Genomic DNA, 72,089 nt, shown 5'->3' on the forward strand with positions numbered 1-72,089 from the left:
GATTACTCTGCAAACGCAGGGAGAAGCGACAAGAAAGCACAGTTCACAGCTTTCTTGCCCAGGAGTATCACACAGAAAAGCAACCTATGAGGTATCAGTAACCCTGTCCCCAAAGAACCTCAAAGTGGCCATTGTGACTAAAAACAAACATCTCTCAATACCCTTGCATCCCCTCAAATTCTAGATTGCAAGTATATCTTGGGGGTGCTCTTTCATCCTTGCTGTACAACTCAACTTTTGGCTTCACCCCAAGACTCAGATTGTAGCATGAACATAGTATACTGGGGAAAGAGAACAACTTTTCCACACATAGTATACCTAATGCCATTTGTTCTCTCATATTACAACTTGAGACAAACATATTTTGGGGAAGATAAGATGATGCCAGCTATCTCAATTTAAGTCAAATCTTAACTCTGGAATTCTCAATTGACGTGACTTCTCTAGGATATTTAACATAGAAGTACAAAAGCAATTAATGACAATAAATTATACTACTTTAAAAGCCTGACATATATAGTTATTTAAATCTCACAAAAATTAGTGAAATTGATTCCATCAGCAATGTTAAATAACTGAAGTTCATCGTACTAGTCAGGGTTCTGCAGAGAACCAGAACCCATAGGATGAGTATATATAAAAATATATAAAGAATTGGCTCACATAATTATAGAGGCTGACAAATCCTAAGTTCCACAGGATGAGTTGCCAAACTCAAGACCTAGGACTGTCAATGACTTAGTTCTAGTCTGAAGACCAACAGGCTTGAGACCCATGAACAGTCAGTGTTTCAGTTTGAGTCCCAAGGAAGGAAAAAAGCTGATGTTCCAGTTCAAAGGCTGTCAGATAATAAGGGTTCTCTGATCAGGGAGGGTCAGCCTTTTTGTGTAGTTAGGCCTTCAGCTCATTGGATGAGGTCTACCCACATTAGAGAGCAATCTGCTTTACTCGTCTGCCAATACAAATGTTGGTGTTTCTGTGGGATGTCTTAAAAATTAAGAATGATAGACTGAATAAAGAAAATGTGGTACATGTACACCATGGAATACTATGCAGCCATAAAAGGAATGAGATCATGTCCTTGCAGGGGCATGGATGAAGCTGGAAGCATCATCCTCAGCAAACTAACACAGGAACAGAAAAGTACCTCATCATCTACTCATAAGTAGGAGTTGAACAATGAGAACACATGGACACCGGGAGGGGAAGAACACACACCAGGACCAGTTGGAGGTTGGGGGGTGAGGAGAGGGAGACAACTAGGACAAACAGCTAATACATGCAGGGCTGAAAACCTAGATGATGGGTGGATAGGGTGCAGCAAACCACCATGGCACATGTATACCTATGTAACAATCCTATACGTTTTGCACTTGTATCCTGGAACTTAAAGTAAAATTAAACAAAGTAGGCAAAGACATGAAGAGACAGTTTTAAAGTCAAGAGACAATAGCTGTTGACAAGGCTGTGGAGAAATAGGAACACTTTTACACTGTTAGTGGGAACGTAAATTAGTTCAACCATGGTGGAAGACAGTGTGGCAATTCCTCAAGGATCTAGAACCAGAAATACCTTTTGACCCAGGAATCCCATTACTAGGTATATACCCAAAGGAATATAAATCTATTTGCAGCACTATCTAAAATAGCAAAGACATGATACAACCCAAATGCCCATCAATGATAGACTGGGAGGTGTAGGTAAAATAACCACAGAAATGGACATAAACTATTTCAACTTGTGATTATACAAATTTTTAAGCAAAAACAACTTGAAAAAAGTAGTAGAATGCAAATTTACAATGTGAACAACATTTGTATTTAAGTAATTTTCTTTGTATAGCCTAGATTTTTATATTAAGATTTTTTTATAATAGCAATCATTAACCAAAGGAAAGTGTTTATATTGGTTAGGCCAATACCCAAGGGGTTTTTCGCACCCTTTTTTTGTAACCTCTCTTCAGTATCCCTCTTGGCATCCTTGAGCACCTCTGGCCCAGGGGAGGATTGTCAGAGACCTGGGGCCAGCCAAGACCCCAGAAGTGGGGAGGTGGGAATAAGTCTGTATTCTGGTCCTTGGAGGTAGAATGTGATGGGTGTAGTGGAGACTGTTCCCAAGAGGGTAACTAAATGTCCAAATGGAAGTGTACAGGCTTCTCTGTGCCACCCTTGGGAAGTAATTGGCTGTTTTCTAACCAAAAAAAAAAAAAAAAAAAAAAGCAGAGAAGAAATTGAAGAGATCAGTGGCATTGCCTCCCCTTGACAGTCAAATTTGTTCCAGCATCCACACCAGAGATGACCACTGTTAAACAGAACCCAGAGCTCTACAGACAATACCCCAGTAAGTAAGTACATTCCAGAGAAGGGGCCAAAGTTATTGGAAGCAATCTCAAAGTTTCAGAAACTATATTTGCTTTTTGGTCCATCTAGGTCCTTCCTCACAGATCTAGTCAAAAGTAGAGAAAATAAGTTGAGTATAAACTGCCTGAGATTGAATCAAAGGAGAAGAGGAGCCCCAAGGTGGAAGGCTTGGTTGCCTAGTATTTCTTCAGAACAGGAGAGAAAAGATTGGACTATTCCAGCCTGATCAGTCTTCTTGTCTTCTGCTTCACAGTAAAGCAGCCTTCTCTGCTGACTTTATTCTCACACTATTGGCAGGTCTCTTCAATTGATTATATCCACATTAAAGAGGCTAACCACACCATTGGAAAAAATAAAGTCAAAGGTCATATGAAATAGCACTCTGTCTGAATCCTGTGGAATGGGTCAAAGAACAGGGAGGAAGAGCAGGTAAAAAGAACACAGCAGAGCCTCAGAAGAATAGCTGAGGGATGCTGGGCTTAATACCTAGGTGATGGATTGATCTGTGCAGCAAACCACCATGACACATGTTTACTTATATAACAAATCTGCACATCCTGCACATGTACTCCTGAACTTAAAATAAAAGTTAAAGAAAAAAAAAAAGAAACTGTAATGTTTGTTTTGATGAAATAAGCTAATCCTTGTATAACTTTCCATGGAAAAGTCATTGTTTTCTTCAAATGTGAAGGATTCCTTTTGTTAATAATCAAAGAGATTAAATTATGGAAATATTCATTTGCTGTAAATGAAACTTCTGAGGCAATACTTATACTACACCCACAAGAGAGGAAAAAAAAAAAAAAAAACACAGCACCCATTCAGAGGCCAGGCATCGTAAACCTTGGCTTTCTCTGTATATACACACACACATTTACAAACAGCTCACTTAATACATAAAGGAACTCCAAGGTAGCTATTTCTCCCCTGAATTATACAGACCAGAAAACAAAATAAACACTTTATATTGTCTAATGTCACAGAGCCAGAAACAGTAGAGTTAGTATTTGAACTTAATCTAATCCATGCTTGTCACCATAACAATCTTTCAAAATCCTTGGACTCACCATCAAAATGCCTCTCCCAGGGTTTGTGGGCATGTTACCAGTGTCCAGGTAAGGATGCCTTCAAGTGGGCTGACACAGAAAATATTTCTCTGGAGTGCTCTAGGTGCCACAACCTAGTTCAGATCATCATTTAAGATGCCAATAGGGTATATGTATATGTATATGTATATGTATGCACACAATAACAATATGTTCAACTTTCTCTTGTCCCAGCTTTCTCTGGACACTTTTTGTGATGAGTAGCCACTGTTGACTTACCCTCACATTGAGTAATTGGATTCCTTTCTGCTTTAGGATGATGGTCCACTACAATTTTCGAGAAGATGTTAGGGATTCTCCTTTTATATATAGAATTGCACATTGACTAATGTTCATCTTGGATCCCTGTTCCATTCATACAGTTCCTATACTTTTACAACATCTCCTAAATCTAAGATGTCCTATGTAACAGAAACACAAGGAAATCACTCTAATATATAAAATGTAAATTTTAGTCTATTCCCATATTAAACAGTAAGAATTCAGGGAAGGGCAGGTGCTGTCATGTGCCAAGAGCTTCACACTCATCTCATTAGTTCTATATACTTATCCTTTGCAATATTCTCCCCACTTCACATATAAATAAAAGGGAGGCAATAGGTTAAGCAGTTTGCCCAGGGTAAGATGAAGGTCCGGAAGGGAAATCTGGTTTGTTAGTAGCAAGTCAGTGTCCTGAGCAGCTGTGTGGGACTGCCTTCGAAGACCTCCTTTCCTTTCCCAACTTACCCAATGAATCCAAAAGAAATGACTGTATAAGAATTATAACTTATTTACTTATTGAAGAATTAGTCACTAAAGAATCAGTTAATATGGAAAAACTCATCAACCATTAAGTTCACAAAATTTTCATATTTCTATTTAGCACTCAGTCAATGCCTGACCAAATGTTAACTCATAAAAGCATAAACTGAATGTTGGAGCCTGAATTAAGGAGCCATGAGTCTGCACAGGAAAGTTTCTCATGCTTATTTGCTATGGAAGTGTAACTGCTATTTAAATTTTAGATAAATTGAAATGTGCATGTGCTTGTTTGAGAAAATTTGGGGGAATGTGGTGACTATGGCATGTCTTCCCCCTTATCCACCCACTCTGGTATAGACTAGAGATACCAAAGAAGGGTAATCCGGGTTAAGGGCCTCGAGGGATATAAAATTTCCCTAGGTAAAAACCAAAGAGGTAGTGAAACTTAGCAAAAATGTGTGGTGTCATGGGACTTGCTGACTAATGGTAAGAATGGTCAGGAGGGCAGGCCTGAGACAGAGGACATGTCAGACCCTGATTCTGAACCTTCAGGATGTGAACAATAGGATTCCTTGCTAGACTTCTAGAAGCATCTGAAGGACAGAGGACAAAAAGTAGACAAGGGTTTTTATAAACTGATCTTCCTGTCTCCTCACAAGGAGGCCAAGGAGGATGTGGTCGGGCAGAAGGGTCTTGCTGACTGTCATATCAGTCCATTCTTTTTTAATCCCTATTAGATGGACAAAATATCTAGTAAAAGTTGCCCAAAGATATATTTCTTTTTTATCTCAAATTATAGGTGATATTAAGATTCTGGCCAGGAAAACTTATAGATCCTGTCCTTAGAGTAAACAGATCCTGTCCTTAGAGTAAACATTTCTTAAAAACTCATATCCGTTTTTATTTTGTTTAACCATCAAGTCTGGGCAACTTTAAGTGTGAGTGGATCATGAGGTCAAGAGATCAAGACCATCCTGGCCAACATGGTGAAACCCCATCTCTACTGAAAATATAAAAGTTAGCTGGGTGTGGTGGCACATACCTGTAGTCCAAGCTACATGGGAGGCTGAGGCAGGAGAATAACTTGAACCTGGGAGGCGGAGGTTGCAGTGAGCCAAGATTGCACTACTGCACTCTGGCCTGGTGACAGAGCAAGACTTTCTCAAAAAAAGTGGGTCCTGTGCTAAATATCTTTGATCAACTAGATTTGACAATCTGAACAAACCAATGTTAAACCCATTCAGAGAAAAGGTAATGTGCTTCCTTAGTACATTTACCATAGCACATTTTCTCTTTACATTTTTAGCAGGTTTTGATATTTTATAACCTTATTTTAAAAGCTCTTGATGATTTTTGAAGGCATAATATAAAAAAGCACAAATCTCATCTACCCAAAATCAACAGACAAAAGCTGGGTCCAAATCTTCCTAGACAGTTTTCCATTTAAGGGTGTGTGTTTCTCTCTCACATGCATACACTTTAATACAATTAAACCATAGTTTAATCTGCCTCCTGCTATTCCCTGACATATTATACTATGATGTGAACATTATACCAGGAAGTGCTTATCTTTTAAAATATCAATATAATCTAATTCACTGAATGGATGTAGTAGAATTTAAACAATGCTTTATTTGTGGGCACATTATTCCAACTTGACATTAGTAAAAAATTTGTTGCAAACATCTAATCAGTATGTTTTTTATTAGTGTTGCTATTGATCAGTGATAAGAGAAGCATATGCAGGCACTGGCTAAACACATTACATGGATTTACGTTTAACTATTACACGTAGAACTCTTTTGTATTTTGTTTCCTTCAGAAAAAGTTCCTTTGAGTAAAATTATGAGTTAAAAGGGATGCATAATGTTGGGGATTTTTACAGTGTGGTAGGGTGATTTAGTAAAAATCATGAGCATGCCTATTTCTACACTTAATAGCAGGTATTGTTATGGACAATTTATCTTATAAAACACGAACTGATTTTTTTTCAAGTTGGCATTCAGAATTCTTCTTTATTATAGGCACCACCAGTCACCCTGGAAGGAAATGATAATCTAGTCTAGAGTTCCCAGAAGCAGTATCACTCACAAGAGCAAAAATCTGAAACTAAGAGCTCCTGTCTCCTGGATCCCCAGGTCCCTGAATATGGCCACCTCTGAAGCCAGGCTTAAAACCTTAGGGACATGTGGCTCTCACATCTGTGCCATCCTCGTCTTCTACATCCCCATTGCTGTTTCCTCTCTCACACACCGCTTTGGCCATCGTGTGCCTCCCCATATCCATATCCTTTTGGCCAACCTTTACCTCCTCATCCCACCTATCCTCAACCCAATTGTCTATGCTGTCCGCACCAAGCAGATCCGAGAGACTCTTCTCCATATTAAGGCAAGGACTCAAACCAGGTGACTGTTCTATATCTTTTTATTTTAGGTTCAGGAATACATGTAAAGGTTTGTTGCATAGGTAAACTCATGTCACAGGGATATATTGTACAGATTATTTCATCACGTAGGTATTAAACTCAGTACTCAATGGTTATCTTTTCTTATGGGGCATATAATACTTAGTCATGACAGGACAAAGCTCTAACTGGGGAATCCCATGAAATGTCTGGGTCCTACCTGAACTTTGAGGATAAGAGTCTAAGAGCAATCCTAAAGTCTATTCCGTTTGATCATGGATTTTCTATACAGTATAGACCTAATATCTGAAAGTGAAGAAAATCATGGCATGAGTTTTGTACTACAATTCCCTGTTTAACTATAAAATTAAGCAACATAAGCATACAGGCCACAGAAAATAAGATAATTTTTATCCTTTACTTTTTTGGTATAAAACTTCATTCCTCTTTGTAGAATGTTATAAAGCAGAATTTCTAGAAGGCAGAATTATGTTCTAACATCTTGGGCAGTTTACAAATTCTGTTAGTAAAGTTCTGGAAAATCTCAACTGTTGACAAGCTTTTCCAACCTTTTGGCTTACCCCGGAAAAGGCCTTCAGTTGAGCACAAAAATAATATAAGTATGAGAAATCTTAATAGGACTTGGAATGAGACCTTACCACCCGCAGGAATTAAAATCCTCAAACCGGCCGGGCGCGGTGGCTCAAGCCTGTAATCCCAGCACTTTGGGAGGCCGAGACGGGCGGATCACGAGGTCAGGAGATCGAGACCATCCTGGCTAACACAGTGAAACCCCGTCTCTACTAAAAAATACAAAAAACTAGCCGGGCGAAGTGGCGGGCGCCTGTAGTCCCAGCTACTTGGGAGGCTGAGGCAGGAGAATGGTGTGAACCCGGGAGGCGGAGCTTGCAGTGAGCTGAGATCCGGCCACTGCACTCCAGCCTGGGCAACAGAGCATGACTCCGTCTCAAAAAAAAAAAAAAAAAAGAAAATCCTCAAACCAAGTCTTGCCCTATTTAGACAGATGAGTTTGCAATATTCTTTATCTCCTAATAATAGGGTTAGCTGAGAGCAGGGAAGAGTAGACAGAGAAGGGCATTAGAAGATTCCATTTCAGAGGCCCTGAGATTGGCATATCTGGTAGACAGGAGCCACACCAAAATAACGAAATGGCATAGAGGGAAGAAGGTAATGGGATTGTGAAGGGGGTTGGGGTAGCTGATAAGCCAAAGGTGATGAGAATAGATGGAAGTACTGTGGTGCTTGTAAACTTTGAAATGCTTCCAGATCTCACTGGATAATTCTTGTTGCTACTTCTGAATTATGATTTGACCACTTTCATTATTCACTGATCACAAAGGTTCTGTAATGAGGCCTACTTCAGGCCAGAAACCTGCAGGAATTTTGTGGCAATGCATGACAAGTGGACAAGTAGAATGAAGCAGTCACTCCCAATCCTAGTGATCCAGAATTATGATTATGTACATTTTAGTTCTCAGATGTTTCCAATTTTAAATCATTTAACTACATTTACAAACAATAACATCTAAGAAGGCTAAAGTGACCAATTGTAGGTTAAAAATAAGTTGCTTTAGTGTTTTTAAAGACAAAATTCTAAAGAAGCCAGTAATCAAACCGCAGCTAGCATATAAACTTAATATCACTCCCACGACCCCCACCTCTACCCCTGCCAAAAATGTAGGAAACTGTAAATGCATGAGCTCTTTTCTAAAGTTTAGTCTAAACCCCTGAACCCCTGAACCCCTGACTAGTTCTAAATTTCTATGTCCTCAATCTATGCCTAACTCCAGGACCAAGTTGAGTCACATTTTAATTTTCTCTATTGTCTTGACATAAGAGGTGGTCATTCCTCTATCTTTTTCAAGGTCTCTGCAGTCCAATGTCTGAATCTAATATTGAGAGAAGATAGGCTTCTATGAACATAATTTTAGTGCCAAATGTAATCTACTGATTAGTATATTTTCCTCAACTCCAAATAAAAGTCTGAGCCAGAAACTTATTTTATAGATGATCTCCTAATCATAAGCCCAGGCATTGGAGAAGATGATATTCAAGTCCAGCAATAGCACTAGTGCTGAGGAAAGTGACCAGGAACTTTTGTCACAGGATATCTCCTTGGCATAATGCCTAAAATCTTTTTATACCATGTAAAGCAGAGTGTGCATATAGCATGAGGGCTCTTAAAACCTGGTCTTAATTCAAACTAGTAGGATTCGTATTACACTAAGAACTTTCTGAAAGAATAACCTTAGAAACCCCCATACCAAAGTATTTTTCCCTGGATGGTCTGCTGGGTCTACCATAGACCAAGACCAAACACCAATCATCTCTAGTGTCTTCACATGGTGTTGAATGATAGCAGATAAGGAGAATATCACTTGTGCGTATGCTACTATTCCACCCAGGGACAATCACTCATGACAAGTTCTATTATACTTGGGGTATGAGCTGAAGCACATTACAGCATTTAGTCCCACTGTCAGCAGTAATCATGGGTAGGCCTTTTCATGCTGAAGGTGTTATCTCCAAACAGGATGGAAGGGAATATACACTGGAGAATGCATATTGTGAAGATAAGACAAATAAGTCCAACAATTGAATCTCTTATTCAAAGCCAATGTCACATTTCCCTGTCACACAAATGTTTCTTTCCCATCACTAGCACTTAAAGTGGGAATAAAATACACTACCATCAGCCTCTCTTGAGTCTACAGGTCTTCACGGAAAAAGTAAAGATTGGGAGACAGTTGAGAGAGGAGGCATTGTTGTGATTTTATGTTAACAGGTGGCTAAGAACCTCTGCTCTGAAATCAAAGAGCAGAGATGGACCCGAAACAGTATCTGTCAGACCAGACATGTTGTATAATGTAAGCCTCAGTTTCCTCTTGAAAATGAAACTAATGGCAGCCCCTTACAGATTTTTTTATAAGAATGTGATAACATAAAATGCTTCTATAGTACCTGGCACATAAAGAATAAAAACATGCCTCTTAATACTTACCATACACTAAAAGGCACTGGGGGGTTGGAGGTGATGATAATTGGAGAAGAGTAATTGGGACAAGTTCCAGGAAAGGCCAGAGAATGTTCTCATCATGACTTATGAATGTACTGACCTTGGCTTTAGAAAGCTCCCTCCATTTTGCTTCTCTGCAGATAGTTGTATAAACAAAGTCAGCTTTTCTCTGCTCCCCTTGGCTGCCTGGCACCCACTCATGTACATCTGAGGCTTTTCAACTAGAGTTACACCCACCTAATCAGCTCTATGTTGGTAAAAACAAAACACCCCTAGACAATTCCTTGTAAAACAAGCATAAATCTTATAGCCACAGACCCAGTTATGTAAAAATATAATTGGCTTCAGGTTTTTCTACATCAGCCAGAATGGGTCTTTGAATAAACATAAAATGAATCATAGATGACAGCCACATTCTACCAAATCCAATTAACATTGATCTTAGTCAATTCCAGTTTATAATTCATTCTGATACAATTTTCAAAACACCCCCAGGAGTTTTCCTGTCACCTTCCTGTGTTAGATTTAAAACTGCAGTAGGGGATGAAGTGGGATTTTACCAAATTGTCACAAAGGAAGTCACATGAAAGAGGAATGCCTTCTGCTTATTGTTCCTTGTCTGGCCTTTGACCCAGACGTGTCTTGTTCTGTAACATATGACCAACACAAACTAGTATTATGTCTTCAGTGTTTTAAAATAAACTAATCTCCTTTTTAGGAAATACCATCGACTACTTTTGTTTTCAGCAACTAGAGAAAGTAAGTTCACATGGAACAAATAGCCCAAGTGTCCAGTTATGTTACTAGCAATGATGAGTTGGAATGAGCATCTTTCTGTAAGAATATTACTTCCTGTCTCAGTCCTGATTGGTGAAATAAGTTGGATAAAGATGAATGTGATTAATAGACACATAACCATTCAAGGGATACAAGTATGAGGGAAAGGGAATAAATTTCGCCCCTTGGAATAGCTAAATTAGAAAGATAATTAGATATGTGATAGAGAAAATAGGTGAGATAATGGACTTTTACTTAGAGGAGCCACCAATCTCCATTTAGTTCAGCCAAGACTTCTCAGATGTGTTTAATGCCATAGGGGCTTTGTACTATGTCATCTTGACCAAGCTGGAACCATGTTACCCAGACTTCCCTTCCCTCTGTGGTTCCTGGCTAGGCTGGCCACAAAATATAGTTTTGTGATGCCAGAAGGCAGAAATGAAGCAGCAACCATTCTCTGAAGGTCAGCGTAGAGAATCTGGTACTGCTGCAGCTCATGCTCCTTACCATTGATTGCAGGTTCACCTCATTGGCTTGGGGCATCATCTGCTGTTTAAATCCCTTCCTTCTCTTTCTCCAAGTCCTAGACTAGGTACATTGTGCAGCTCTATGGTAAATGGTACCAGCTCCTTTTGAAAATCACCAGCATTGTCAAGGTTTGAAATAATGAAGGACAGAAATAGACTCTAGGCTGTCCTTGTGTATTCCAGTCCATCCTGGCTCCTGTTTAATTCTTACTTTCTGTCAATTCACATCCATGTTTTCTTCCTGGCTGTTAGCCCTGCTGACCTAAGGTCTCATACCTATAATAAACCTTATATCATTCATAGTATTTCTGCCTCTTTAATCAATCCTAAGAAACTTGATACATTGTACTTCTCTACATACCCACTCCTACCAATCAAAGACAGGAAGGAAAATCTATAGTCAGTACTACTCTATAAACCTTTTTAGTGGAGGCACAAATTCACTTTCTCTCTTTAATGATTCCATATGTTATCTTGCCCAATCATTCTGGCAGTAAGAATGACATCTATCCACAGTGCTAGGATAGCTTGCTTCTAAAGGCTGCTTTCTCCTCTCAGATTCAGTGTTCCATAGAAATGGGATTATTTATAAATCTTTTATGATTATTCTCTTGAAGAGTTGAAGAACCAGAGAAATTGCCTCATTGTTGGGCTACCACTTGAGAATAAACCATTTTTAGATTGCCTCATTACAGACTATACATTCCCCCTAATCTTTCTACACTGGAGCCTGTACTGCACTTACGTCTCCTCACTCCTAATTTGACCTATCTCCGGCTGCTCAGATGTGTTCAAGCATGACAACCTCCACAGTCTCTAAAGCATAATTGCATGGGCAGATGTTGCGGATTGAGGCTGCTGCTTCCCTTTTTCACTCTTATGAACCTAAATACTTTGGTAATCAGCCAAACGAGTCAATCATGCTCTTTATTTAGGTGCCCTTCGCCTTGAACAATGGTGAGGAGGCTAGTTTATGTGATGAACCACATACTGAATAGGCAAAAGCTGGAAGCATTTCCCTTGAAAACTGGCACAAGACAAGGATGCCCTCTTTCACCGTGCCTATTCAACATAGAATTAGAAGTTCTGGCCACAGCAGTCAGGCAAGAGAAAAGAAAAAAAGGGCATACAAATAGGAATAGAGAAAGTCAAACTGTCCCTGTTTGCAGATGACATGATTCTGTATCTAGAAAACCCCATTGTCTCAATCCCAAAGCTTCTTAAGCTGATAAGCAACTTCAAAGTCTCAGGATACAAAAGAAATGTGCAAAAATCACTAGCATTTCTATGAGAAGCAGAAACAAGCTTATGTCAAGCTGCCAACTTCCCATGACAAAGCAAACAATCAAAGAGAATATTTTCAGGAATAAGAGCTAAACTCTCGCATGCATGGTATTCTTTCATGACCAGAGGAGTGGGAGAGAGGAGTAAGATACCATAAATCCTAAAACAAAAGTGATCTTCTCATGTTTTTTTTCTAAGTTGATATTTCTACAGGAAAAACTAGACCAAGAATTCTATCCTGTTTAAAAGGAAGTAGGAGGCTTTTTTTAACTTTTAAGTTCATGGGTACATGTGGAGGATGTGCAGGTTTGTTACATAAGTAAATGTGTGTCATGGGGCTTTGTTGTACAGACTATTTCATCACCCAGGTATTAAGCCTGGTATCCATTATTTTTCCTGATCCTCTCCTTCCTCCTACCCTCTGGTAGGCCCCAGTATGTGGTGTTCTTCTCTGTGTCCATGTGTTCTCATCATTTAGCTCCCACTTATAAGTGGGAACATGCAGTATTTGGTTTTCTGTTCCTGTGTTAATTTGCTGAGGATAATGACCTCCAGCTCTATCCATTTCCTTGCAAAGCACATGACTTTGTTCTTTTTTACAGCTGCAGAGTATTCCATGGTATATATGTACCACATTTTCTTTATCCAATCTATCATTGGTGGGAATTTAGGTTGATTCCGTGTCTTTGCTATTGTGAATAGTGTTTCAGTGAACATATGCATACATGTGGCTTTGTAATAAAACGATTTATATTCCTTTGGGTATACACTCAGTAATGGGGTTGCTGAGTTGAATGATATTTCTGTCTCTAGGTCTTTCAGGAATTGCCACTCTATCTTCCACAATGGTTGAACCAATTTATACTCCCATCAACTGTGTATAAGTGTTCCTTTTTCTCTACAAACTTGCCAGCATCTGTTATTTTTAGACTTTTTAATAATAGCCATCTGACTAACATGGTATCTCATTGTGGTTTTGATTTGCATTTCTCTAATGATCAGAGATGTTGAGCTTGTTTTCCTAAGTTTATTGGCCACATATATCTTCTTTTCAAAAGTGTCTGTTCATATCTTTTGCCCACTTTTTAATTTTTTTTTTCTTGTAAACTTAAGTTCCTTATAGGTGCTGGCTATTAGACCTTTGTCAGATGCATAGTTTGCAAAATTTTTCTCCCACTCTATAGGTTTTCTGTTTACTCTGATAGTTCCTTTTGCTGTGCAGAAGATCTTTAATTTAATTAGGTCCCATTTATCAATTTTTGCTTTTGCTGCAATTGCTTTTGGCATCTTTATCATGAAATCTTTGCCCATGCCTATGTCCTGAATGGTATTGTATTGGTTATATTCCAGGGTTTTTACAGTTTTAGCTTTGACATTTAAGTCTTTAATCCATGTTGAGTTAATTTTTGTATAAGGCATAAAGAAGGAATCCAGTTTCAACTTTCTGCATATAGCTAGCCAGTTCTCCCAGCACTACTTACTAAATTATTTCTTCATTGCTTGTTTTTGTCAGGTTTGTTGGAGATCAGATCGTTATAGGTGTGCAGTCTTATTTCTGAGTTCTCTATCCTGTTTCATTGCTCTATATGTCTGTTTTTGTACCAGTAATACGCTGTTTTGGTTACTATAGCCCTGTAGTATAGTTTGAAGTTGGGTAGGGTAATGCCTGCAGCTTTGTTTTTGCTGAGGATTGCCTTGGCTATTTGGGCTCTTACTTGGTTCCACATGAATTTTAAAATATTAGGTTGATGCAAAAGTAATTATGGTTTTTGCTATTGAAAATAATTGTAAAAACTGCAATTACTTTTTCACCAACCTAATAGCTTTTTCTACTTCTATGAAGAATGCCAATGGTAGTTTAATGGGAATAGCATTGAATATATAAATTGCTTTGGGTAGTATGGCCATTTTCACAATATTGATTCTTCCTATCCATAAGCATGGAATGTTTTTCCATTTGTGTCATCTCTGATTACTTTAAGCAGTGGTTTGGAGTTTTCCTTGTAGAGATCTTTCATTTCCTTTCTTAGTTGTATTCCTAGGCATTTGATCCTTGTTCGTGGCAATTGTGAATGGGAATGAGTTCATGATTTGGCCCCTGGCTTGACTGGTATATAGGAATGCTAGTGATTTTTGCACATTTCTTTTGTATCCTGAGACTTTGAAGTTGCTTATCAGCTTAAGAAGCTTTGGGATTGAGACAATGGGGTTTTCTAGATATAGAATCATATCATCTACAAACAGGGATAGTTTGACTTTCTCTATTCCTATTTGTATGCCCTTTTTTTCTTTTCTCTTGCCTGATTGCTGTGGCCAGAACTTCTAATTCTATGTTGAATAGGCACGGTGAAAGAGGGCATCCTTGTCTTGTGCCAGTTTTCAAGGGAAATGCTCCCAGCTTTTGCCTATCCAGTATGTGGTTCATCACGTAAACAAAACTAAAGACAACCACATGATTATCTCAATAGATGCAGGAAATGTTTTTGATAAAATTCAACATCCCTTCGGGTTTAAAAACTCTAAGTACTGAAGATGCATATCTTAAATTAGAGCCATATATGACAAACCAACAGCCAACATCATACTGAATGGGCAAAAACTGCAAAGCCATTTCTAAAGAGAATGTTTGTTCAAGTAAAGCCCACCCTTACCAACAATCCTATACTCCTGCATTCTTAGACTTTGTTCCAGCTTGACCCCATGTCTTGTGTGGCTTCTTCTTTGGGAAGTCTTATTTCTACTTGAAACACTTCAGCTCAATTACCATTACATCTGATGTCTGGCATATCAAGGAAAGTATAGGAAAGAACAAGGCACATAGAAATGTTTTACTCTGGGAGCAGAACAAAAGTTAAGACCTAAAATAAAGGTTAAAAGTTAAGATGTGGAACCTTTGGGGTATTACAACACAAGGCTCTGGGTGTGAAGTAGTTTCACCATGCAATGGTTACTAACTTGTCAGAGGCTTATGAGACAAAACACCCACACAATTTACATGAAGCAGATTTATTATTTACAGGTAGGCAGCAAAGGGCAATAGGCTAGAATTCATGCCAAGCTGGTCCCCCAAGGCTCAAGAAAGTTGACCAGGATAGGTTGAGTTTCACCTGGGTGTGTGCCACATTTGAACCACACTTGAGGGACCCTAGAAAGACCCCTCTAGGTTTTGTTCCTGAGGCAACATGACACCCTGGGCTAAAACATTGAAAGACATCCTGTTCCTAGGGAGAACTAAAGCAGAGCCGGTCTGTTCCATCCAGTTCTTTCGTATCTCAGGATGTTGTATTCCCTGCACATTCTATAATTCTTTAGAACTAAAAGCAAGGGGAGAACCATGTCAGTCCAAGACCATCCAGAAAACTGTTCTACACTAGGGAGAGGATCTATGGCATTGGAGCTGTCTATACCTGAGGTTATAAGCTAAAACTAGAGGGAAACAGTAACACGCCATTCAGAAAATTTAGGATTTAGTATCAATGACAGCTGTTATTTACTGAACTTCTTTCCTTTGGTCAGATACTAACCTGGGTACTTTCTAATCACAATGGATACAGATGTCATCTTCAGATTCTTATATCTACACACTCCCTTTTCTGTGGGTGATATTGCTGGGAATAGCAGACACTTAGAAACATAGGTCAGCTAGAGTCAGGAGACTAGAAGCAGCAAGACATCAAAATAGACTACAGTTAGACTTCCGACTAAGTCCTCAGAAAACTCTGAATCAGTCACCATAAAATCAGGCCATAACTAAGCATATGAGATGGGAATTCTGGCAGCACTGGGCTGTTAAAAATTGAGTTTAGAGAGAGGAGACAATAAAGATACTTAGTGCTGCTCCTTCACACTTGGTCTCCTGTCCTGTTGCTCTAATCCTGTAATACTTGAGCACAAGAATTCCATCTTTGATATATTTAAGGCCTCATAAATTTAAGGCCTAATAAATATTTGAATGACTGAAGTTTGAATGGATAAGACAATTAAATTGTATATCACTCATGGAGTTTATATCTTGACACAATTAGGATGTTACTGTCTTGAGGCTTCAGGAAAAAACAAAAATCTTAGAGCCATAGATAGCTGTCAGTTCCACCAACAGCCCAAGCCAAATGCTTGGCAACAGACTTGGCAATTATTTATTTATTGGCAATTATTTATTTATTTATTTGTATTATACTTTAAAATTCTAGGGTACATGTGCACAATGTGCAGGTTTGTTACATATGTATACTTGTGCCATGTTGGTGTGCTGCACCCATTAACTCGTCATTTACATTAGGTATATCTCCTAATGTTATCCCTCCCCCCACCCCACGACAGGCCCCAGTGTGTGATGTTCCCCTTCCTGTGTCCAAGTGTTCCCATTGTTCAATTTCCACCTACGAGTGAGAACATGTGGGTGTTTGATTTTTTGTCCTTGCAACAGTTTGCTGAGAATGATGTGGTTTCCAGCTTCATCCATGTCACTACAAAGGACATGAACTCATCCTTTTTTATGGCTGCATAGTATTCCATGGTGTATATGTGCCACATTTGCTTAATCCAGTCTCTCATTGATGGACATTTGGGTTGATTCCAAGTCTTTGCTATTGTGAATACTGCCACAATAAACATACGTGTGCATATGTCTTTATAGCAGCATGATTTATAATCCTTTGGGTATATACCCAATAATGGGATGGCTGGGTCAAATGGTACTTCTAGTTCTAGATCCTTAAGGAACTGCCACACTGTCTTCCACAATGGTTGAACTAGTTTACAGTCCCACCAACAGTGTAAAAGCATTCCTATTTGTCCACATCCTCTCCAGCATCTGTTGTTTCCTGACTTTTTAATGATCACCATTCTAACTGGTGTGAGATGATATCTCATTGTGGTTTTGATTTGCATTTCTCTGATGGACAGTGATGATGAGCATTTTTTCATGTGTCTGTTGGCTGCAGAAATGTCTTCTGTTGAGAAGTGTCTGTTCATATCCTTCACCCACTTTTTGATGGGGTTTTTTTTTCTTGTAAATTTGTTTGAGTTCTTCGTAGATTCTGGATATTAGCCCTTTGTCAGATGAGTAGATTGCAAAACTTTTCTCCCATTCTGTAGGTTGCCTGTTCACTCTGAGGGTAGTTTCTTTTGCTGTGCAGAAGCTCTTTAGTTTAATTAGATCCCATTTGTCAATTTTGGCTTTTGTTGCCATTGCTTTTGGTGTTTTAGACATGAAGTCCTTGCCCATGCCTATGTCCTGAATGGTATTGCCTAGGTTTTCTTCTAGGGTTTTTATGGTTTTAGGTCTAACATTTAAGTCTTTAATCCATCTTGAATTAATTTTTGTATAAGATGTAAGGAAAAGATCCAGTTTCAGCTTTCTACATATGGTTAGCCGGTTTTCCCAGCACCATTTATTAAATAGGGAATCCTTTCCCCATTTCTTGTTTTTGTCAGGTTTGTCAAAGATCAGATGGCTGTAGATGTGTGGTATTATTTCTGAGGTCTCTGTTCTGTTCCATTGGTCTATATCTCTGTTTTGTTACCAGTACCATTCTGTTTTGGTTACTGTATCCTTGTAGCATAGTTTGAAGCCAGGTAGCGTGATGCCTCCAGCTTTGTTCTTTTGGCTTAGGATTGACTTGGTAATGTGGGTTCTTTTTTGGTTCCATATGAACTTTAAAGTAGTTTTTTCCAATTCTGTGAAGAAAGTCATTGGTAGCTTGATGGGGGATGGCATTGAATCTATAAATTACCTTGGGCAGTATGGCCATTTTCATGATATTGATTCTTCCTATCCATGAGCATGGAATGTCCTTCCATTTGTTTGTGTCCTCTTTTATTTCATTGAGCAGTGGTTTGTAGTTCTCCTTGAAGACGTCCTTCACATCCCTTGTAAGTTGGATTCCTAGGTATTTTATTCTCTTTGTAGCAATTGTAAATGGGAGTTCACTCATGATTTGGCTCTCTGTCTGTTATTGGTATATAAGAATGCTTGTGATTTTTGCACATTGATTTTGTATCCTGAGACTTTGCTAAAGTTGCTTATCAGCTTAAGGAGATTTTGGGCTCAGATGATGGGGTTTTCTAAATATACAATCATGTCATCATCAAACAGGGACAATTTGACTTCCTCTTTCCCTACTTGAATACTCTTTATTTCTTTCTCTTTCCCGACTGTCCTGGACAGAACTTCCAACACTATGTTGAATAGGAGTGGTGAGAGAGGGCATCCTTGTCTTATGCTGGTTTTCAAAGGGAATGCTTCCAGTTTTTGCCCATTCAGTATGATATTGGCTGTGGGTTTGTCATAAATAGCTCTTATTATTTTGAGATACGTTCCATCAATACCTAATTTATTGAGAGTTCTTAGCATGAAAGGCTGTTGAATTTTGTCTAAGGCCTTTTCTGCATCTATTGAGATAATCATGTGGTTTTTGTCTTTGGTTCTGTTTATATGCTGGATTATGTTTATAGCTTTGCATATGTCGAACCAGCCTTGCATCCCAGGGATGAAGCAACTTGATCTTGGTGGATAAGCTTTTTGATGTGCTCCTGGATTCAGTTTGCCAGTATTTTATTGAGGATTTTTGCATCGATGTTCATCAGGGATATTGGTCTGAAAGTCTCTTTTTTTGTTGTTGTGTCTCTGCCAGGCTTTGGTATCAGGATGATGCTGGCCTTATAAAAAGAATTAGGGAGGATTTCCTCTTTTTCTGTTGATTAGAATAGTTTCAGAAGGAATGGTACCAGCTCCTCCTTGTACCTCTGGTAGAATTCAGCTGTGAATTCGTCTGGTCCTGGACTTTTTTTGGTTGATAAGCTATTAATTACCTCAATTTCAGAGCCAGTTATTGGTCTATTCGGGGATTCAACTTCTTCCTGGTTTAGTCTTGGGGGAGGGTATATGTGTCCAGGAATTTCTCCATTTTCTAGTTTATTTCCATAGAGGTGTCTATAGTATTCTCTGATGGTAGTTTGTATTTCTGCGGGGTTGGTGGTGATATCCCCTTTATTATCATTTATTATTCCAACTATTTGATTCTTCTCTCTTTTCTTATTAGTCTTGCTAGTGGTCTATCAATTTTGTTGATCTTTTCAAAAAACCAGCTCCTGAATTTATTGATTTTTTGACGGGATTTTTGTGTCTCTATCTCCTTCAGTTCTGCTCTGATCTTAGTTATTTCTTGCCTTCTGCTAGCTTTTGAATGTGTTTGCTCTTGCTTCTCTAGTTCTTTTAATTGTGATGTTAGGATGTCAATTTTAGATCTTTCCTGCTTTCTCTTATGGGCATTTAGTGCTATAAATTTCCCTCTACACACTGGTTTAAATGTGTTCCAGAGATTCTGGTATGTTGTGTCTTTGTTCTCATTGGTTTCAGAGAACATCTTTAATTCTGCCTTCATTTCATTATGGACCCAGTAGTCATTCAGGAGCAGGTTGTTCAGTTTCCATGTAGTTAAGCAGTTTTGAGTGAGTTTTTTAATCCTGAGTTTTAGTTTGATTGCACTGTGGTCTGAGAGACAGTTTGTTATAATTTCTGTTCTTTTACATTTGCTGAGGAGTGCTTTACTTCCAATTATGTGGTCAATTTTGGAATAAGTGCAAAGTGGTGCTGAGAAGAATGTATACTCTGTTGATTTGGGGTGGAGAGTTCTGTAGATGTCTGTTATGTCTTCTTGGTGCAGAGCTGAGTTCAATTCCTGGATATCCTTGTTAACTTTGTCTCATTGGATCTGTCGAATGTTGACAGTGGGGTGTTGAAATCTCCCATTATTATTGTGTGGGAGTCTAAGTCTCTTTGTAGTCTCTAAGGACTTGCTTTATGAATCTGGGTGCTCCTGTATTGCGTGCATATATATTTAAGATAGTTAGCTCTTCCTGTTGAATTGATCCCTTTACCATTATGTAATGGCCTTCTTTGTCTCTTTTGATCTTTGTTGGTTTAAAGTCTGTTTTATCAGAGACTAGGATTGCAACCCCTGCCTTTTTTTGCTTTCCATTTGCTTGGTAAATCTTCCTCCATCCCTTTATTTTGAGCCTATGCGTGTCTCTGCACATGAGATGGGTCTCCTGAATACAGCACACTGATGGCTCTTTACTCTTTATCCAATTTGCCAGGCTTTGTCTTTTAGTTGGAGCATTTATCCCATTTACATTTAAGGTTACTATTGTTATGTGTGAATTTGATCCTGACATTATGATGTTAGCTGGTTATTTTGCTCATTAGTTGATCCTCCTAGCATTGATGGTCTTACAATTTGGCATGTTTTTGCAGTGACTGGTACCAGTTATTCCTTTCCATGGTTAGTGCTTCCTTTCAAATATTTTCACTGTTTTGCATACAATATAGATCCTTGGTTACTGCTTAACCTCAAGAAGGACCGAAACTGAAAACACTAAAATCCTAAAGTGGGAGTGATGAGTTTTTAAAAGTATTTCTAGACTGATAATAGGATCATCTAAATCTTTCCCATTCTGAAAGTTTCAGATCAAACACCAGAGGCTGAACATGTTCTTTAGAGAGATCCTCCAACATTTGCCATGAACTCATTAAGTGCATGAAGAGATGTATAGTTTTTCAAAATCACTTTAAGTTTACAACTAGAATAAATTGTAATAGAATTCCTGGATTATAGTAAATATTGACATCTTAAAATAATACTGGATGCCATCACAATGGCAGAGTAGAAGATAACTGGCACAGTAGGAGATGCTAGCCTTCTTTCCCAACATATACCTACCCACACAAATAGAGAGCTATCCACAAATCAAAATAGCCCTGGGGGGCCTCAAGAGCCAATTTAAGAATCTGCAGCAACATGGTGGAGCAAAAATAGAGAATATCCACACAAAGGATCACTGGTGAGAAGGGCATACCTGAGGTGGCTACAAACAAAGAAGACAGGCGTGATTGTATCAGCCATGGGGCAGGTACCACTGTGGTTCCCAGTGTGGTCTGCTCTGAAAAAGAAACCAGCATCTTCTTCAACTTAGGCAATCAATGACCATTCATACTGGAGAATCCCAGAGAGGGAGACACAGCTGCACACACACCAAAAAGCAGCTGCTGTTGTGCCTCTCCAGGACTAGAGCTGCCACCTCTCCCAATACGGCATGTTCCAAGCCATGGCCACTCCACAAGTGTCCACATTCCAGATCCTGGCTCTGTGGCTGCATTGTGCCTACCCATTCCTCTGACACCAGATCCATCACCATAGCAAGCTAATTCACACCCAGACCCTGAAGCCAAAGTCTCTCTGTGCATGCCAACACTTGAGACACCAGCTCAGCTGCCACTAAGGTAGCTAGCCTGTGCTCCCATCCTAGATCCAAGGCTGCACAATGTAGGCCCATGCCTCAGACACCAGAGCAATTTGCACCCAGAGCTAACATCTCAGCATGTGCCCATAGAGAGCTAAACCCCAGATCCATTGTAGCTTTATGTACAACTGTGCTCCCATCCATGACTGCTTCATAAGCACCCACACTTCACATACCATTACAAATTTAACAGTATGAGTGTCTGAACCCCAGGTCCTGGTGCCATTACCACGCCAGGCTCAAAGCCATAGTCATTCTATGCATGCCTTACTTCAAGCCTCCATGAGCACTACTCATCAGACATGGGTGCCACTGTCAACTCAAGCAGGCCTGCAAGTTGGACCCAATGCCAAGAGGGATCCCCTCAGCAACAACTTCCCTGAGGGGAGAAAAGGATTTGAAGGACTCTAGCAGTCATTGCCACAATAGACCCCAACAGCCCTCATTGCTTCTTCAGACATCCCCAGGGTTGGCCGCTGAGGATCCCTGCAATTTTAGTTACCATGATCTCAGCAGACAGAGCTTCATGGAGACTATACCGATGTGCCATCTCCAGTGCCAAAACCACTGAACCCCACCCAGCCAATGCTTTCACCCCTCTTTTTAGGGGAAAGTCTTTCCCCACCAAAACCAGTCCAAAAAGTCTGGAAGAGATGACTAGTCCACCAAATGAAAAGACAATGTAACACAGTAAGAAACTTGAAATGCTAAGCCATCACCATGAAAAGAACATGACTTCCTAGTAGCCGACCCCCAAAAATGGAGATCTATCAACTACTTGATAAAAAATTCAAAATAATTGTTTTTAAAAATCTTAGACTCAAGAAAATACAGAGAAATAATTCAAAAAAAAACTAGGAAGACAAATATAACAGATGAAATTTTTTAAATTCTGGAGCTAAGCAATACAACAGAAATGAAAAAACATCAAATAGAATCAACAGCAGAATTGATCAAGCAGAGGAAAATTTGAAAACAAAGGAGAGCAGTCGCTCTTCCTCAGGTGGCCGCCATGGCGGGACAGGAGGATCCAGTGCCGCAGGAGATTCACCAGGACTGGCCTAACCGGGAGTACATTGAGATAATCACCAGCAACATCAAGAAAATCGCGGACTTTCTCAACTCGTTCAATATGTCTTGTCGTTCAAGACTTGCAACACTAAACGAGAAATTGACAGCCCTTGAACGGAGAATAGAGTACATTGAAGCACGGGTGACAAAAGGTGAGACACTCACCTAGAACAGTGACCTGCTGCTGCTGCTGGGAAGTTGCTTTATACAACACAGGCCACATGGGAAAGGCCCCAGTAGCCTTCAGCTCCTTCCTTTCTCCTTAAAGAGCAACAGGGCTTATTCTTGTTTTTCTTTTTTCAAAAGTGTGGCCTTTGGGCTCTGCCATCTGGGCTGTGGTGTGTTATGTGGGGAGAAGTCCAGAGGAACTGTTGGAAACGACATTAGGCATTTTACCTTTTCAGTAACATTTTATAGATCTACTTGTCAAGGTATTTGAGACATTCACAGCCAAAACCCTGGGACTCTTTGTGAAGGTCCTCCCCGCCTCTATCTTTCTTTCTCTCTCTCTCAAACTTTCCTTAAAGTTCTCATTGCCTTTACACTGCTTCTGTGAACAGTCTTTATCTCCTCACCACCTTTGGTGGGAAGTGGGGGGCAGTCCTGGCCAAGACACTCATGCCCTGGCAATGTGCCTGCCAGAGAATGTTGTTGCAGACCCACCAGTTTCTTGTTGATTTGGGGAGGTCAAGGCCAGGCCCCCACTTGGCTTGAAGGGACATTTTTAGACTTTTCTTTCTGTCACTTGGGAGTGTCTATGCCTCTCATATTTCCCTAATAAACTCAACTTTTTATCTGAAAAAAAAGAAAAAAGAAAACAAAGGAGAAAAAAGTAAGAAGCCTATGGAATTTATGGGATAATATCAAGAGAGCGAATTCTTGAATTATAGAAGTTTAGGCAGAACAAGAGGAGAAAAGGACAGAAAGCTTAATTTAAAAAATAGGTAAAAACTTTCCAATCTGGGAAAATATATAAATATCCAGGTACAAGAAGGTAAAAGGTTTTAGAAATAAGACTCAATCTAAACAAGACATTGAGGCATACCATAATCAAAGACGAGGAAAAAACAGAAAGAGAAAAGTCACCTATCAGGGAGTTCTATAAGTCTGATAGTGGATTTCTCAACAGACACATTATAGGCCAGACAACATACTCAAAGGACTGAAGGGGAAAAAAGCTAATGAAGCAGCATTTACCCAGTGAGTTGTCCTTTGGAAATGAAGAGAGACAGACTTTCCCAGACAGCCAGGAGATGAGGGAATGCATCAACACCTGACCTGTTTTACAATAAATACTAAAGGAAAAATTGAAGCTGAAAGAAAAGGGAGCTAATTTGTAACATGAAAATAGCTGACAGTATAAAACTCACAGTTTTTTTTTTGTTTGTTTGTTTGTTTTTAAGTATATGCCAAGATTCAGAATACTCTGATACTCTAATGGTGATATATAGTAATATGTAAGTTACTTCCATCTTTAGTATGAAGGTTAAAAGACAAAACTGAAAATAGCTACACTAATCATTAAGGGACAGACAATATAAAAGGTGTAAATTGTGACATCAGAAACATAAAATGTGGGTGAGGTTGAGTAAAGCGTAGAAATGTTTAATCAAATTTATCAGCTTAAAATAGCCTATTACAATGTTGTCTGTAGGCTTCCTGTAAATGTCAAAGCAAAAACCTATAGTAAATACACAAGATAAAAATTAAAGAATCAAAACATACCACTACAGAAATTTTCAAAGGAAGATAACAAGATAGAAACGAAGGCTCTAAAAAAAAATACGAAACAATTAGCAAAATGGCAATACTAAGGCCTTACTTATCAATAATTACCTTGGATGTAAATGAATTAAATTGCCTAATCAAAAGACAGAGTGGCTTAATAGATTAAAAAAGACTCAACTGTATGCTGCCTATGAGACTCACTTCACCTGTGAAAACACACACACCAACGGTAAAGATGGTAAAATATATTCCACGCAAATGGGAACCAAAAATAGAGCAGGGGTAATACTTAGGTAAAACAGAATTTAAGTCAAAAACTGTAAAATGATAATATATGTTGGTAAAGGGGTCAATTCATCAAGAAGATATAACAATTGTAAGTATATCTGTGTAGCCAACATCAGGCCACCTGAATATATAAAGGTAATATTAATACAAAGAATGTATAATACAATTACTAGGGGACGTCAATACCCCCACTTTCAGCAATGTGCAAATAATCTAGAGAGAACTCTAGACCAAATGAACCTGATAACCATATGCAGAACATTTAATCCAAGAATAGCAGCATACATATTCTCAAGTACACAAAAAACATTCTCGAGGATGGATCATGTTAATCCACAAAACAAGGCTTAACAAATTTTAAAAAATCAAAATCATATCAAGTATCTTTTTAGACCACAATAGTATGAAACTAAAAAGCAATAACTGGAAGAATTTTTGAAAACTTACCAACATATGGAAACTTAAATATTTTCCTGAAAAATCAAAGGGTCAAATAAATTAGAGGGGAAATTAAAGATTGAGATAAAATGGAAGCAAACACACCAAAACGTATGGGATGCAGCAGACGCAATCTAAGAAGGAATAAGTGCCTTATTGTTACAACAATAAGTGCCAGCATCAAAAAAAGATCCCAAACAAATGGCCTAATTGTTACACCTCAAGAAAATAGAAAAAGAAACTAAGCCCCAAATTAGTACAGGAAAAAAAAAAAGGCATGAGCAGAAATGAGACTAGAAAAATGATAGAAAATATAAATTAAACTGGGTTGTTAAAGACAAACAATATAAACCTTTAGAAAGGCCAAGAAATCTATACAAACCTAAGAAAGAATGCTCAAAATCAGAAATGGAAAACATTGTAACTGATACATATAAATATGAAGGATCACTAGAGACCACTATGAATAATTATATGCCAACAAATTGGATAACTTAGGTTATAAGTTTAGGAATCTAAACATATAAACATATACAAAATCTAAACATAATCAAAAACTAAATCATGATGAAATTTAAAATATGAGCAGATGAATAAGTAATGAAATGAATCAATAATTTAAAATCTTCCACCCAAGAAAAACTCGAGCTGATGGCTTCATTGTGTAATTCTACCATTTAAGGAAATAATACCAGTCCTTGTGACACTTCAAAAAAATCAAACAAGAAATACTTCCAAACTCATTTTACAAGGTCAGCATTTCCCTGATACCAAAGCCAGACAAGATATAAGAAATGAAAACTATAGACCAATTTATTTCTGATGACTATAGATGCAAAAATCCTTAACAAAATACTAGCACAAAATTCAACAGCACATTAAAGAATCATTTAACCATGATCGAGTGGGATTTACCCCAATGATGTGAGGATGGGTAAGTAAATGCAAGTTTATAAATGTGATACACAATGGTAACAGTATAAAGGACAAATCTTATGATTATCTTATTAAATGCAGAAAAAAATTGACAAAATTCAACATCCTTTAATTACTTAAAAAAAAAACTATCAAATTAAGTATGGAATGTTGTACCTCAGCCAGGTACAGTGGTTCATGGCTGTAATCCCAGAACTTTGAGAGGACAAAGAGGGTGGATCACTTGAGCCCGCAGTCGGAGACTAGCCTGGGCAACATGGTGAAACCTCATCTCTACTAAAAATACAAAAAATAGCTGGGCGTGGTGGTGTGGGCCTGTAGTAACAACTACTTGGGAGGCTGAAGGTGGGAGGGTCATTTGGGCTCTGGAATTTTGAGGCTGCAGTGAGCCATGATCATACCACTGCACTCCAGCCTGGTGACAGAGTGAGATCCTATATTAAAAAAAAAAAAAAAAAAAAAAATTGTACCTTAACACAACAAAGACTGTATATGATAAGCTCACAGCTAACAACACACTCAAAATGAAAAGTTGAAAGATTTTCCTCTAAAATCAGAAACAAGACGAGGGTTCCCACTGTCACCAATTGTGTTCAACATGGTGCTGAAGTCTTAGAGCAATTAGGCAAGAGAAAAAATAAGACCTCCAAATCAGAAAGAAGTTAAACTGTCCCTGTTTACAGATGAAATAATCTTGCATACAGAAAACTAAATATTCCACACACAAAAAACTGTTGGAACTAATAAATTTAGAAAAGTCATAGATAAAATCAACACATAAAAATCAAGTGTTTCTATACACTAACAATGAAATATCTGAAAATAAGACGACAATTCCATTCTCGATAGCTACAAAAAATAAAATGTAGAAATACATTTAACCACGGAGTTAAAGACCTGTACACTGAAAACTATAAAACACTGAAAGGAGTTGAAAATACAAACAAGTAAGAAGATATCCCAAGTTTATGGATTAGAAGAATATTTTTAAGTGCCCATCCTAAGTAAATCAATCTACAAATTCAATGCAATCCCTATTAAAATTCCAGTGATGTTTTCCTCATGAATAGAGGGGGAAAATCCTAAATTTTATATGGAACCACAAAAGTTGTGAATAGCCAAAGCAGTCCTGAACAAAAAAAACAAGTGCTGATGAGGATGCAGAGAAAAAGAAACATTTGCACACTGTTGGTGGGAATGTAGATTAGTGCAGTCATTATGGGGAAAAGCATGGAAGTTCCTTAAATTAAAAGTATGACTCTCATATGGATATCATATGAGATATCCATCACTAAACCTTCTTATTGATGGATATCCACAGGAAATGAAAACCCCATGTTGAAAATAGGTCTGTATTCACATGTTCATTGCAGCATTACTCACTATACCCAAGATATGGAATCAACCTAAATGGCCATCAACAGATGAGTGGATAAGGTGGTATGTATACACAATGCGATACTATTCTTAAAATCCCATCACTTGCAACAGTATGGATGAATCTGAATGGCATTATGTTATAAGCCAGGCACAGAAAGACAAATACTATATAATCTCTCATATGTAACCTACAAAAGTGGAGATACATGATCTTCAATAAAGTCAGCAATAACAAGCAATAGGGAAAGGACCAATATTCAATAAATGGTGCTGGGATAACTGGCTAGCCATATGCAGATTATTGCTGCTGGACCCCTTCCTTATACCATATACAAGAATCAACTCAAGAGGGATTAAAGATTTAAATGCAAGTCTGAATAGAAAAACGTATCTGATACCAGCCCTGTAGTTTGAACCTACTTCAGGGAATCCAGTACAATATAGTCAGTTCAGAGAAGTTGGCATGATTATGGATCCTGTGAAGAACAATTCTGCTTCAGAGAAAGAGAAAAGCAAGCTAGGGCTCCAAGGGAAAATCAAGGTACAAATAAGTGAAATTATCAAAAGTATATATTATCTGGGCCCAAAACAATTCATTCCTAGGAGGGGAGGTATATATCCAGGAAAATGTTCATAGACTTGATCATTCTTAGGCCAAGCCTAGAAAATTGAAATAGAGGAACTAAGGGTTCTAGAAGATTCATTCCACTTTGCTAACCCAGATTACCAAGTGGTTTTTAGTGCTTTAAATTTGTCATCTAACAAACAGATCAAACACATAGATAAATGAGTTCATCCTGCTTCATCTTAGTGCCTCATAGAGACTGATGATAATTTAATGGCACTAGTTATATAGAATTGTTTTTAAGTAGGGGAAGCTCCAGGATTATAGTTACAGTTCCCAAAGACCATCCAAAACATGTAGTCAAAAGCCACCAGCCAAGACAGAATTTGTAAATCATTTAGATCATTAGAAACAAATAATACCAATGCTGCATTTAGGGAGTAAGGAAGGTCAAAGAGTCATATTACAGATATTCTTATTCTTTTCCCTGTCATTCCAACCTCCTTATCTTTTTGTTCTCTTCCACCTCCTCCACCTATGAATTAGGTTGATCAGATTCCAGGATTACTAGACCATGTTCTTTATGACATTGGTTATTCCAGAACCAGCAATGCTGGCATCACCTGGGAACTTGTTAGAAATGCAAATTCTCAGGCTGTATTCCCTAGAGAAACTCTGGGGTAGAGCCTGGAAATTTGTGATTCTGATGCCTACTAAAATTTAAGAACCACTACTCTAGGAGATGGATGCATTTTGCATTAAGAGACAGAAGACAGAATGATTTCTTTATCCATTTCCCTACTTGCACCTTTGTGATAGCACCCAGGCCTCTCTTCCATTGTACCTACTGCCAACTCCACAAGTCTTGAATCCTACAGCCAATGACCCAGAGAAAAGAATAGGTAAAGTGAATGTCTCCTGTTCATGGTCTGACAGGATTGTTGATGCAACAATAGAGAAGATATCCCACCTCTACCACCCAGATACTGCCCTGGCAGGGAGGCTGGCTCTTGGCCATATCTTCAACTCCCTTGGCTTCTTTCAGCTTATCTAAAAGAATTAAAGCTACTTGGTAGCTGTGAGAAACTGGGTTCTTTATGAAAACTGGTCCCAGCTAAGTCCAGAAGGAGGAAATTAACCTCACCATCATAAGGGCTTAATACATTTAGCTTTCATAACCTGCTTACATCCCTTGGTATGGATTCTTGAATATATTACAAAAATTACAGAAAGTTCATTGTAATGTTCTTTTGATTAGAAGTAATTGAATTAGTCAGAAAAAGGTAGAAAATTGCTTATGAGATTAAAAGCTATTCTCAGCTTTTAATCCTTATAAATATCAAAAATAAAATAGAATAAAACTGCAAGTGGTAGTCCATCAAACTTCTCACAAAATCTTTTCATGTTTCATTCTCTGAAGTTGGAGTTTGATAAAAGAATTGTCCATAATGTACAAACCTATACCTTTTGTAGTAAAAAGCACTAGGTGGTTATTGTTTCTAAAACTTGCTTGTACTTCAGAATCCTCTGGGCATCTTTGAAAAATTTCAAAGCTCAGGTTATACTCTTGACCAATTGAATCACCAGTTATGAGGATAAGACACAGGTAGCCATATTTTTTGAAGTAGGGGACAATAGAAACGCAGAAGCATCCTAAGCAAAACCTGAAATTCAATTAATTTTATTTCTAAGGCTTTTGCTAAAAAGTAGACTGAAGTTTGCCTGCCTTGTTTTGTTAAATCTGTATTCTGACTCTGTAGTTTGACCATTTCCAAGCTATCAGCACACTCATGGTATCCTAGCTAAAATGGCTGTCTGGATCAGTCAGGGATCCATGTAGAAGAAGTGTACAGGCAAATACTGACAATTATCAGGCTTTCCAGATAATTCACTCTGTGACCCAGTCAGCTACATGTTTTCCTTTACAGGTTTAACCAAAGCTGGGATCTTTAACATTTCCAGACACTGATAAAGATGTTAAGGTTGTTGTTCAAAACACTGAAGATCAAACATGTTGCTAAACACACAGAAACTAGCCCCAGCCCAGAGCCAAAATCCTTGAACCTTCATATAAGCCCCATAATCTGACCCCTCCTTGCTGAAATACCTAGGTAGAGTATCTCTTTTCTCACTGTCCATCACAAGGACCGCCACAACACCCTTTAGGTTTTCCTAATAAATTCTTTGGACTGTCACCGTGATTTTAGTGTTTTTCTTTGGAATCCCAATCAGCCCTATCTTGGGACAGTTTACGGCAGTTCATTGTGGGAACTCTCCTCTCTCCATTGTTGAGGCTATTCCAGCTAGGAGTTTGGTCAGAGGGAACAATGATATTTCTTCAACTCTAGAAATACCATGAGAAATATTGTTCTCATTAGTGCTATGCTCTATCTAAGCACCTGGTGTCACTATAAGACAGAAAATAACTTTGTGACTAAAGTCAAGTTTATACTGTTGTTTCTTATGTGGCTATGGAGTTCATATACTATTAAACTTCTATGTGGGACAAAATCACTGCCTACGAGAAGGTATGAGTATCCCTTGAAGGATAAAATAATTACTGCGCCAAGCATGGGCAGATCAGATCTTGCAGCCTGGAAATACTCATTTAATACATTATACTATATCCACTGTATTAAATAATAGACAAATAATTAGTTTCCAGAATGTATAAGTCGGTTATTTTAGTGGGAAAAAAAGATGAAATTTCAGTGATATACAACAATAAAACTATATTTCTCATACATCTGAATATTGGCTGAGATGACTGCTGATCTTAGCTAGGTTTGTTTATGTAACTGCAGGTTGGCTGTGGATCGGCTAATCCAAGCCAGGCTTGGCTGTGAGGTTCTGCTTCAAACTGTGAGTTGGTCTGGCAGCTCTGCTCTACTTTTCTCTTATCATCCTTGGACCAGGGAGCTAACCAGTCACATTCTCATGGTGTGGCAGAGTAAGAAGATGGCAAGCCCCACTAGACAAGCAAACTTTAAGCTTCTGCTTTCACCAAACCTACTAATTACTCCTCCCACTCACCCATGGAAGTAGTGCACATGACAAAGCCAATAGTTAATGTATGGGGAAGTATACTCTGGGAGAGTGAGTGTTATTCAACAGTAATCTAATATACAGAATGTTCTGTGTCAACTGAGGAACACCAAACGACAGTTTGAAAAGTTTCCATCGGAGAATCAGAGGTCCTTAATTTATACCATTTTCTTGCTGTTCAATACCTGGAAAAGCTTATTTCAATGTCTGGAGGAGTGAGATACCTGAGAACTGTCAAGAGACCCACTTAAACTATCATCCACCATATGTGTCTGTAAAGTAAGCATTAGCACAGCAGCATGGGCTGTGGGATGCTTTTTCAGAGCCTATCAAACTTTGATTACTTTCTTGAACTTGAAGGGATTCATATCACTGTCAAAACAAAAGGTTCACAAAATTAAAAAAACACAATATAATGTGGGCAGCAAGCCACCCAGGTGCCAAGGCAAGAGACCGAGGGCACAAGCTCTTCCAGTATAATAAAGAAAATATATAAAATAGGAATAGTTATACTAGAAATCGATTATAGATACGATGATATATAAATATTATTGATCATCAGTTTGTAGCATTATTCTTTATTCCATTATTGTAATAATCCTTGCTCTACAATTATAACCTAGGAAAAACCAGGCCATACAGAGATATAAGCTGAAGGGGCACGGGGAGAAGTGACCAGAAGACAAGTGTGAGCCCTCTATCACGCCTGGACAGGGCCAGTAGAGGGTTCCTTGGTCTAGTGGTAATGCCAGTGCCTGGCAAGGCAACCCCTACTTAGCTAACCTTGGTCTAGCAGTAGCATCAGTGCCTAGGGAAGGCATCATTACTTAGCAGACCTGGAAAGGGAGTCTCCCTTTCCCTGGGGGAGTTGGAGAGGACTCTGTTCCACACCTCTTGTGGAAGGCCTGACATCAGTCAGGTCCCCCTACAGCCATCGGGAGGCCAAACCATCTCCCTGTGATGCTGTGCTTCAGTGGTCACACTCCTGTTTCACTTTCATGTTCCACCCTGTACACCTGGCTCTGCTTTCTAGATAGCAGTAGCAGAATTAGTGAAAGTGCTAAAAGTCTTTGAAATGCATAGAAGAAATAATGGCGTAAGCTGTCCTCTCTCTCTCTGCCTTGGCTGCCAAACAGGGAAGGGCCCCCTGTCTGGTGGACACGTGACTCACGTGACCTTATCAATCACTGGAGATGACTTACACTCCTTACCCTGCCCCTTTTGACTTGTATCCAATAAGTAACACTGCAGTCAGGCATTCGGGGCCACTACTGGTCTCCGCGTCTTGGTGGTAGTGGTCCCCCGGGGCCCAGCTGTCTTTTCTTCTATCTCTTTGTCTTGTGTCTTTATTTCTATGATCCCTTGTCTCCACACATGAGAAAAACCCATAGACCCTGTAGGGTTGGCCCTACAGTATGAGTAGATCACGTAAAGGTATGTATGGGAGCTTCTTTTTATAGAACTGACGGAAGAAGTGTTCATTATGAGAGTTTGAAAGACAAAAGCAGAGATAAGTGAAATTAATAATTTTATGATATGTTGTAAGAAGACTGGATTTTCTTTATTTTTCTTTAAATATTCAGTCTTGAGCTGTCATGAGTTGAAACGCAAGTTAGAACTCACAACTCCAGCAATTGGTGTTCCTTGAGTAAGGCTGTGAAACAAATGACTCCCAAATTTCAGTGGTTCACTACAAAAACAACAAAATCATCCTTGTTCATATTATATGAACGCCGTGGGTCAGTTATGACTATGCTACAGGCAGTGAGTCAGATTCACATCTGCTCCATGGATCTTCATCATGAGTCTAGGCTGTGATATGCTTATTCTTCTGGCAGAGGGAAAGAATGAAAGATAAACCAAGCCTTCTAACCATGTTTTACAGTTTAAGGTTTTATTAGCAGCTCAAACACAGTTTATTTCTCATTTACACTTCTTATTCATTGTGGGTGGACTTTGGCTTTGTCACAACCTCTAACTGGAACTTTGCTGGGTTTTGCAGCTGAGGGGAAAGAAAGGAGGAAAGTTAATGCAAACTTTTTATTTGCAAAGCAATTTAAAAGTTTGCAAAAATTTGCAAAGCAATGCAAAGCAATGGCCTCTAGCTCCATCCATGTTCCCACAAAGGACACAATCTTATTCTTTTTGATGGCTGCATATATTCCATGGTGCATATGTATCACACACATCTGCAATAACACATGTCTATATGGACCAGGCAACTTCTTGTCTTTCTGTTCCTTTCCATTCAATCTTTGCACCAATATCATAGTGTCCTTTTTAACTTTTATTTTAGGTTAGAGGTACATGTGCAGGTGTGTTATATAAACTTGTGTCACGGGAGTTTGTTGTACAAGTTCTTTGATCACCCAGGTACTAGCCATAGTACCTGATAGCTATTTTTCCTGATCCTCTCCCTCCTACCTTAAATAGGCCCCAGTGTCTGTTGTTCCTCTTTGTGTCCATGTGTTCTCATTATTTAGTTCCCACTTATAAGTGAGAACATGTGGTATTTTATTTTTCTATTCCCCTTTTAGTATGCAAAGAATAATTGCCTCTAGCTCCATCCATGTTTCTGCAAAGGACATGATCTCATTCTTTTTGACGGCTGCATAGTATTCCATGATGCATATGTATCACATTTTCTTTATCCAGTCAACTGTTGATATGCATTTAGGTTGATTCTGTGTCTTTGCTATTGTGAATAGTGCTGCAGTGAACATACACATACATGTTATCTTTATGGTAGAACAACTTAGGTTCCTTTGGGTACATACCTGGTAAAGGATCACTTGGTCAAATGGTATTTCTGTTTTTAGGTCTTTGAGGAATTGCCCACTGCTTTCCATAATGGGTGAAATAATTTACACTCCTACAAGCAGTATATAAGTGTTTCCTTTTCTCCACAACCTCACCAGCATCTGTTATTTTTTTATACACTTTCTGATTCTTGAAGTGCATTTCAGGGCTACTCAAATTTCATTGGCCAAATCAAGTTACACGGCAAAGTTTAAAATTGGTGGAGTGAAGGAAATATCCTACCCCTGATAGGACAGGAGACTAAATATCGGTGGACAATAATACGGTCTACCACAACTACAATCATGTGTAACTAGTCATGCATTGCTTAATGATGGGGATACATTCTGAGAAATGTGTCCTTAGGTGATTTTATCAACCTGTGAACATCATAGAGTGTATTTACACAAACTAGATGGTATCGCCTACTATATACCTAAGCTATATGGTATAGCCTGTTGTTCCTAGGCTACAAACCCAATATTGTAGGCAATTGTAATACAATAAGTATTTGTGTATTTAAACAGAAAAATAGCTAATGGATACTAGGCTTAATACTTGGGTGATGAAATAATCTGTACAACAAAACCCCCACAACATGGGTTTACCTAGATAACAAACCTGTACATGTAACTTAAAAGTTTAAAAAAATACAGTATATATATGGTACTATAATATTATGCAATCACCATCATATAGGTGACCCATCACTGACCAAAACTTCATTATGCAGTGTGTGACTGTATTCTATTTTCTTATTTTCAGAAGTCTCAGCTTCAAGAGGGAATGGTGTTATTTCTGTTTTCATGGTCCATAGTTCAAAGATGGTATTCAGCTCTTCTATCCATTCATTTAATAAATATTACTAAGTATTTTGGAAGCAAAGGACATGCATGTGAAAAGCTAGATACAGGATAATATAAATTGATAAAAAGGAACATCAGAAGACTCTTTTGATAAGTGTTCACTAAAAGAATTGGCCATGTCTATCAGGAAGGAAGTAAAAAAGGAATTGACTTAATGGAAGAAATATATCTACTTATAAATGGAGCTAACTGTAGAAATAAAATTGGGAAATAGTAGGCTATAAAAAGAGTGGCAAAGGGTGGAGGGTACTTGTCAGAAAAGACATAGGGGTAATTTTAGTACTAAAAGGAATAATGGTTTTGGGGTCACAAAGTTTGTGGTTCATTTCCTCACTCATACCTGGATAAAGAAGTCACCTGTTTGGGTGACTCAGCTGTTTGGGCCAATCTCAGCCAATATTCCTACTGTCTTTCACCTAGATTACAATATCACTTTGAGAGGTCTGTCTTCCTTAGCCATGTGATGAGTCTATGACAATGGGAAGGTCAAACCTCTACTATCAGACCAGACTATAGGTGCACTCCTGGTTTGACCTGACTCATAGATCTGTGAGGAATGAAACCTCATTTTCCTTGTCATACTAGAGAATTGTCAAAGACATTCAGCAATTTTCCTATTTAGATTTTTCCTCTCAACCCCAATCCAGCATTCTCATTACTTGACCCAGGGGCTAAAAAAAGAGAACTATCCATCTACATGTTCTTTCTCTGGAATAGACTGAGCATATAATCACGAATCTGCTTGGTCTTGACTCCATAGATGATAGGATTGATCATGGGTGGGAAAAGGAGATAGAAAATAGCAAGGAGTATGTGGACGTGAGGGGCAGCACGGCGGGCTACACGGTGCATAACTGAAGAGATGACTACCGGAGTGTAGGTGGACAGGATGGCACCTATGTGAGACACGCATGTCCCAAATGCCTTGTAGCGGGACTCCTGAGAGGCAAGCTGGAGAACTGCCTGAAGGATGAAGACATAAGACAGGATAACAAAGAGCAGGTCCAACACCACAATAAACATGGCCACAGCAATGCCATAGATATTGTTGAAGCTGGTGTCCCCACATGCCAGCCTCACCACAGCCATGTGTTCACAGTAGCAATGGGCAATCACTGGGCCTCGGCAGTAGTGGAAGTGTCTCAGCAGGAAGGGGAGTGGAGTCATTAGTGTCACAGCCCGGACCACAGCAGCCATGCCAATCTTGGTGATGAGGGACCCAGTCAGGACGGTGGTATAGTGCAGTGGCTTGCAGATGGCCACGTAGCGGTCAAAGGCCATGGCCAGCAGCACTGCTGACTCCATGATGGAGAAGGAGTGAAGGAAGAACATCTGGACCAGACAGGCAAAGAAGCTGATCTCCCGATTCCTGAACCAGAATATGGCAAGCATTTTGGGCAGCGCTGTAGAAGAAAGAACCAAGTCAATGGTTGCCAACATGGCCAGAAAGAGATACATGGGCTCATGGAGGGCTGCATCAGCCCGGATAATGAAGAGAAGGGTACAGTTTCCCAGCAGGGCCAGAGTATAAGCAAAGCAGAAGGGGATGGAGATCCAGACATGCAGGTGTTCCAAACCAGGAATTCCTACCAACAAAAAGGTAGCTGGATGTGTTGAGGTGATATTAGAGGGAAGCATGGCTCCCAGAAAATCTCCTTGTCAATTTTTACAGGGCTTCTTCACCTTCTATATATACTTTCTATAATATATATGATTAGAGTTCAACCTATTATATTCCACCTGCAAAGATTACCTCTTGTTTCCACTGCTAGACTTCAAATAAAATAACCTAGCAGCCTTCATAGACATGGAGAAGCATAATCCATATTTTCTACCCTCAAAGAAATTTGAATCTCATTGAGTCGATAGAATATTAAATATCCATAGAATTGATATCCCAAGACAACTTTCATAAAGGAATGGAGTATAAGTAGTGTTTTCTGTGTTCTTGGTGATGCCATGAATACCTTGAAAAAAGAAGTGAAAATATGTTTAAGTCAATTCATTTCTTTAGCACATACATTGGTACCATTCTACCTTTCAGTTGAGCTAAATTCCCAAATGCAAGAGCCAATTTTCTCTCCTGAAATCTCAGTTGAGTCCATGTATAAGTCAAACCCTTCGGTTTCTAATGCCCAAATTAATCACACAATCTGCATATTTTCCCTAAAACTATTTGATATGGTTGCTACTAGCCATATGTCACTATGTAAACTTAAATTTATATTTAATAAATTAATTTCACATTTATGCAAAAACACTTTTCATGTGCTCAATAGCCACATGTGACTAGTGACTACCAAGAATATTTCCATCATTGTAGAAATTTCTGTTTAAGACCACTGCTCTACAGTATATCTTTCACATCTTCTCAATACTCATAGGTCTCCGTAAATACAGCTATGCTGCAAGCATATTGAGAAAATGAAAGGTCCTTTTTTGGTTCTCCATTGAAATTCATGTTAAACTCCCTGTGCATGTTACTCTCCCTCCATCTGTCTTCCAGTTCCTTCTTTTCGTCACAGGACAATTCTCTCTCATCTTTAGCAAGACTGACTTCTGACTTCCAAATGTCCTTCTTGTTAATAATTTTTCACCTTTTTATCTTGTTCTGGTCATTTTTCTTTTTTCAGATCCTTAAACACTGGAGTTACCCAGTTTTTATCAAGATTGTTATTATAAAATTATAAAATATATATTTATACAAAATATAAAATATAGGATCCACTTAAAGAGGTTCTTATGAGAATTAAATGAGATAACGCTCTTCAAACACTTACTAGTTACAAAACAAAGTAAATACTGAAAATAAAAACTTGGTCTCTTTTTAAAAAAAAAACTATTGGGAAATGTAATTGCTCAAAGATATTATAGCTAATAGTGTCAGACAGCCATATTTAGTCCTTCTTTCTACTGATTCCAATGTCCTAAGTAACTAGGCTTTTTGTTTCCATCTAGATGCCCTATATGCAACCTGCATCCAGCATAACCAGACTGAAAACTAACTTCCTTCTATAAGATTTAGAAAATGTTTAGAATCTAAAGTTACTGGCTGAAATCATGACTGCCACATATTCTAGTGGCAGACCTTGCACAAATAACTTATGTACTAGTTTGTTTCCTTCTCTGTTAATGGGAAATAGCACTGAACTACCTTTATCTGAGGGGTATAGGGAAGTTAAGTGTAATTATGTATAAAATCATTTTGTATAATTTCTTAGTGTGCAGAGCTTTGTCATTTATATTTCTCTTCTGTAGAACTGTTACTTTTTAAAAAATTATTTGTTGATTAAATCTACCATGACATTAAATCCTCCTCCTTTCAGTCAAACCTCTGCTTTTCTTTATAGCAAAGCATGTAGAAATGTCTACAATGTCTACAAATGTCTACAACTCTCTCAAGGACAATTGGTTTTGAAACGTATCAGTCTGGATTTTATTCCCATTACAAACCAAAAATTCCTTTTACTGTGACAATCAATGACCTCCATGATGATGGTGCCCTTATCACTTACCTGGCTTCATGCAACTGGACCTCTGAGCAACTTTTTTCTGAATTGACCACTCTCCTACTTAAAACTCATTTTTCTCTTGTGTACCACCATATTTCCATTTCCCAGCTCCAGCTTCTGCCCTAACTGTAAGTATTGCATTTTGACAGTTCTCAAGCATGATATTTTCAAATTTTATATCCATGTCATTCAGAAAATATATCAATTAAATTTAATGACAACTATTTAAATATTTTCACTGAATGGGCTAAGGAAAAATTCATGAACAAAATAGATGGATCCCTTAGTAGAATAAGTTTGCTACAGGTTGGGGAAGGATAATAAAAGGACATCATGATTAAATTACATATTACACACAGTTTCATTGTTGTGATTTAAAAACCAAGGAACAGGGCAATTATGATAGGCATTTCATGATAGAGAGCAGGAGAAGTTGAAATTTGAAATAAAAAGCTCATTATAGACCTCATCGGAAAATAAATTTGAGAAAAATTGAATGAGGTGAGGAAATACTTAACTTCACTTCCTTAAATGTCAGAAACTAAAATTTCATGCCAGTGGCATATACAGAACAATTATACAGTGAACAAGAATAGGATGAAGGATTGGAACAGGAGAGAGAATATGGATCCAAAGTTGCCTTACTGAGATGGATAATCCAATTCCACATGAAGAACCATAGAGAAGGAACCAAAGAATTGTCCACTCTAGACAGAGAAGAGGGGAACTTTTATCCACTGGCTTCCACACCCCATGGGTCAAGGATGACCCAAGGAGTGTAGATTTCCTTGCATTTTCAGGTCCATACATGCACCAGAATAACTGAATGAGATCCCTGAGGTGCCCATGCAATAAAGCAGAGAAACTCTGGGGTGGGATGCAGCTGAGTAAGGTGCTATCAACCTACACCTACACTCAAATGGTTCCCACAATAATGGCTACAACAATAAGGAGGGATGACAGGACTTGAGAAGACCATAATAGATTTGGAATATAGGAGTCACCCAGGAGAAAGGAACAGTCTAAGAAAATGGAATAGCCAGAGAAAATGCCCTAAGACATAAAAACCCTGGTATTCAAATATCAGGAGGCAGCCAGCACAGGTAGGATGAAGCAAATGAGCAAGAGAATCGGGTCAGAACAGCGGGGCCAGATCACACAGGGTCCCATAGGCCTTTGTGGACTTTGCAAAAGTTCCTCATTTCTCTCAGAATCAGACATTGTTTTCAGCAGAGAAGAGATATATTAGACTTACACTTTTAAACTTTTCCCTGGCATCTATGATGGACAATAGCACAAAGAGGAAAGGGTAGAATTGGGGGAAAGTACCAGGAAACTATTGCAGGAATCCAGGGAAGGGAGAACATTGACTCAGAATCAAGGTAGCAGTGTATGTAGTGGGAAGTAATAGGATTGTGGATATATTTTTTAAATGTGTCAATGGTATTTTTGACAGGTTAGATATAGGAAGTGAGACAACAGGGAGTCGAAGATGACACCCTTAATTTTGGCATAAACAACTGACAGGAGCTGCTCCCAATTGAGATGGGAAAAGCATGAAAGGAGGAGCTCAAGACTTCAATTTTGAACATGGTGAGTTTGAGATATCAGAAATTCAAGTGAATATGGTAATACATATAGAAAATAGATCATATTTAAAGCCATGAAACTGTTTGAGATCACCCAGATAGTAAACGTTCAGAGAAAAGAGAACCAGAGAACCTGGAACTGAATCCCAACATTAAGAATGGATGGGAGAGGAGTTGGGGCACATTGAGACATTCGCAAGGGAAACTGACAGTGGAAACTATTAAGATAGAAACATTCCCAAGTAATGTACTATCTCAGTATATAGACTATAGTTTATTAACAAGGGGATTATTACCATGTAAAATGCTACTGATGAGTCAAAGAATTTGAAAACACAATTGGCCTTGTGTTTAGAATTGCACAAGAGGATTGGATACCTTGATAAAAGCAATTTTGCTAGAATAGAGACAGGCAAAGCCTTACTTGACTGAGTTAGAGTAGATAAGAGGGGAATTGAAGTCTGTTAACATGGCTAACTTTTTTGAGGAATTTGGAAGCAAAGGATGGCAAGTAAATAGGGCACTGGCTAAAATGGAAAGCGAAGTCAACTGTGTGTGTGTGAGTGTGTGTGTGTGCGTGCATGTCTGTGTGTGTGTTTGTTTTTTAGAACAGAATTATCATGTCTTTAGCTGAAGAAAATTATCCAATAGTGAGGAAAACTTGAAACTTAGGAGAAGAAAGAGAATACTGCTCCTGAAAAGACCTTGAATAATGCATCTTTCCAGGTGGTCTACTTGTTGACCACTGAGAATGTAAACGTATCCTGAAACAAACACAAATTTACATACCTTACATTCCTTGTAAGCTCCAGACTAGAATATCCAACTCCATACTTGATATCCCCACATATTTGCCTCACAGATATGTCAAACCTGTCATGCCTGAGGCAGAAATCATGACTACTTCTCTTCTTGTGCTACCCATATCTCAGAACATAACATCCTGCCCAACCAGTTGCTCAACCTAGAATCAAGTCATCCTGGATTCTTCCCTTTTCTTCCTGCACCGTATTTAATCATCAGCAAGCACCACTGGATCATCCTACATGGTAAATCTCCACGTTGCCCATTGCATTTCCAACACCCTTCCAACACCATCATCCTTGTTCGGGCCACAGCATCTCTCAGCAACTACTGCTACAAAAGAATCCTAACAGGCATACAAAGTTCCACTTTGTTCTCCAATATTTATCCTTCAACAATTACCCACAATATCATGAAGTGAAGGGACTGGGGTTAGGAAACTCTACCTATTTCCTTCTGTAAACCCAGCCTCTAACATACATAGGTGTGGAGCATTTCACTAAATAAAATATGACTACTAGACTACTGGAAGACATATCTGTCAGACTACTACTCCCCTCATGTGATTTAAGCTCAGTTTGGGTTGTCTTCTCATTTAAAATGCACCCAGGATGGAAGTTCTAAGCATCCCAATTACAATACTCTGTTACTTGCACCAGAATAAAATTATCTTCTTAATGGAAAATACTATTTTAAATATTCATAATGTTTGTGCATTTTTGTCAGGAACAAGCACTTATGACAACAGTCATTTTTATTTTCAAGTACGTATCAGTACCTAGAAACATGTCTGGCATCTAAGAAACTCTTCTAAAATACTGTGAAATAAGCCCACAAACCTGCTGCACCTTTATCTTATCTCAATATGTATTTTCCACAAAAGCCACGTTTTACTTATCTGAGTCTCCATGTCCCCCTAGATTCCTCCATTCAACTCTTGAACATCACTAACCACCCTGTGAGCTATCTACTTACCTTCATACAAGAAAAAAAAAGGCATCTCCTCTATCAGATTTTTTCTTGAAAAGACAGATTTACAGTTTGTAAATCTTATTTCCTTTGAAGTCCATCTAAAACCAGCTCCTCAGAATGAAGGACTCAGAGTAGGAGTGTGAATGGAGCCAGTCTTCTTCCCCTAATATCCAGAAACTAAGACCTCCTCCGTAGTGCAAGTTTTGTCCAAACTGTTCATTGTTTTCAGAACTAAGATGTCCATGCTCAAAGGACTTCTATTTCTCCTTAAAAGGGGCCTCCATATTTGGAATGGACTCAGTTAATACTGATATCTATTTGGTTGCCTATACCTTTATCTTAAAAGGATATCAGAATGATAGATCTGAAAAATTTAGAACCACACAAGGAAGGATAATCACATAATCAAGGTACTTCAAGACTCTGCTTCTGGTAGAAGAACCTCAAAGAAAACGTGTTTCTTACCTTTCCCTGCCATCTGTCTAGTTCAGGCCCCATTTTCTTCCTCTTGACTAATGCAGAAGCCATTTAATTGGAATGGGGGCATTTGCAGGGGTTAGGAAAAGCCATGACAGGAGGTGAGAAGTGACAGATCCAAACTGGAATAATCAGCTAAGACTTCTTGGAGATGGCCCACAGTGTTTCACATGGGAAGGAAGCAGGCATCCTCTGTGGTGGGAAGAGCATCTGGAGTTTGTGCACCAATCACTTGGGTGGGACTATCAAGACTTCTGTTCCCTCTGTTGAAGGACCAGAGTAGAAGCAATAACAGGGTTAGAGAGCTGATGCCTAAGATCAGGACTGGCTGTGGGAAGAAATTGAGTGCCCCCAACCTTCCTTCTCACCCCCACCTTCCTGCTCACTCCCACCTTCCTGCTCACTCCCACCTTCCTGCTCACCCCCACCTTCCTGCTCACCCCCACCTTCCTGCTCACCCCCACCTTCCTGCTCACCCCCACAATGTCACTTGTTTCCTATTTCCCTGAGTTGCAGCTCTGTCCACAGTCCTCAGTCTGACTTTCAATCCTGGGCCCTTTTCATTAGCTTCATGCAGCACCAGTGCTGCCTTCCTCTTTCAGTCTAAGGAGTCTTAGAAAGAGGAAGCTGGGAAGGGAGCAGCTGGCTTTAATCCTCACCAGCCTCTGCCCTTCTCCCAAAAGACTGAGGAAGCAGAAACTGCTGCACTTGAGCAGAGTCCTCAGAGACATCTCTGGCCTCCTCTCTCTGGGTTTACACAAGGGGACTCCCCTGACCCAAGGACTGTATCCTTGTTTCCTGTAGCCCATGCCTCCTCCCCAGCCAGTGGCACTGAGTTGTGTCTACCAGGGATCATACCCTACTTGCCAGAGGCTTTGAGCATTTCAGGTGGAGCCGGCTTGTGTCTTGGTGTTTGCTGTGCCTCTCTTTACCATCATTCTTAGTGTCTTCTAAGAAAGCCAACCTCATCAGAAAATATACACTGCAGGCAACTCCTCTCAGAATTGACTCGAAAGGGCAGGAAGTCCAGCCTGACCAGGCCAAGGTCATCCATTAGGCATTTTATTTTGCATTCATATTTCATATTGGCCTGAGATATGTGTTAATAACCAGCTCATGACCTTGATATATGACAACTCTCTGATCCCTGATCTATTTTTCTTGTCTCTAAGGTAGAGATAACTTTTACAATATTTTCTAACTCACAAGGATAGGAGGATCTAAGTAAATAAACAAGAAGCCACTATGAATGTGATTCCTTATTAACAATTAGGAAATTACCCAATCATCTATAAATGATAAAGGGTGATCTTTCTACTACAACTGACTTAATGTGTGCTATTTTTCAAGGACCTGAGAAGATGCTTTTCACTAGAGTTCTCCATGGATTTTGTCTACCCTAATTCCCCATAATTTTTAAAAGCAATCTCAGAACCCTGTAACTCAGTCATATCCACTCCCTTCCCACACAGGTACCCTAGAACTAACTTCCCCTTCTATAACAGTTGGCCCTCAAGAGTGTGGACTCAGCCCTCCTCCATGATAAGTCTGATCTTTTGGGATACTGGGATAAAGTGGAATTCCTACATAGTACATTTAAAGTTGCAGCCTAAATTAACCATGTACAGCCAGGCCAAGGGGATACAGCCTATACGAAAAGCACCTCACCAAAACCTAATACGGCAAAAGCCAGATAAAAGCCAGACAAGAGCCAGATAGAATAGACAGGGATTTTGTGAACAAAGCACCTTACTTTGCCCCCAACTGCATTCTGAGTGAGTTATCCTGTCATCATAGGAGCAGGATAAGAAGCACACGGAGTGGGGGAGTGGGCAGTGGGGCCATTGGCTCAAACTGTGCTGGAGATAACTACTGGAATATTGGAACACTTTTGACTGTGTTTAATTCATTGACATCCTCCCCACCCTGCCTTTTCTTTCGTAAAATCTAGATTCTTTTACATTTGTATGCATATTTGCTTTGGTGTTCCTCAATCCCTCCAGCTTTTTCATGTTTCCATTTGGATCATTTTTTTTTCTGCCTGAAAAACTACTTTTATTTTTGCTTTTATTACAGGCCTTATAGAGACACATTCCATCAACTTTTGCTCGTTTGTGAAATTCTGTTAGTCGTCTTTGTTTGTGAAAGATGACTCACGTCCTGGGCCTGAGTCTAAAATTCTATTTAAATTTGAATAGATTTTTAAATGGGTAATTTTTCTTTCATCCACTTTAGTATGTTAATCATATTCTGCCTTCACTTGCTTTTTTTGGAGTCAAGTATCTATTAATATCAGTCTTATTGTTGATCCTGTGAATATAATGTGCCCTACCCCACCTTGGTCGTGCTCTTTTTTTTTTTCAATTAGCTGTGATGTGATCACACAGAACATTGTAGGCCATTGTATCCGTCCGTTCTCACACTGCTATGAAGAACTACCTGAGACTGGGTAATTTTATGGAGAAAAGAGGTTTGATTGACTCACAGTTCTGCAGGCTGTACAGAAGCATGGCTGGGAGGCCTCAGGAAACTTACAATCATGGCGGAAGATGAAGGGGAAGCAAGCAGGTCTTACCAGAGTGGAGCAGGAAAAAGAGAAGGGGGGTGGTGCCACACACTTTAAAACAGAACATCAAGGGGGAAATCTGCCCCCATGATCCAATCACCTCTCACCAGGTCCCCTCCTCTGACATGTGGGGATTATAATTCAAGATGAGATTTGGGTAGGGACACAGAGCCAAACCATATCAACCATGTAAGGATTTTACTTTGCAAAGATTCATAATTTCTCTCAGAATAAAAACCAAAGTTGAGCGGTGAATTGACATTATTTGACATATGTTTTTACAATATTGCTTCTGACTTAATGGGAACAGCACAAGATGATGAGAATGAAAGCAGAGAAAGGATTACGGATGCTGTTATAGGCATCCAGAGAGAAGATGGTGTTTCCAAATCAATGTGTTAATCATATATATGGAGAGAAATCAGATATATCAGATTTTATATCTATTTTTTAAGTGCCAGTGGGAATTCCTGAAAAATTAGCTCTAGGCTGTGAGAGAAAAAGAAATCAAAGATAACACCAAGACTTCTGACTTGAAGAACACATAGGTGGGAAGGTGTTGTGAGGGTTGCTAGGCAGAACAGGATCCTATACTCAAGCATTGATCCTACTTTAAGGATGACATGCAGCTCTGTGTCCTAGCTTGGAATGTTGGGATGACCTAGTTATTGAGTGATTAGAAGTACTGCATCTAGGCCCAGATGACTGTATCAAGTTTCCTTTATCCTAATCTCGCATTCTATGTATGAGTATAAAATTATATGTGCCTGTAGGCTACTCATATTTCTTATTCATGTTTTGATTGTGTGCTAAACTCAAATGAGCTCATACAGAAGGTAATTTTCCTTTTACTATTTGTGAACTAATCCTGGCTGTGCTAATGTTATATTGATATATTACCTGTCTATGGGATCCTTATACTACTGGACTTGTTCTGGGAACAAAATCATTTCTCCACTAGGGATAGATATGACCTGAAGGATGATGTTATTCCTTGTATAAGTCAATGGGAGAATAAGATTTCTCTTGTTGGAAATAGCTTTTTTAATTCATGCTCTTTTCTGTATTTGTTTATATGTGGTTACAACTTAGTGTTTATTTTTTAACTGCCCATCTGCCCCAACTATTCTCAGACGAAATAATCAAGAGGTGCTGACTACATGGGGCATTTGTCTTTGTGTCCAAGGGATTTATGGGAGCAGTGATGGAATATAACGAGAAGCAAGAGTGCAGGTTCTTGCAATACCCTTGTCTCCTGCACAGCTTCCAACCTTCTACACCACACCTGAAAAATGCTTGGAGATTCTGTTTCAAAGATAACTAAAATAGAAAGAGATAGAGATGCTTCCTAAATAGTAGTCTCTGAGGAAACAATGAAAGGGGTCACAAAAAAGAAGTACAAGAATGCATTTGTGGAAGATGATATATGAAAATACACTTGTTGAGAGATCCGCTGTTAGTCTGATGGGCTTCCCTTTGTGGGCAACCCTACCTTTCTCTCTGGCTGCCCTTAACATTTTTTCCTTCATTTCAACTTTGGTGAATCTGACAATTGTGTGTCTTGGAGTTGCTCTTCTCCAGGAGTATCTTTGTGACATTCTCTGTATTTCCTGAATTAGAATGTTGGCCTGCCTTACTAGGTTGGGGAAGTTCTCCTGGATGATATCCTGAAGAGTGTTTTCCAACTTGGTTCCATTTTCCCCCTCACTTTCAGGCACCCCAATCTGACATAGATTTGGTCTTTTCACATAATCCCATACTTCTTGAAGGCTTTGTTCATTTCTTTTTCCTCTTTTTTCTTTAGACTTCTCTTCTCACTTCATTTCATTCATTTGATCCTCAAATGCTGATACTCTTTCTTCCAGTTGATCGAGTCGGTTACTGAAGCTTGTGCATTTGTCATGTATTTCTCGTGTCATGGTTTTTATCTCTGTCAGTTCATTTATGGCCTTCTCTGCATTGATTATTCTAGTTATCCATTCTTCCATTCTTTTTTCAAGATTTTTAGTTTCTTTGCACTGGGTATGTAATTCCTCCTTTAGCTCTGAGAAGTTTGATGGACTGAAGCCGTCTTCTCTCAACTCATCAAAGTCATTCTCTGTCCAACTTTGATCCATTGCTGATGATGAGCTGCGTTCCTTTGGAGGGGGAGATGCGCTCTTAATTTTTGAATTTCCAGCTTTTCTCTCCTGCTTTTTCCCCATCTTTGTGATTTCATCTGCCTTTGGTCTTTGATGATGGTGATGTACTGATGGGGTTTTGGTGTGGGTGTCCTTTCTGTTTGTTAGTTTTCCTTCTAACAGTCAGGACCTTCAGCTGCAGGTCTGTTGGAGATTACTTGAGGTTCACTCCAGACCCTGTTTGCCTGGGTATCAGCAGTGGAGACTGCAGAAGATAGAATATTGCTGAACAACGAGTGTTCCTGTCTGATTCTTGCTCTGGCAGCTTCGTCTCAGGGGTGTACCCTGCCGTGTGAGTTGTGGGATGTTGGTCTGCACCTAGTGGGGGATGTCTCCCAGTTAGGCTACTCAGGGGTCAGGGACCCACTTGAGCAGGCAGTCTGTCCATTCTCAGATCTCAACCTCTATGTTGGGAGATCCACTGCTCTCTTGGAAGCTATCAGACAGGGTCATTTGCATCTGAAGAGGTTTCTGCTGCTTTTTGTTTAGCTATGCCCTGTCCCCAGAGGTGGAGTCTACAGAAACAGGCAGGCCTCCTTGAGCTGCTGTGGGCTCCACCCAGTTTGAGCTTCCTGGCAGCTTTGTTTACCTACTTAAGCCTTAGCAATGGCAGGCGACCCTCCCCCAGCCTCGCTGCTGCCTTGCAGTTAGATCACCAACTGCTGTGCTAGCAATGAGGGAGGCTCCATGGGCGTGGGACCCTCCCAGCCAGGTATGAGATATAATCTCCTGGTGTGCTGTTTGCTAAGACTGTTGGAAAAGCGCAGTATTAGGGTGGGAGTTACCCAATTTTCCAGGTGTTGTGTGTCTCAGTTCCCCTGGCTAGGAAGAGGGATTCCCTTCCCCCTTGCACTTCCCAGTTGAGGAAATGCCTCACCCTGCTTCAGCTCTCACTGGTCAGGCTGCACCAGCTGACCAGTGCTGATTGTCTGGCACTCCCCAGTGAAATGAACCCAGTACCACAGTTGAAAATGCAGAAATCACCCGTCTTCTGTGTCGCTCGTGCTGGGAGCTAGAGACTGGAGCTGTTCCTCCTCGGCAGAAACTCTACAAGCCAGAAGAGAATTGGGGCCAATATTCAACATTCTTAAAGAATTTTCAACCCAGAATTTCATATCGAGCCAAACTAAGTTTCATAAGTGAAGGAGAAATAAAATCCTTTACAGATAAGCAAATGCTTAGAGATTTTGTCACCACCAGGCCTGCCCTACAAGAGACCCTGAAGGAAGCACTAAACATGGAAATGAACAACCGGTACCAGCCATTGCAAAAACATGCCAAAATGTAAAGACTATCAATGCTAGGAAGAAACTACATCAACTAACAAGCAAAATAACCAGCTAATATCACAATGACAGGATGAAGTTCACACATAACAATATTAACCTTAAATGTAAATGGTCTAAATGGTCTAATTAAAAGATACAGACTGGCAAATTGGATAAAGAGTCAAGACCCATCAGTTTGCTGTATTCAGGAGACCCATCTCACATGTGGAGACACACAGAGGCTCAAAATAAAGGGATGGAGGAAGATCTACCAAGCAAATGCAGAACAAAATAAAAGCAGGGGTTGCAAGCCTAGTCTCTGATAAAACAGACTTTAAACCATCAAAGATCAAAAGAGACAAAGAAGGCCATTACATAATGGTAAAGGGATCAATTCAACAGGAAGAGCTAACCTAAATATATATGCACCCAATACAGGAGCACCCAGATTCATAAAGCAAGTCCTTAGAGACTTACAAAGAGACTTAGACTCCCATACAATAATAATGGGAGACTTCAACACCCCACTGTCAACATTAGACAGATCAACGAGACAGAAAGTTAACAAGGATATCCAGGAATTGAACCCAACTCTGTACCAAGCAGACCTAATAGACATCTACAGAACTCTCCACTCCAAATCAATAGAACATACGTTCTTCTCAGGACCACATCGCACTTATTCCAAAATTGACCACATAGTTGGAAGTAAAGCACTCCTCAGCAAATGTACAAGAACAGAAATTATAACAAACTGTCTCTCAGACCACAGTGCAATCAAACTAGAACTCAGGACTAAGAAACTCAATCAAAACCACTCAACTACATGGAAACTGAACAACCTGCTCCTGAATGACTACTGGGTACATAACGAAATGAAGACAGAAATAAAGATGTTCTTTGAAACCAATGAGAACAAAGATACAACATACCAGAATCTCTGGGACACATTTAAAGCAGTGTGTAGAGGGAAATTTATAGCACTAAATGCCCATAAGAGAAAGCAGGAAAGATATAAAGTTGATACTCTAACATCACAATTAAAAGAATTAGAGAAGCATTGAATCTATAAATAACCTTGGGCAGTATGGCCATTTTCACGATATTGATTCTTCCTATCCATGAGCATGGTATGTTCTTCCATTTGTTTGTGTCCTCTTTTATTTCACTGAGCAATCCCCATCAAGCTACCAACGAGTTTCTTCACAGAATTGGAAAAAACTGCTTTAAAGTTCATATGGAAGCAAAAAAGAGCCCACATCTCCAAGACAATCCTAAGTCAAAAGAACAAAGCTGGAGGCATCACGCTACCTGGCTTCAAACTATACTACAAGGCTACAGTAACCAAAACAGCATGGTACTGGTACCAAAACAGAGATATAGACCAATGGAACAGAACAGAGTCCTCAGAAATAATACCACACATCTACAGCCATCTGATCTTTGACAAACCTGAGAGAAACAAGAAATGGGGAAAGGATTCCCTATTTAATAAATGGTGCTGGGAAAATTGGCTAGCCATAAGTAGAAAGCTGAAACCGGATCCTTTCCTTACTCCTTATACGAAAATTAATTCAAGATGGATTAGAGACTTAAATGTTAGACCTAATACCATAAAAACCCTAGAAGAAAACCTAGGTAGTACCATTCAGGACATAGGCATGGGCAAAGACTTCATGTCTAAAACACCAAAAGCAATGGCAGCAAAAGCCAAAATTGACAAATGGGATCTAATTAAACTAAAGAACTTCTGCACAGCAAAAGAAACTACCATCAGAGTGAATAGGCAACCTACAGAATGGGAGAAAATTTTTGCAATCTACTCATCTGACAAAGGGCTAATATCCAGAACCTACAAAGAACTCAAACAAATTTACAAGAAAAAAACAACCCCATCAAAAAGTGGGCAAAGGATATGAACAGACATTTCTCAAAAGAAGACATTCATACAGCCAACAGACACATGAAAAAATGCTCATCATCACTGGCCATCAGAGAAAAGCAAATCAAAACCACAATGAGATACCATCTCACACCAGTTAGAATGGCAATCATTAAAAAGTCAGGAAACAACAGGTGCTGGAGAGGATGTGGAGAAATAGGAACACTTTTACACTGTTGGTGGGATTGTAAACTAGTTCAACCATTATGGAAAACAGTATGGCGATTCCTCAAGGATCTAGAACTAGATGTACCATATGACCCAGCCATCCCATTACTGGGTATATACCCAAAGGATTATAAATTATGCTGCTATAAAGACACATGCACACGCATGTTTATTGCGGCACTATTCACAATAGCAAAGACTTGGAATCAACCCAAATGTCCATCAGTGACAGACTGGATTAAGAAAATGTGGCACATATACACCATGGAATACTATGCAGCCATTAAAAAGGATGAGTTTGTGTCCTTTGTAGGGACATGGATGCAGCTGGAAACCATCATTCTTAGCAAACTATCACAAGAACAGAAAACCAAACACCGCATGTTCTCACTCATAGGTGGGAACTGAACAATGAGATCACTTGGACTCGGGAAGGGGAACATCACACACTGGGGCCTATCATGGGGGGGGGGAGGGGTGAGGGATTGCATTGGGAGTTATACCTGATGTAAATGACGAGTTGATGGGTGCTGATGAGTTGATGGGTGCAGCACAGCAACATGGCACAAGTATACACATGTAACCTGCACGTTATGCACATGTACCCTAGAACTTAAAGTATAATAATAATTTAAAAAATAGCGATTAAAAAAAAAAAGAATTAGAGAAGCAAGAGCAAACACATTCAAAAGCTAGTAGAAGGCAAGAAATAACTAAGATCAGAGCAGAACTGAAGGAGATAGAGACACAAAAAAACCCTCCAAAAAATCAATGAATCCAGGAGCTGGTTTTTTGAAAAGATAAACAAAATTGATAGACTCCTAGCAAGACTAATAAAGAAGAAAAGAGAGAAGAATGAAATAGATGCAATAAAAAATGATAAAGGGGATATCACCACCGACCCCACAGAAATACAAACTACCATCAGAGAATACTATAAATACCTCTACACAAATAAACTAGAAAATCTAGAAGAAATGGATAATTTCCTGGACACTTACACTCTCCCAAGACTAAACCAGGACAAAGTTGAATCCCTGAATAGACCAATAGCAGGCTCTGAAATTGAGGCAATAATTAATAGCCTACCAACCAAAAAAAGTCCAGGACCAGACAAATTCACAGCTGAATTCTACCAGAGGTACAAGAAGGAGCTACTACCATTCCTTCTGAAACTATTCCAATCAATAGCAAAAGAGGAAATTCTCCCTAACTCATTTTATGAGGCCAACATCATCCTGATACCAAAGCCTGGCAGAAACACAACAAAAAAGAGAATTTTAGACCAATATCCCTGATGAACATCGATGCAGAAATCCTCAATAAAATACTGGCAAACTGAATCCAGCAGCACATCAAAAAGCTTATCCACCATGATCAAGTGGGCTTCATCCTTGGGATGCAAGGCTGGTTCAACATATGCAAATCAATAAATGTAATCCAGCATATAAACAGAACCAAAGACAAAAACCACATGATTATCTCAATAGATGCAGAAAAGGCCTTTGACAAAATTCAACAGCCCTTCATGCTAAAAACACTCAATAAATTCAGTATTGATGGAACGTATCTCAAAATAATAAGAGCTATTTATGACAAACCCACAACCAATATCATACTGAATGGGCAAAAACTGGAAGAATTCCCTTTGAAAACTGGCACAAGACAGGGATGCCCTCTCTCACCACTCCTATTCAACATAGTGTTGGAAGTTCTGGCTAGGGCAATCAGGCAAGAGAAAGAAATCAAGGGTATTCAGTTAGGAAAAGAAGAAGTCAAATTGTCCCTGTTTGCAGATGACATGATTGTATATTTAGAAAACCCCACTGTCTCAGCCCAAAATCTCCTTAAGCTGATAAGCAACTTCAGCAAAGTCTCAGGATACAAAATCAATGTGCAAAAATCGCAAGCAGTCTTATACACCAGTAACAGACAAACAGAGAGCCAAATCAGGAATGAACTCCCATTCACAAATGCTTCAAAGAGAATAAAATACCTAGGAATTCAACTTACTAGGGATGTGAAGGACCTCTTCAAGGAGAACTACAAACCACTGCTCAGTGAAATAAAAGAGGACACAAACAAATGGAAGAACATACCATGCTCATGGATAGGAAGAATCAATATTGTGAAAATGGCCATACTGCCCAAGGTAATTTATAGATTCAGTGCCATCCCCCATCAAGCTACCAATGACTTTCTTCACAGAATTGGAAAAAACTGCTTTAAAGTTCATATGGAAGCAAAAAAGAGCCCGCATTGCCAAGACAATCCTAAGTCAAAAGAACAAAGCTGGAGGCATCATGCTACCTGACTTCAAACTATACTACAAGGCTATGGTAACCAAAACAGAATGGTACTGGTAACAAAACAGAGATATAGACTAATGGAACCGAACACAGGCCTCAGAAATAACACCATACATCTACAACCATCTGATCTTTGACAAACATGAGAAAAACAAGAAATGGGGAAAGGATTCCCTATTTAATAAATGGTGCTGGGAAAATTGGCTAGCCATAAGTAGAAAGCTGAAACTGGATCCTTTCCTTACTCCTTATACGAAAATTAATTCAAGATGGATTAGAGACTTAAATGTTAGACCTAATACCATAAAAACCCTAGAAGAAAACCTAGGGAATACCATTCAGGACATAGGCATGGGCAAGGACTTCATGTCTAAAACACCAAAAGCAATGGCAGCAAAAGCCAAAATTGACAAATGGGATCTAATTAAACTAAAGAACTTCTGCACAGCAAAAGAAACTACCATCAGAGTGAACAGGCAACCTACAGAATGGGAGAAAATTTTTGCAATCTACTCACCTGACAAAGGGCTAATATCCAGAACCTACAAAGAACTCAAACAAATTTACAAGAAAAAAACAACCCCATCAAAAAGTGGGCAAAGGATATGAACAGACATTTCTCAAAAGAAGACATTCATACAGCCAACAGACACATGAAAAAATGCTCATCATCACTGGCCATCAGAGAAATGCAAATCAAAACCACAATGAGATACCATCTCACACCAGTTAGAATGGCAATCATTAAAAAGTCAGGAAACAACAGGTGCTGGGAGGATGTGGAGAAATAGGAACACTTTTACACTGTTGGTGGGACTGTCAACTAGTTTAACCATTATGGAAAACAGTATGGCGATTCCTCAAGGATCTCGAACTAGAAATACCATATGACCCAGCCATCCCATTACTGGGTATATACCCAAAGGATTATAAGTCATGCTGCTATAAAGACACATGCACACATATTTTTATTGCGGCACTATTCACAATAGCAAAGACTTGGAATCAACCCAAATGTCCATCAGTGACAGACTGGATTAAGAAAATGTGGCACATATACACCATGGAATACTATGCAGCCATAAAAAAGGATGAGTTTGTGTCCTTTGTAGGGACATGGATGCAGGTGGAAACCATCATTCTCAGCAAACTATCACAAGAACAGAAAACCAAACACCGCATATTCTCACTCACAGGTGGGAATTGAACAATGAGATCACTTGGACTGCAGAAGGGGAACATCACACACCGGGGCCTATCATGGGGAGGGGGAGGGGGGAGGGACGGCATTGGGTTTTATACCTGATGTAAATGACAAGTTGATGGGTGCTGATGAGTTGATGGATGCAGCACACCAACATGGCACAAGTATACATATGTAACAAACCTGCACGTTGTGCACATGTACCCTACAACTTAAAGTATAATAATAATAATAATAATAATAATAATAAAAGAAAATATACTTGTTTTCTAGACTATAATAACAAAATACCACAGACTGGATGGTTTCAATACAGAAACCTACTTTCTGGATTCTGGAAGCTAGATGTTCAAGTTAAGGTGTGGCATGGTTGATTCCTTTTGAGGCCTCTCTCCTTGGCTTGGACATTATCATCCTCTCCTTGTGACTTTTCTTATATGGATACCTGTTGTATTAGATTGAGTCCCATCCTAATAACTTCATTTTAACTTAATTAACCTCTTTGAAGACCTTATCTCCAAACACAGTCATATTACTCTGAGATATTAGGGTTTAGGGTTTCAACATATGAGTTTACAAAAGGGGGACACAATTCAGCTCATAACACCCTACCTTCTGGCTCTCTAAAGTCTAGTCCTTCCCACAGGCAAAATACAAGCATCCCCAAAGTGTTAACCCCATTCCAGGGGTGAACTGTAAATCCAAAATCTCATCTAAATGTAATATCTAAATCACTTATATGTGACACTCAGGTATGAATCCATCCTGAGGCAAAATTTCCCTCCAGCTATAAACCTGCGAAACAAGACAAGCTACCCGTGACCAGAATATAATGGTAGAACAGGCTAAGGGTAGGCATTTCCATTCCAAAAGGGAGAAATCAGAATAAAAGTGTCATGAGTCACAAATAAGTCTAAAACCTAGCAGGGCAAATTACACTTGATTTAAGGCTCAGAATAATCCTTTTTGACTCAATGGGCAGCAGCCCCAACCCCTCAGTCCTGGGTTAGAGGTACCCTGGCCTTCTGAAACCAATGGGCTGGGTCTGCCCTCTGGGACCAAGGAAGAGGCAGCCTAACCTCCTGGGTCTGTGTCTTTTGTGCTTGTGGTGGCAGTGGTAGTCCTGCCAACCTCTGAACCACCTCAGGGTATGTTTTCCCTTTTCTTGAAGGATAATGCATGTTTGCAGCTAAATAGCTCTATTGACCCATCCTCTAGAATCCCAGAAGTCCAGCTACCTTCTTTCATGTCATCCTAACTCTGTTCATTTCTGCTGCTAATAAAATTCTCAAAAAACATGTTGGTCTCTGATGCAATTCATGGTGTCCAAATTATCAGATAAAAGGGATTCCCATGAGTCTTTCCTGCATAGCCCCATCTCTATTCCTGGCTTCTGCTGAGATGGCTGACTGTATCCATAAACACATGCCTAATCATTTTTTTAAAAATTGGCACATATTAATTGTACATATTTAGAGGGTACACGCAATATTTCCATACATGTATACAACTGGTAATGATCAAATCAGGGTAATCAATTGGATATCATCTATCACCTCAAATATTTATCATTTCATTGTGTTGAACATTCAAAATCCACTCCTCTGGCTGTTTTGAAATCTATACTAAATTATTAACTATAGCCATTCCAGTGTGCTATAGAATACTAGAACTTATTCCTTCTACCTAAGTGCAATTTTCTACCCATTAACCAACTCCTCCCTATACCCTCTTCCCTCCTACTCTTCCCAGCCTCTGGTAACCACTCTTCTAGTCTCTACTTCTGTAACATCAACTTCTTTACCTCCCTAATATGAGTGGGACCATCCAGTATTTGTCATTCTGTGCTGGTTTATTTCATTTAATGTACCTAATCTTTTTAGAAAATGGTTGTCCAGCCACACCCTTGATATTCTTTCCAAATTACACTTACTTATTGTAATATGGATATGCTGAGAATTTTTCAAATCTTTAATTCCCAATTCCTTTTTGCTTAAATTCTTCTCCAACTTATCTCTCTCCTCTCTCATCTTATAAGCAACAAGAACAAACTGGGTCACAATTTCAGCACTTTGCTTAGAAATCTGCTCAGCTAAATATCCAAATTCATTACTTACAAGTTCTACTTTCCACAAAGCACTAGAACACAATGTGTCCAAGTTCTTTTTCATTTGATAACACAGATCATCTTTCTTCCAGTTCCTCCTTCCTAAGACCTCAGTAAAAGCATCTTTAATATTCATATTTCTACCTACAATCTCTTCAAAGAAATCTTAGCCTTTTTTAACATGCACCTCAAAACTTTTTCAGCTTCAACCCATTACTCAGTTTCCAAGCAACTTCCACATTTTTAGGTATTAGTTACAGTAGCACCCTACTTCCTGGTGCCAAAAGCAGTTTTCTAGGGCTTCTATAAGAGGTAAATACAAACTGGGTGGCCTAATAAACAGAAATTTATTTCTTCACAGTTCTGGAAGATAGAAGTCCAAGATCCAAGCAGAATTGGTTGCTACTGAGACCTCTCTTCTTGGCTTGTACATGGCCATCTTTCTGTATCTTTACATGGTCTTCACTCCGTGTCTGTGTACAAATTTTCTTTTATGTAGACACCAGTCATATTAGATTAAGGTCGATCCTAATCACCTCATTTTAACTGAAGTATTACTTTACAGACCTTATCCCCAAACACAGTCACATTCTGAAGTGCTGGGTGTTACGATTTTAACATATAAATTGGAAAAGGGAACAAAATTCAACTCGTAAGATAGGGTGTGAGAGAGCATCAGAGGTGCAGTTCTCAGGATTAATATTAAGGGAATTCTTGAGTACCTAAGTTTGCATGAAATAGAACAAAACCTAAGTCAATATGCCCACATCTCATCTTCTTTGACTTCTCATATTTCTTCTATGCTGGGCCTTGGCATGGTGAGTTTAGAGAGCACAAACCATTGGAATTATTCCATCCTCTGTCTGAAGACATAAACATAAGTCCAGCATCCCTTTAACAGTCTGTGTCCCTAGCCGATAGCATAGACTTGGCTAGATTATTACATAAGTAAACAATTCATTCTTGTTGAAAACATAAGATACATCTATGCACAAAGAAAGACTTGTGTGATAGACAAAATGTCAGAGGATATGGTTTTTCTTCAAAGTATTTAATGAGATGGATTGGCCATGAGGATAAGGAGGTAAAGAGAAGTCAAAGAATACAGACTGGTTTAGTTGAAGAAATAACCTTCTAACAAGCAGAGCTGTCTAACTTGGAATAAATAGGCCTAAAGGATGCACGTGTACCAGGACTGACAGTGTTTAGGTAGAGTCTAGGGATCAACTGTTAAAGCAGAATTCCTGCACTGGATGGAGTAAGGGTCCTAACTCAGGAATCTGAGTGGATAATTCACCAAATTTCCAATGAGTCAGAGATAGAAATTCAGATTTTTCACAGCCTTCTCTTAAGCAAATGAACTTGGAAGCATCTTTGTGTCCTTCAGCAAAGTCACCATGAGGCCAGAGGGTCAAGACTGTCAAGTTTACTGACAGGAGTCAGGGTTCTGTGAGGAGACAGCACAGTCACCAGGTTCAATCCAGAGGCTACCAGAGGGCAAAGATCCACAAATTCTAAACAGACTGTTGGCACTGAGCTTCAGGACATCATTTATTCTTTTCATAATACAAGAAAAGAACTAAACATGGAGTCTAGCAGCCTTCTACTCTCATCACAGCCCTGGCCCACTACAGCATTCACTGTGCCCCATTCTTTTTCCACTTATCCCTCACTCTCTATTCACACATCCTTTCTCAGGAATACTCCCAAGACTGTCACAGATCTGCTTGGTCTTAACACTATAGATGATGGGATTGACCACGGGTGGGAAGAGCAGATAGAAATTGGCGAGGAGAATGTGGACGTGTGAGGCAGCACGGCAGGCCACACGGTGCATGACTGAAGCGATGACCACAGGTGTGTAGAAGGCTAGGATGGCACCTATGTGAGAGACACATGTCCCAAATGCTTTATAGCAGACCTCCTGAGAGGAGAGTTGTAGAACTGCCTGAAGGATAAATATATAAGATAGGATGATAAAGAATAGCTCTAACACTCCAATAAACATGGCCACAGCAATGCCATAGATATTGTTGAAGCTGGTGTCCCCACACACCAGCCTCACCACAGCCATGTGTTCACAGTAACAGTGGGCAATCACTGGGCCTTGGAAGTAGTAGAAGTGTCTCAGCAGGAAGGGGAGTGGAGTCATTAGTGTCACAGCCCAGGCCACAGCAGCCATGCCAATCTTGGTGATGAGGGACCCAGTCAGGACGGTGGTATAGTGTAGTGGCTTGCAGATAGCCACATAGTAGTCAAAGGCCATGGCCAGCAGCACTGCTGACTCCATGATGGAGAAGGAGTGTAGAAAGAACATCTGGGCCAGACAGGCAAATAAGTTGATCTCCCAATCCCTGAACCAGAATATGGCAAGCATTTTGGGGAGTGTTGAGGAGGAAAGGACCAGGTCGATGGCTGCCAACATGGCCAGAAAGAGGTACATGGGCTCATGGAGGGCTGCATCAGCCTGAATGATGAGAAGAAGGGTGCAGTTTCCAAGCAGGGCCAGTGTATATGCTGAGCAGAAGGGGATGGAGATCCAGATGTGCAGGTGCTCCAGGCCTAGAATCCCCATCAACAAGAAGGCAGCTGGATGTGTTGAGGTGATATTGGAGGCTGACATGGCTCCCGGGAATTCTCTTCCTCCTTATCTGCTTCCACAGGGCCCTTCCAGAGAATATTCAGTATCAGCAGAATTACAATGCTCACATTCAAGCTCTGATCATTCCTGTGAGAAGATTAGCTCTTATCCCCGTTTTTAGACATTAAAAGAAATTAGAAAATAATCCTATGTATCATGAAATATTATGCATGATCCTTGCCCTTAAGGTGCTTATAAAATCACTGGGTGCTCAGGACATTTAATTCCAATAAAGCTAGTATTACAAAGCAGGCTTATTGAGAAATCAAGTGGAGGAAGAGCCTTTTGTGGTCTGCATGTGGCCAAAAGCAACTTTGTAAAGAATATAGATTGCTGCTTAATTCAAATCATACCCATAAACATTTACCATCACTGTCTTCCTATTGCCTTCCAACTCAAACTACACTCCCAATTATGAAATGTCAATCTTGGTCATATGAAAAATAAATGTAGTTAGCACTTTCTAATAATTTACTTCCCTACAAGTTCTTTAGATTTTTTTTCTGGGGGGGATTTCATAGGTCCTTATTTGATACTCAGAAATCCCTCCAACTAAAGCCCTACCTCCAGGTAACTTGAGAACACGAGAAGCCCTTTTGTTGTTCTCTTTCGCCTGACTGCAGTTTAACCTTCATCTCTACATGCTTCTTCCTTCCTGGCCTTCACGACATTCAGAAGAAGAGATGCCCCACACTCACCTTTTTGTAAGACTGACCTATTCCCCTCACACTATTTTTCCATCTGGGGTCCTTATATTCTTTTTCCACCTTTTGTTGTCATTTCCCTTGAAAATGTTTAAACATTTCCTTCCAATATTTTTGATCTGTGCCACATTTTTTTTCAGTTCCTGCCTAAAAACTTTCCTTTGAGGATTTTGAGATCTTTTAAAACAGCACAAATCTGAAACAGAGTGCTCAGTAAATGTGGACACTTATGAATTGAGAAAACAAAAGATTAAGTCACTAACAATCAGAACAGTTGGAAAATGTCAAAGATGAAACTTGAGCTTTGAGAACTCTGGTTTGCTGCCTCCCAATCCAATGTCTTAAATCACTACACTCTTCTGCTTCTACCTCATTGCTTCCTAAGAAGTGTAAATCCAGTATATTCAACTTAACAGAAATATAACTCAAACTCATTACCATGATATAGGAAAAAATTAGAATCTAAACACTTGGGTTTAAGTAATGATTGAGCTATCAGCCTACCAATAGAAACTAGTATTAATCACTGAAATTTTTTAAGATTTAGGTTCCTCACCTATAGATGAAGGCATAACCATATCTTCCATGACAACTTTACTGCTTCATTGTGAGGAAACATAAAATCATGAGAAGAGTCCCTGTAAACTGTAAAGCATTGTAAAACTGTTATTTGTCATTACAATATTCCCCCTCCCACTCAGATCTGCCCCTTTTAAAAAAATGTTTTTCTTGACATCAGCACAATCCTGCATTCCTTGGCCTTATATCTCCCTTCATCTAACACCCCTCAACTGTTTTCCCTCACGGCAACATTTGTTGAAAAAGTTGAGTAATTCATTCTCTACTTCCTCATCTCTTAATTTTAAATCCCTTCCAATCTAGCTCCCATCTCCTCTACTCCCCTTATATGATCTTATCATTGCTTATTTATTCCCCCTCCCTTCTTTTTTCTTCTCTTTTTGTTCCCCTTTTATTCTCATACTTCTCTAGGTGCTCTCTTAGGTGGTAAAAATGCCAAGAGAAACCAATATTCAGGAAATGCTCAAATGTATAACTTCTACTCTGAGTTACCAACTAGCATATCCTACTTCCCACTGGATAGCTCCACTTCGAGGTCTCACAGGCATCTCAAATGAAATAGGGCCAAAACAGAAATCTCTCTCCACAAACTCTTTCCTCTCCATGACTTGCCCATCTCAGTATGTATTATTACCATCCATCCCATAGCTAGGTCAGAAACCCAGGGGGTAATCCTTGATTCAGTCCCCTTCCTCATCCTTTATATCCAATTTCAAAAGGCAAGTGTGATCAACCTATAATATATTCCAGTCCCTACTCTTTTTTGTGTGCCTTGCCAAGCACTGTTATTTAAGTCACCATCATCTTTCATCTGGACTACAAAAGTCTCCTAACTCTTCTCAGCGGTATGGAATCTTGTACCCTCTAAAATAATTCATTCTCTGTACTGCAACCAAAAAGGCCATTTAAGAAGGCAAGTTCTATCATGTGAGGCCTTCACTAAAGCCTTCATGGGCTACCATTGTACGTAGGATGGAATGCACATTCTAACTCTGGCTTACAAGATCCTGCATGGTCTGGTCACTACTCACTTTTCAGCCTCATCTCTTCCACTTCTCCCTTCATTATTCTCCAGGCATATGGCCTTCCACAAATGCTGGAGCTCACAGAGTTCTTTCTCAGTCAATGATAGTGGCCCTTGATGCTGCCCCTGAATTGTCTCTTACTGTTCTTCTCTCCATGGCCTGTGCCTTCCATAATTGACATATCATCATCTCTTTCCTGTCAGTATAAAAACCTCCTTAGTTTTCTACCCCTGCTCACCTCATCCACTACCGTGTGACAGACCACATATTTTATTAGTTTGGTGCAAAAGTAATTGCGGTTTTTGCCATTACTTTTTATGCAGAAAACACAATTGCTTTTGTGCCAACCTAACACTTCCCTGCTGAAAACCACTTATAGGATCTCATTGCTACAAGAAAAATAAAAATCACTAAACACTTCTGAAAAGCTATTCCTGCCTAAATTGTTGGCCTTACTCCTTTTAGTCCCCGAAATATTCATCCTAGGTTAAACCACACTGGGTTATCCGCCATTTCCTGAAAGGGTAATGTTTGTGGCTCATACTATTTATCTGGAATTCTTTCCTCTGCCCCCTTTCATACCTAATCAAGATCCTGCCACCTTCTTGGTGAAGTCTTTTCAGATTCTTCCAGGAAGATGTTCTCAGTCATTTCAATGAAGATTCACTAATGCGTTGAATCAAATTCCACAATGAGGGTACCATCTATGTTACCTTTGCGTGTATCTATCAATTCATCAGGCTATGAATTCTTTGAGTACAAAGGCTGTGACTTTATTCATTTCTATATTCAGACTTTACTGAACATGGTTGATACTCAATAAGTGCCTTTTTGTTTTTAACCTTTTTAAACTTTTATTTTAGGTTCAAGGGTACATGTGTAGGTTTGTTATATAGGTAAATGTGTGTCGTGGGGGTTTGTTTTACAGATTATTCCATCACTCAGGTACTAAACCTAATACCCAATAGTTATTTTTTCTGCTCTTCTCCCTCCTCCCACCCTCTACCTCCAGATAGGCCCCAGTGTCTGTTATTCCCGCTTTTGTGTCCATAAAGAACAGTACTAAGAAAAGAAAAGTGCTATTTTAAATGAATGCATGAATGATTCCCTTCCTGGAGAAACTTACTCCTTCCTTCCCACTGCATAATATACCACCCTATGATCCAAACTGAGACTTACCTCCACAGATGGAAATTCTATGAAATTTCCCATCACTTTTTGTTACCTAGGTCAGAATAAAGGCTTATTAGAAACTCTGCCTCAAAGTCTAACGTATATCTGTGCATTTTCTCCAGGACTTAGCTTTGGGACGGACGCATGGAAGCCCCATGATGAAAGGACTCTTGTGTCTTTACCACAACTATATCCCATATAGGCACTTGCTAACTATTTCTTGAATAAATAAAAGAATGTCCTCTTATACGTGCTGTCACCCTTACCCTAAGCAAATATGCTGCAATTCCAAACAGGGCTCTCTGCTGCCTGAGTGGCCTCATCTCCCTTACTCCCACTGTGCTCCTGCTGCCCACACCTGGCCCTCCCGTTTATTTGTCCTCAATCCCATAGCTTGCCTATTCTGTTTTAAAATGCCTGAGAATCCATCAACCTTCCCTCTTTCCAGTGTCCATTCAAATGTACCTCTAATTCCATTCACCATCTGACTGCTTATCTGGTCTTCTGCCCAACACCCTTGAACCTGCTTGGCATGAGTGCTTTGTCCAGTCCTTACACGTTGTCTTATGTTTGTTTCCTGCCTTCATAGCCAAGATGTCAGCAAACAACAAAAGGAAGACTTTGTCTCCCCCGAAAGTGCATGGGGGCTCTATACCTACACAGTATTCAGTCAGGGCTGTTATCTATGTGGCAGGCCACACCTGTATCCTGAGAGGACCTTAGAATGATGATTTTGGGAAACTGAGTCCCCAAATGGTCATGGAGGAAATAAGCAGCATATCTAGTACTAAATTTCACATCTCCTCACTCCTACTCCATGCATCAGATTCTCATAAGGAGTGCACAACCTACATCCCTTGCATGTGTAGTTCACAGCAGGTTTTTCTCCTATGAGAATCTAATGCCCCCGCTGATCTGACAGAAGGCAGAGCTCAGGCAATAATGCTCTCTTCACCTACCGCTCACCTCCTGCTGTGCATCCCAGTTCCTAACAGGCCATGGACTAGTACCAGTCTGTGGCACAGGGGTTGGGGACCCATGGTCTATAAGACTACTGTAAGACTATGCTGCAAAGATATAACTGGTTGTTGCTGAAAACTTTAAGTAAAGGTACCTGACCTGTCCTTCCCACCTCCTTATTTCAGCCTCTTCATTTTTATCCTGGACTATTATAGCAGCTATGACTTAAGTTGGGCCAGAATGTGCAGTAGGAGGGAAGTGACTAACATGGTCTGGGCCTTAGCTGAATGCTAAGGTTTTCTGGAGGAGTTCCCTAATGCACAACATAAAAAGGAGTGCATGCCTGAGAGGCAGGAAAGTATTTCCTCTGATAATGATGACATGGAGGATCTGGAGTTTGCAGAAGCAGTATTTTGAGGAGGATTGAGAGCTCTCCTGTTAGACATATACAGGGATGAGAATTAGAGAAGAGAATTGGGAGATAAGCTAATGCCTGAGATGAAGATAGGTTGTCTGAGCATAAGATGTCTGCAAGAGCTGGATTCTGCTCTGTGCACTCCATGGCTCAGCTTCCTGACCTAGCCTATTCCCCTCAAATATTAAACACTCTTCTCCCATCAGGTCTCTGCTCTGCCTTTGGATTTTCCCTGTAGTGATTATTATTTTCAGTCTGATTTCTGCCATTATCCTGGTTGTTCCCTGTTTTCGCTGCTCCCCCACCTCATATGCCCTTGACTTGACCTGTGCACACAAGAACCTAGCTCCAGCCCCGGGAGCCACTTGATTCCAGCACAGGCACCCCTCCCTAGTCATCTTGCCCCTGGTCCCATCTGTGTCAGCTGTCTTACAGTGTCCTCTATCTGCCCGGCCTTCCCCTTCCACCATTGCCCCAATTTGTGCTCACCCCTCAGCAGGAAGCTCAATTCATTTTTCATGCGCTTTAGGAAAAACTGGTGCAGGTTTCCTCTCTTAGAGAGAGAAGGGTTGGGAAAGAGAGTTGGAAAGGGAGGGTCTGGCTCTATCCTCATAATCAGCTACTCTTTTCCCAAAAGAAAAAGGAAACAGGCCCTGTCTCTGAGGAATACCCTGAAAGGGCCCCATGATGAGCCTAGTCTCTTCTCTGGGGCCAACTCTAGGAGTCTTCTCTGCTTCAGGCTCTGGTCTTCCTACAGGCCCTACTCCCTCACCATTCTGTGGTATTCGATCATGCCTCTCCCTCGAGGCAGGATGGAGTATGACTTCAGTAATCAGTGTGCCCTTCTCCACTCTCCCCTTCCTTCCCTGCAGTTCACAAGCCGCTGTCTTATGGGTATGCTTTCCAGCTGTGACTCAGAAAAGTGGAGTTCAGGCATAACTTGTTCAAGGTTATCTATTCTTTGTTTTATTTGGAGTTTGGATGTTTTTGTTTGCAGACAGAGCTGTGAGCTAAGGTAATAGGTGACAGATCTAGGTTTGTCTCAGCTTGTGAACTTGACAAGGCACTTAACCTCTCTGTTCTTTGTATTGTTTCTTGTTGTGGGGACAATAATCCCAGTCCTTCCCACCTCACTGGGTGGGGTGATCCAATGAGATCATTGAGGAATAACTCTCAATGTTATTATTGCTCCATTATTAACCATGAATAATACCAACATATCAATACGTCCTCTAATCACTGGTCTTAGAGCTTGCTATTCTTCTGCCATGGTCCTGAGAAAGGAAGTTGGTTTTTGCAGTAGCCTCTAAGTCCTTTAACCTGAAATAACTCTAGATGGGAGCCCAATAGCTCCTACTGAGACTGTATTCTGGTCACATTCACTTTCTTCCCACAGAGACACACAAGTCTTCCATCAGTTATCCTAACTCTTGTCCCTCAGAGACAAGGACTTGCCTCTCACACCTGGAGTCTCCAGAGTATATTGGGTTGAGGTGGACTTCTACACAGGGCTTGCATTGTGAAAGTCTGAATTAAGTTTACCAAGCACAGACTACATAGAGATGGTGATCTGGACTTGAAGTTCACAAGCTTATATTAGGAACGGTCATTGTGGAAGATACCAGGCTGTGTTAGGGAAAGATTGAAGTAATTATATAGTCAATTATTTTGAGAAACAACCATATACCATTTTCCATAGTGGCTACACTATTTTGCATTCCCAACACCAGTACACATGGTTCCAACCTTACCACTTCCTCATTAACACTATTTTCTGGATTTTGATCATAGTATTTCACACCCAGTAGGATGGCTATCTCAGTGTGTTTCAATTTGTATTTCCCTAATGATTACTGATGTTAGACCTCTTTTCTTATTGGCCATTTGTATATCTTCAGAAAAAATGTTATTCAAGTCCTTTGCCCATTTTTGAATTGGATTATTTAGTGGGGGAGGGGGTATTATATATTCTGGATATCTATTATATATTCTGGATAGTAATACCTTATTATACGTATGCTTTGCACACACTCTCCTATGTTGTAGGTTGTCTTTCTACTCTCTTGATAGTCCCTTCATGAACAGAAGATTTTAGTTTTGATGAAGTCCAATTTATTTTTCTTTTGAGACCTATACTTTTGGTGCTATAACCAAGAAAACATTGCCAAATCCAAAGTCCTGAAGCTTTTCACTTACGTTTTCTTGCATGAGTTTTATGATTTTAGATCTTATATTCTATCTTTGATCCATTTGATTTAATTTTTGTATATGGTAAAAGTCCAGTTTCAGTTTTTTGCATGTGGATATCCAGTTTTCCCAGCACCATTTGTTTGAAAACACAAATAATGAATTCTTTTTGTTTTTTCCACAAGTTATTGGGGTACAGGTGGTATTTGGCTACGTAAGTTCTTTAGTGGAGATTTGTGAGAACCTGGTGCACCCATCACCTGAGCAGTCTACATTGCACCATATTTGTTGTCTTTTATCCCTCACCTCCTCCCACTCTTCTCCCCAAGTCCCCAAAGTCCATTTTATCATCCTTATGGCTTTGCATCCTCGTTTTACCCAACCCCATTTTACAAAATAGCATTCGGCAGTTGAGCACTTTCCCGTTCCTGGTTTCCTGAACAACATTATCTTGTAGGTTTTCTTTCTCCTTCATTGGTGTTGTCTTCTGCTGGCTAGTTCTTTTTTTCCTCTCCTTTGAATCTCTTCTCTTTGTACACCAACTTGTAGGCATTTTCATTTTTCATGGTTTTAACTATCTACTCTTTGACAACTCCCAACTCTGTATCTTCAACTCAGATATCTCCCTTGACTTCAAATAGGTAAATTATTTTCTTTTTTTTTTTTTTTTGAATGGCATGCCTGTTTTATTTAATTTTTTCTTTCAAACCCTGAAAGTGTGGTCCTGCATCAGCAGCATTACCTGGGAGGAATTCACAGGCTCTCAGGCCCACTCCAGGCTTTCTTTCTTTTTTTCTTAAATATACTTTAAGTTCTAGGGTACATGTGCACAACGTGCAGGTTTGTTACATATGTATACATGTGCCATGTTGGTGTGCTGCACCCATTAACTTATCATTTACATTAGCTATATCTTCTAATGCTACCCCTCCCCCCTCCCCCAACCCCACAACAGGCCCCAGTGTGTGAGGTTCCTCACTCAGTGTCCAAGTGTTCTCATGGTTCAATTACCACCTGTGAGTGAGAACACGCGGTGTTTGGTCTTCTGTCCTTGTGATTGTTTGTTCAGAATGGTTTCCAGCTTCATCCATGTCCCTCCAAAAGACATGAAGTCATCCTTTTTTATGGCTGCATAGTATTCCATGGTGCATATGTGCCACGTTTTCTTAATCCAGTCTATCACTGATGGACATTGGGGTTGGTTTCAAGTCTTTGCTATTGTGAATAGTGCCACAATAAACATATGTGTGCATGTGTCTTTCTAGCAGTATAATTTATGATCCTTTGGGTATATACCCGGTAATGGGATAGCTGGGTCAAATGGTATTTCTAGTACTAGATCCTTGAGGAATCACCACACTGTCTTCCACAATGGTTGAACTAGTTTATAGTTCCACCAACAGTGTAAAAGCATTCCTATTTGTCCACATCCTCTCCAGCACCTGTTGTTTCCTGCCTTTTAATGATTGCCATTCTAACTGGTGTGAGATGGTGTCTCATTGTGGTATTGATTTGCATTTCTCTGGCCAGTGATGATGAGCATTTTTTCCTGTGTCTGTTGGCTGCATAAATGTCTTATTTTGAAAAGTGTCTGTTCATATCCTTTGCCCACTTTTTGATGGGGCTGTTTGATTTTTTCTTGTAAATTTGTTTAAGTTCTTTGTAGCTTATGGATATTAGCCCTTTGTCAGATGGGTGGATTGTAAAAACTTTTCTCCCATTCTGTGGGTTGCCTGTTCACTCTGATGGTAGTTTCTTTTGCTGTGCAGAAGCTCTTTGTTTAATTAGATTCCCCTGTTTGCAGATGACATGATTGTATATTTAGAAAACCCCATCGTCTCAGCCCAAAATCTCCTTAAGCTGATAAGCAACTTCAGCAAACTCTCAGGATACAAAATCAATATGAAAAAATCACAAGCATTCCTATACACCAATGACAAACAGCCAAATCATGAGTGAGCTCCTATTCACAATTGCTTCAAAGGGAATAAAATACCTAGGAATCCAACTTACTAGGGATATGAAGGACCTCTTCAAGGAGAACTACAAACCACTGCTCGATGAAGTAAAAGAGGACACAAACAAATGGAAGAACATTCCATGCTCATGGATAGGAAGAATCAATATCTTGAAAATGGCCATACTGCCCAAGGTAATTTATAGATTCATAAATTGCCATCAAGCTACCAGTGACTTCTTCAGACAATTGGAAAAAACTACTTTAAACTTCATATGGAACCAAAAAAGAGCCCACATTGCCAAGACGATCCTAAGCCAAAAGGACAAAGCTGGAGGCATCACACTACCTGACTTCAAGCTATACTACAAGGCTATAGTAACCCAAACAGCATGGTACTGGTACCAAAACAGAGATATAGACCAATGGAACAAAACAGAGCCCTCAGAAATAATACCACATATCTACAGCCATCTGATCTTTGACAAACCTGACAAAAACAAGAAATGGGGAAACGATTCCCTATTTCATAAATGGTGCTGGGAAAACTGGCTAGCCATATGTAGAAAGCTGAAACTGGATCCCTTCCTTACACCTTATACAAAGATTAATTCAAGATGGATTAGAGACTTAAATGTTAGACCCAAAACCATTAAAAGCCTAGAAGAAAACCTAGGCAATACCATTCAGGACATAGGCATGGGCAAGGACTTCATGACTAAAACACCAAAAGCAATGGCAATTATTTTCTTTTCTAACATCTATTCTTATCTAATACACATGTCCAACAACATGTCCAAAACAGAACTCTGATTCCTCTCTCTCTCCAACCCTGTAAACCTGCTTTTCTCTTCGTGTTTCCCGTTGCATTGAAGCCCTTCTCCTTACTCAGCTTCTCAGACTGGAGCCTTCCTTGAAGCCCGTCATATTCTCAAAACCCCACATTGAATCAATCTACCAACAAATCCTATCGACTAGACCTTCAAAGTATATCTCAAGTGTAATCACTTCTCATTGCCTCCCTGCTGCCACTCTGGTCTAAGGCGCAATCATTTCCTGTGTTGGCTATAACAATAACTTTTGTAACAATAACAACTCTTTTATCCTTGTCCTTTACATCGAACCCAGAGCAGGTATTTTAAAGTTTAAGTCACAGTACAACAGAACCCTGCTCAAAAGCTTTTAATAGCTTTCCACCACAGATCAAACAAAATTCAGGCTTCACCATGTTTAACAAATACCCTTTGGTCTCTGGACTTTTGCTACCTCTCCTACCGTCTCCTCTTAGTCACTCCAATCCAGCAACTAGCCTGATATTGTCCCTCAAATTCACCAAACACATTCCAGACATCAAGGCCTGTATGTCTGTTCCTTTTGCCTGGAGCACTGTCTTCCACATAGCTGCATGACTTGTTCACTTGTTTCATCAAGATTTCTACCAAACGTCACCTTCTCAGAAAGGCCTATCATGACCACCTTGTCTAAAATTGTGCCCCATGTCATTTTCTGTCTTATTATCCTGTTTTTACCCATAGCACTTTTAAAATTTATTTTTCATTAACAAATTGTATATATTTATCATGTACAACATGGAGTTTTTAAATGTGTATACATTGTGGAATGGCTAAATCAAGCTAATTAACATATATTACCTCATATACTTTTCCTTTTTTTTTTTTTTTTTTGGTGAGAACAGTTAAAATCTACTCTCTTCATAAGTTTCAAGAATATAATATGTTATTAACTGTAGTTCCCATCTTATACAATAGGTCTCTTAAATTTATTTCTTTTAACTGAAATTTTGTCTCCTCCAATCAACATTTCATCAATCCTGACACCCCCACACCCTGGCAACTACCATTCTATTTTCTCTACTTCTATGTTCAACTTTTTTAGATTTCACATTTAAGTAAGATCATGCAATATTTGTCTTTTTGTGCCTGGCTTATTTCACTTCACATTTATATGTGTTCTCAAATGACAGAATTTCCTCCTTTTTTAATGCAAAATAGTATTCCATTGTGTGTGTGTGTGTGTGTGTGTGTGTGTGTGTGTGTGTGTGTGTGTGTCACATTTTCTTTATCCATTCATCCATTGATGGACACTTGGACTGATTCCATATCTTGGCTATTATGAGTACTGCTGCAGTGAACATTGGAGTATAGGTATCTCAACATATTCCTTCGGATGTATATCCAGTACTGGGATTGCTAGATCATATGGTAGTTCTATTTTTAAGTTTTGGTAGTTCTATTTTTAACTTTTTGAGGAAACTTCATACCGTTTTCCATAATAGCTATACTAATTTACATTCCTGCTAACCATGTGCAATTTCTCCATACCATCTCCAATGCTTGTTATCTTACATCATTTTAATAATAGCCATTCTAACTTCACAGAAATTTAATGCTGCAATGAACATCAGTGTAGGTATCTCTTTAACATTGTTTTAGACATATACCCAGTTCTGGAGTTGCTGGATCATACAGGTAGTTCTATTTTTAACTCTTTGAGGAAACTTTATACTATTTGCCATGAAGGCTGTACTACTTTACATTCCTACCAACCGTGTGCAAGGATTCTCTTTTCTTCACATTCTCTCCAGCACTTATCTTTCATCATGTTGATAATAGCCATTCTAATTTCATGGAGCTTTTCAATATCTATTTGTCATATATTGATTTTGTAATGCAAATCTCTCCTATTAGCATAGATGTTCCATGAAACAAGAACTTTGTCTTCCTTGTTCAATACGGCATTCCTAGTAGTACTTAAGAGAAATACTGACACATAGTGGGTGCTCAATAATATTGTATAGAATAGTTGTTGTTGGACTGAATAAAATGTGCCCCCATAGTATCCTAAGTTAATGCTAAACATCTATGACTGTCCCTGAGACCCATAAAAATAATGTAGAGCTGAGGCTTGGCTCTGATCATCGTGGAGCTGGCAGAAAATTGGAATCATTTCATGTATCTGTTTTACCACTTTAGAATCAGTTGAGTCCCTGAAGAACCAAATAGAAGAATGACCAAAACTCGGGATCCCCAAAACTTTTCATATTTGAAGTGTCATTTCTCTGTGAGCTCCCAGGGAACCTATATGTTTGGAGAATAAAGCCTGCACCTTCCTCTTCATCATCTGGGCCATGTCTTCCCCCATTAGGTCTTCCCTTCACCATCTGCATTTAAAGCTCCTTAAAAGCAGGAGTATTTTCAAACTTTTATACCTCCAGGACAATAGCAGATACATAAGCCATCAATGTGTCTTTGTTGACTTATTGTCCGAAATCAAGTTTCATGTCTGCCCAGACGACATTTGATTAGAATCCAGTCTGTTCTTTTGACAGTCATCCCCCAGTACCTAACATCATCACAATCTTCTTTTAAATGCCAACAGACAGACAGAAATTCATCCTGGTCTCTGCCTTCACAAAGTCTATCGTGTAGGAATCTACTGATGATTTACCAGGTTCTAGGCACTTTACTAAAAATTGTATATGTGCTATCTCATGTCAACCTTCCCTATTTTTTAAAATGGAGAACAAGAGGCTAAGAGCTGTTACTTAACTTACCTAAAGTCATGTCAACAGTATTTAAAGTGAACTCTATCCCACAAATGGCATTTGATAAGATGCTGTGTGGGCAATAGGGAGAAAGGACACACACAGGGTGTCAGAAAATAATCATGAACACATTGGCTTTGAATTAGGCTTCAGTGGTCCTCAGAAAATGCCCAATGTCCCTTGCCTTCTAGGTTTTATACATGCAGTTTCCTCTTCCTGGTGTATTCCTCCCTTCAAGCCCACTTTACCCTTCTAAACCCTAAATCCTTGACTAGTTCTTGATAGTGAATCCCTCCCCTGCCAAAAGAGCCTCTGTTTTTTAAAGTCTGTATATGTTCCATTGAATTTTAATTGATTTTAATGTCTGTACATCCTTCAATCCAGACTATGACCTCCTTGAGAACAGGGGCATGATCCTTCAACCCTATGCCTTAAAATCTACCATAATCCTTCACATATAATAGATGCTCAGTGATTGTTACATTTGATAAAATAAGATAAATACTTTGTATTGAGGGCTTAGCAGAGACCAGGCAAAATGATAAATGTTTTGTATATATCATCTAATTTAATCTTCACTGCTTCCCTACTTTACATATAAAGAACTAGTGTTCAAAAAAAAAATAGTGTTTCCTAAATAAACACCAGGAAGCAAACATTTTATCAGGGGTGTCCAATATTTTGGCTGGGCCATACTGGAAGTTGTCTTAGGCCACACATAAAATACACTAACACTAATGATAGCTAATGAACTAGAAAAAAGTCACAAAATAATTCATCATGTTTTAAGAAAGTTTACAAATTTTCGTTGAGGTTGGACAAGCTTGTTTTAGATGGAGGGAGGGGGCCAGGAGAAAAAACCAAAATTAGTAAAACATTCTAAAATATCTTTCTATGCCAAAAAAAACCCTTAAGACTATGCTCAAGGACCTTGCCACCTATCCCACCTACCCACATTGAACTCTCAGGATAGATCTTCTCTGCTATCCTATCCTTCCCTCTCCCATCAGGGCCTGTATTTTTCCAGCTTTCAATTTGCTGCCTCTTTCCAGCATCCCAGGGGTCTTTTTAGCATCTTTATCCCCCAGGGAATTGCTATTCTCATTTAGGGTGCTAATAATAGGATAAAT

At 39.4% G+C, this 72,089-nt stretch overlaps 2 protein-coding genes and 1 pseudogene across 2 annotated transcripts; 1 reads left to right on the forward strand and 2 right to left on the reverse strand.

Annotated features, from left to right (window-relative positions):
• The first annotated feature begins 22,532 nt into the window (after positions 1–22,532).
• On the forward strand, positions 22,533–23,441 carry LOC105468665 (protein BRICK1 pseudogene; annotated as a pseudogene).
• An 11,811-nt stretch (positions 23,442–35,252) lies between these two features.
• LOC105468666 (olfactory receptor 52K1) lies at positions 35,253–42,010 on the reverse strand. The gene is made up of 2 exons (XM_011718859.2): positions 41,998–42,010; positions 35,253–36,241 (listed from the first exon to the last, which is right to left on the reverse strand). Exons 1-2 carry the CDS (start codon positions 42,008–42,010, stop codon positions 35,349–35,351), a joined length of 906 nt encoding a protein of 301 aa, XP_011717161.2. The 3' UTR covers positions 35,253–35,348.
• A 15,344-nt stretch (positions 42,011–57,354) lies between these two features.
• Positions 57,355–58,421, reverse strand: LOC105468667 (olfactory receptor 52K2-like). The gene has a single exon (XM_011718860.3). It carries the CDS (start codon positions 58,374–58,376, stop codon positions 57,423–57,425), a length of 954 nt encoding a protein of 317 aa, XP_011717162.3. The 5' UTR covers positions 58,377–58,421; the 3' UTR covers positions 57,355–57,422.
• Positions 58,422–72,089: the final 13,668 nt, after the last annotated feature.

This window comes from Macaca nemestrina, chromosome 12 (genome assembly GCF_043159975.1).
Source record: "Macaca nemestrina isolate mMacNem1 chromosome 12, mMacNem.hap1, whole genome shotgun sequence".
NCBI lineage: Eukaryota > Metazoa > Chordata > Mammalia > Primates > Cercopithecidae > Macaca > Macaca nemestrina.

Excerpts from the sequence above, each read along its gene's own strand:
- LOC105468667 (XM_011718860.3), bottom strand. The coding sequence starts at position 58,376 with ATGTCAGCCTCCAATATCACCTCAACACATCCAGCTGCCTTCTTGTTG.